The sequence below is a fragment of the Urocampus carinirostris genome, chromosome 16, assembly GCF_059441175.1.
Source record: "Urocampus carinirostris isolate Australia breed hairy pipefish chromosome 16, RoL_Ucar_1.0, whole genome shotgun sequence".
Taxonomy (NCBI): Eukaryota; Metazoa; Chordata; class Actinopteri; order Syngnathiformes; family Syngnathidae; genus Urocampus; species Urocampus carinirostris.
The window spans coordinates 33,337,853-33,397,709 of NC_142364.1; the positions used below are offsets into that span (position 1 = coordinate 33,337,853).

The 59,857-nt window shown below is 38.5% G+C and overlaps 2 protein-coding genes across 3 annotated transcripts; one reads left to right on the plus strand and one right to left on the minus strand.

Annotated features, from left to right (window-relative positions):
• The first annotated feature begins 3,277 nt into the window (after positions 1-3,277).
• On the plus strand, positions 3,278-19,903 carry dnajc25 (DnaJ (Hsp40) homolog, subfamily C, member 25). 2 transcript variants are annotated; one of them, XM_088319764.1, is made up of 5 exons: positions 3,278-3,675; positions 5,812-5,964; positions 8,359-8,729; positions 9,863-9,962; positions 13,504-19,903. In XM_088319764.1, the coding sequence occupies exons 1-5, from the start codon at positions 3,343-3,345 to the stop codon at positions 13,624-13,626; spliced, it is 1,080 nt and encodes a 359-aa protein (XP_088175890.1). In that variant the 5' UTR covers positions 3,278-3,342; the 3' UTR covers positions 13,627-19,903. The 2 variants fall into 2 exon arrangements, with proteins under 2 accessions (XP_088175890.1, XP_088175891.1); XM_088319765.1 differs by having other exon boundaries at positions 13,461-13,587.
• Positions 19,904-26,936: 7,033 nt separating this feature from the next.
• Positions 26,937-51,051, minus strand: LOC148351136 (spindlin-Z-like). Its single transcript, XM_088355409.1, has 8 exons — positions 50,921-51,051; positions 44,025-44,109; positions 40,927-41,031; positions 40,774-40,822; positions 40,566-40,701; positions 37,512-37,629; positions 37,211-37,444; positions 26,937-34,228 (listed from the first exon to the last, which is right to left on the minus strand). Exons 3-8 carry the CDS (start codon positions 40,964-40,966, stop codon positions 34,029-34,031), a joined length of 777 nt encoding a protein of 258 aa, XP_088211535.1. The 5' UTR covers positions 40,967-41,031; positions 44,025-44,109; positions 50,921-51,051; the 3' UTR covers positions 26,937-34,028.
• Between the last annotated feature and the right edge of the window lie 8,806 nt (positions 51,052-59,857).

Sequence of the window (59,857 nt, forward strand, 5' to 3'; positions counted from 1 at the left end):
GGCACCAATGTAACCGCGGTGTACGTGTCCCACCAAAGATCCACATTCACGCTGGACTGGATGATGAGGTTTTTATTATTACAGTTTCTGCAAATGGATGAGTCACAACATTAGCTTTTTCTGCTGGGTCAGATCTCTTTGATCTCTTTGTAGTACTCTGGTAAAACTGACAACAAAGCATATCAAAGAGCTTTCTTTTCACTTTACAGAAAATACATTTTAGAATATCACAATACATGTATAAATCTTTGCATTTTAACAAGATACTTTTAGCAAGAGATCGTATAGTGGATTTTTAACGTTTACAATGAATTCAACATGTTTTTCTTTACTCTGAATTTTAACCAACATCATCCTTTTTTTTAATGTATATGAAAAATAGGAATAAAAACAATAATGAGTATAAAAATGGGTACAATTTACCTGCAAATGGATGAGTCACAACATTAGCTTTTTCTGCTGGGTCAGATCTCTTTGATCTCTACAAGGGGAATTAATATTTAGTAAAACAGAAACAAAACGAAAATAAACCTAAACAGCTTGACAATATCAATCACATTACTATGCATGTTGAGAGATTTGTCAGCTGGGGTTATAAAGTTTAAAATTAACTTATTTTGTGGAGCACCAAAAGATATGTCTTACCTTTGTAGTACTCTGGTAAAACTGACAACAAACCCCACCTCCTGGTCACATGTTAGAAGCCAAAACCAAACCCCACCCCATACCAGCAGATGGCACTGTTGGACTCAGCATTGCAGGACATTTACCAAAAACTGTACACATATTTTAGCAGGAATTTCAATAAAAGAAAAGTTATTATCACACCCGTTACATATATATATATATATATATATATATATATATATATATATATATATATATATATATATATATATATCTCTCTCTCTATATATATATATATATATATATATATATATATATATATATATATATATATATACAGTGGAACCTCGGTTCTTGACCATAATCCGTTCCATTTCTTTGTACGAAAACCGATTTGTACGATCAACGAAGCCGTTTTTTCACATTAAAAGTAATGTAAAATTGTTTTAATCCGTCCCAACACCCTGAATGTTTTTCTTGAATATTTAACGTAAAGCTAACCCAGGCTAATCGTACGTTCGCGTTAGCGTAATCTTCCGTACGAAAGATTACGCTAACATGAACGCGTGAAAAATTAAAAAAATTAGGTCTTTTACACGTCATTTAGCACCCGGGTCTCCACAACAAGTGGTGAGCGGTTAAAGGATAAAGAAAAGAATTATGAATAGGATTTCTTACCGGTCGGCAAAAGCCATGCTGTATTCCTGAAAGAAGGGAAACTCGCACACCTTCTTCATATTTTGCTATTATTTTTTTCTTAAATGCAATAGTTCTACGCACTACTCCTCTTTTTTCACTTGTAGCAACTTTGCTGCTTGCACCAACCTTCTTCCGAGGCATAATTAGGGGTTAAAACACTCCCTTCACCGCTTTTGAAAAACGAAAACAGAAAAGGAGTGCGCGTTGCCGTGACAACAGTTCTTCACGAGGGGTGGGGGCAATCTACACTTGTATGCCGCTCAGCGTTGCCCCTGGCGTACCGGCGTTCGAACTCCGATTTTTTGAACGAAAAGCGAAGCAAGAATTTCTCGAAATTTTTGGTCGGGAAACGATTTGTTCGAACTGAGAGCCGTTCAAAAACCGAGGTTCCACTGTATATACGTATATATCAGTGTTCGTTTTACCTCTGAAAAGTGATGGGTCCCGGGGACTCGCATGTTCAAAAATCTATGGGTCCCAACAGATATCTATGGGTCCCCAAAATTTAGTGTTATATTGAAATTGTAAATCAGCGATAAATATATAATATAAATCTATATATTCATTCAGTTTTAATCATCACGGTTTATTGATAATACAAATCAGTTATCACTTCAAGAGTTTTCAGTTAACAACAATATTTTACCTTATACAAAATAATATTGCTGAAATAATTATATTAATCTATTTTCATTCAGTTTTAATCATCACAGTTAATTGGTAATACAAGGCAGTTATCACTTCAGGTTTTCAGTTCATATGTTCTTCGTGGTTTGCTGTCCCGCCACAGTTGTAATGCCTTCTCAAGGTCCAATTGCAGCAACTGAATTTCCAAAGCTAATTTGTGGTTTTCATTGTCGTGGTGCCGATCGAATGTGGTCTTTTGAAAGTTCGTATTGCGAAATGATTTATGCAATCCAGTTTTTTTGTCACACTGGGTACACGCATCACAGAAGATGTAGCCTCCATTATCATCCTCCTCATAGCGTAACCAGGAATATAATTGAGTCCATTTTGGCAGAAAAGTCCTTTTCTATGCTAGTAGTATTCTTTTGTTTATTTTCTTTCATTGAATCGTTCGCTTAAACACACGTGCTTTCCTTGCCAGAATTATTGCCGTTGTCATCACTCTCTGCATAATGTTTCGACTTATTACTGACACTGATAAATGACCAATTTTGTGTTGATTTTACCTAATACTGTTTTTTCTGAGGCATACTTAACCTTCACTCGACGGCAAGCACCACAACAATGACGTAATCTCGAAGCAACAAAATCTTGTTTGCCGAGATCGGTGTGCAGACGAAATCTCGAACCGCGAGACCAAAACAACGATGGCGGATCTGCCTGACGAAAGGTTTGGAGTGCGATAAATCTTTGTCAAAAAAAAGTAATCGGGTAATAATCAAAAAAGTTGCGTCCCGGGGACGCACGTTGATTCGACACTATGCGTCCCCAGCAAAAATGATGCGTCTAGGATGCGGGGACGCGGGCAAACGAGAACATATATATATATATGTATATATATATATATATATATATATATATATATATATATATATATATATATATATATATATATATATATATATATATATATATATATATATATATATATATGAGCTTGGACGCTCACTGTAGAAGGAAAAATTAGATTTTGTCTTCAGAATGGTTTTGGCGATTTTGGTAAAATGTCTTAAAATAGTTGGCATGTTTCATTTCATTTCAAAAAATCTTGATATTTTGCCATTATGTTTTTTTGCGGTCAAAAACGGTTCCCGCCCCTGAATTAAAGCAAAAAAATATTTGAAGTGGTTTTGAGAGCCGTAAAAGACAACTCTTGTCAGAGAAACGAGAGGAAAGGGTCAGGTTTTTTTTAAAGTCGCAATACTATCGCAACCACCGATGTGATTTGCGCTAGTTTAGTTGCCGTAGTAATGAAATATGCTGACGTTTCGCACATGCGCACTGTAGCGCACGCAGCTTGTGCCTTACCAGCCACCGGTAGTCGTGGTGATGGCTACACTAGTGCAGCCTGGCGGTGAAAGTGGCGGTTGGTTCACTTTACGTTCTCGGTTCTGGTTCTCTGCACTTTTGCTAGCTACATGCTTCCCGCCCGTGGTTCGGGCACTCGTGGAGGGTCTGTACTGCGGCACGGAGGTCTGCTACGACGTGCTTGGGGTAGCAAGGGAGGCCTCCAAGGCTGAAATCGCTCGAGCTTACCGGCAGCTGGCCCGTCGCTATCACCCGGACCGGTTCCGACCTGGAGATCCGGCCTCGGAAGGAGAGACGTTAGACTCGGTCCAGCAAAAGTTCTTGCTCGTTGCTACAGCTTACGAGACGTTGAAGGTTGGTCCAGTTCCGTTACATGCACTGTGATTTGTCTCTGTTAGCTCTGCGTCTTATTTTTTTGTTGACAATTTCCTAATGGAAAGAATGGTCCAGTACATAAACTCCAGAGCTTAATCTCCCATGCAACTAAAATCACATGTTTGCATTAAAAATATATGCTTGTCCCTTGGTACTACACAGACATACTAGAGTCAGCGACCTGAACATTTACATTAACATACCTGTCAACCAGGTGCAATTTTTAATTTCAGAGCCTTAAGGGGGGGCCGAGCACCCATTGTGTCTGTTAAATTAAAAAAAAAGATCACTTAAAGTGATCTAGTATAGTTACGAATTAAAAATTCAAATGTACCGTTTACCAAAATGTTCGAATTACCGTACTTTCCGCACTATAAGGCGCACCTAAAAGCCTTTGTTTTTTTTTCAAAAGCTGACCATGCGCCTTATAATACAGTGCGCCTTATATATGGATCAATATTTAGTCGCAAAGTCTTGCAACTAAGGCAAGCAGCCGCCGACTAGATTTTCCCCCGGCGTTTCATTTCCTAACCAATGTGTCAATCATCATTTGAATCGGTCACTATTGACTTAAGTTATTCTGAGGTAAAGGGGGCGGATCCTTTTTATCATTTACAGGCTGGCATAGGCTAAAGGGGCGAAACAAAGCCTGCAATTGGCCGATAAAGATGAATGGGAATCACACGTTGGGTTGCATTCCGGCATAGAGAAAACATTTTTTACTATTCTGTATTTGTAAATATTTTACTCTCCTGGATTTACTACACTCACCGTTGTAAGAAGACCATGGTTACGTATCATTATTGAACGTGATGGCTGCAAGAGAACTTAAGTGAGCTATGCGGCTTTATATTTTCCCGGTATCTTGTTTTAGAACGATTTTGATGTTTCTGTGATGAGTCTATTTTTAAACTAAATTCAATTCAAAGTGTTGTCATATGCACAGTAAAGAACCCCGTTTCCCTGCACAATTAAATTCTTACTTTGCTGTCCACACAGTTGTCAGCAAAAAATAAAATGGAAACTAAGAAATGTTTGGCATTTCTTGAATCCCAAGACTTTAACCTTCGGAATGATATTTGGAACGATGCATTTGAGTGATTAGTGACATCGTACAGACACTGTTTCCGTACATGTCTGAGACACGTATTTGCTTCTTTGCAAGCTTTCGGAATGTTAAGGGGGTAATAAGTTTGACTGAACTATCTGACTGTTTTGTCGACGTTCCCATTGTAGTGCCTTATAATCCGGTGCGCCTTATGTATGGAAAATATAGGACCAAAAACTATTTTTTGGGGCTGCGCCCAAAAACCCGTTACGTTTTATAGTGCGGAAAATACGGTAGTTATCTGACTCCATTAACCAAACACAGCCTACATTCAACTAACAATCCGCGCTCGTTTCTTGATGGAAAAGATGGACACAACCTCGGAGAAGAGCGTCGCTATGTCTGGAATTAACCTAATCAACACAGAGCGTTTCTACGTCATCAGGGCCTTGTTCTCCAAACATCGCCTGCTGTCCCCCGTCAGAGTCCTGTTATCAAAATTCCCCAGCCAAAACATTCCGCGTGACCTGAAGCCCACTCAGTGAAAATCTTCATTGCACTCAATAAATGTAACTTGTATTCAATCGTATAAAACCCCATATAGTCAAATGTATAAAGTCCTTCAGTATCATTCAACACCGTACACACTCAGCTTACACCAAGGGCGGGGAAACACTAAAATAGTGCTGCTGAATATCTGTTCACTGCCAAACTGCTAAAGCTCAATAATAATCCTGATTATTTGACTCAGATCTGAATTTCTGCTTATCATCCAAGCTTTGCTGCAGCTTGACAGTGATCATGATCATTAGATATATGTGTGTTGGATGCAAGAGGGATGGAAAACGGGCTAGAGATAGGTTACTATAAATCCGAATGAAAAAGTAATTATGTGATTTAAGAGTATAATTTTTTAAATTCTGTCGTTTTATTCCAAACAAATGTGCATAGGTTTAGGAATATCCAAAACATAAAGAAAGAAAAAAAAACGTTTGGAATTCTGACAGAAAATGTCAGTGCAACCAAATACTACAAATCTATCATATGATATTAAAAACTCTGTGCAGGATGAGGAAACTCGGCGAGACTACGACTACATGCTGGACCACCCTGAGGAGTACTACCAGCACTACTACACGTACTACCGCAGGCGGCTCACCCCCAAGGTGGATGTCAGGATCGTGATCCTCGTCACCATATGTGCCATTTCTATTTTCCAGGTACAATCATGAAATTAGTTAACTGCTTCCAAATATGCAATCATCATACAGTAATCCCTCGTTTTTTTTATCTTTTGCTTTCCAAAAATGACCCGCGAGAGTCAAATTCTGTGAATTTATTTATATATGTATTAAATGCTACATTAAACATTAGATTCTCAGAAGACAAACAAGACCCAGCATTCATAATAGGCACACATCGACGGCTGTGCAATTGCAATAGTTCAGAGGGTTGTGTTAATAAAAAATCAATGCCTGCTGTTGACTGTACAAACTCAAAACTATTTTGTGTTTCCAAAAAAGGGGAGGATTTAGCAATCCTAATGTTTATTTCTATGACCACAGTTTTTTATAACTGCTTCAGATATGTGTGGCATAGAGTCAACCAACTTGTTGCCCCTGTCAGTTGTTATTTAACAACATGATTGTTAAACGACATTCCACAATTCATTCATATTTCTTTGTTTTGGCTTCACAAACAGCATTTTTTTATATCACCCCATAAGTTTTCGATTGGAGTGCGATCTGAGGATTGGGCCACATTAATTTGAATGGTTTGGAACCAAGACTTTGGTCGTCTACTGTTGTGTTTGTGGTCATTGGCTTGTTGAAACACCCATTTCAAGGGCATGTCCTCTTCAGCATAAGGCAACATAAATTCTTTGAGTATCTTGACATACACAAACTGATCCATGATCCCTGGTATGCAATAAATGGGCCCCACTACCAGAGTAGGAGAAACATTCTCAGACCATTAAACTTGCACCACCATGCTCCACTGTCTTCAATGTTTACTGAGGTTCGAATTCAGAGTTTGGGGGTCGTCTCACCTAAGGTCTGTGGCCCCAGGACCCCAAAAGGACAATTTTACTTTTATTAGTCCACAAAATGTTCCTTCATTTTTCTTCAGGCCAGTTCATGTCTTCTGCAATGAATTGTAACCTCTTCTGAACGTGCCCTTTTTTAGCATGAAGGACATTGCATGGGATTCTTGAAAATAATTTTGCTTCATGAATACGTCTTCTAATTGTCACAGCACTTACAGGTAACTGCGGACTGTGTTTGATGGTCCTGTAGTTGATGATTGGCTGAGGCTTTGATATTCTGGTTATTCTGCAGTCCGTTTTAATAGTTGTCTTCCGTTTTCTTCCACGTGTCTCTGGTTTTTCTACCCGTTTTGAGGCATTGGACATCATTTTAGCAGAAAGCCAATAGTTGTTTGCACCTCTTGATAGGTTCTTCCCTCTTCAATTCAGTTTTTAATTAAAGAACACCGTTCTTTGGAGCAGTGTCTTAAACAACCCATTTTCCTCAAATGCATGTTCAACCTGTGCTGGCTTCATCATCCTTAAATAGGTGCCACCCGATTCACACCCGTTTTTCATTTTTTTCTTCCCTAAAATCAATGAACTCAGAGATTGGTTGCTATATTTTTAACACACCCCATTGAACTATTTGTCCAATTGCACAGCCTTCCATGCTGGGTACCAACTTATTTACCTTCGGCACAGATGGCACTGGGCATTGTGTGCATATCTTTTCCCACGCTAACGCTAACCCAATCAAATAGCTCTCTGTAAGTTTTTTCGTATTTCGTATTTCCTTTTTTTCTGTGGGTTCTCGTCATAGAGTCCCTCAACGATGAACATTCCTTAGCAGCATACAGGTGAAACAGGGTCTGTTGGTTTGACACCTTTACTGTTAACTGTAGTAAAAACTGTGCCCTTTATACTGTTGTATCCTTAACCACTAGGGTCGTTGGAGGACTGTTTCCTGTGGCAAGTACAGGCTGGTGGCACCACCCACCCAAAAATGTTTTCAACCCGGTCTCGAACTGCGGACCTTTCGCCTGTTATGCAAATGTGCTAACCACTGCACTACCGAAACTCACCCGGACTCGTTTGTATTAGTGCTCCATTTGCTTTGCTCGTGTAGATCTCCGTTTAACTACACAGGTGAAATTTGACTGAGGAAAGGCTGAACCATATATACTCAAAAAAGAGCCAAAGGTTTCTAAACCCCTGCTTTAGCATGTGGAGAGGTCCAAGTTTGTGGGTGATATAAAGCATCTTTTTCTGCCTTTTAGTGCTTTTCGTAGGTCCAGAGCATTTTGTTGACATGATGACTTCAGATAAACTCGAAAGTGAAAAAGATTAATGTACGTACGTAATGTTTGTTTGTCAAGTACGCAGACGAGGACTGCAACATGACTCATGCACAGGCAGTCACAGGCAGAAATGGTGACTCATTACTCATTTAGAATGCAGAACAAAATGCACGATAAAAATCAGTGAAATAGCGAAACTGCGAAAAGTCAACCGCAATACGGCGAGGGATTACTGTATTTAGCGAACCAGCCCAATGCTAACATCCATAACTCAATGTTACCTGCAGTACTACAGTTGGCACAGCAGCTACAACGAGGCTATAAATTGCTTGGCGAACGTGCCTAAATACCGGATCCAAGCCACGCTCATCGCCAAAGAGCAAGGCCTCCTGAACCGCAGCAAGGAGAAGGGCAAGAACCGGCGCTCCAAAGAGGAGATCCGGGAGCAAGAAGAGGAGGTGATCCGTGACATCATCAAAACCAAGATAGACATAAAAGGGGGCTACCAGAAGCCCAACTTGTCTGACATCTTGTTGTGTCAGATAGTTTTGTTCCCCTGCTACCTAGTCAACTACCTCGTCTGGTATGTGTCCTGGATTTACCGCTTCACTGTCTGCAGGGAGGAGTACGGGGACCCCGAGAAGCTTTATATAATCAGGTACGGTGTTTGGGAAAGCTCACAGGGTGAGTACGGGTGCTTGAAATCCTTTAAAAGGCTTGGATGTGTATGTTTTGTTTTCAAGGTCCGAAAAATACGTAAATTTGGGGTGAAGAGCTTGAAAATGCTGTCTGACTTGATGCACCACACAATAAATCAATTTTTTTTTTTTAAGTGTGTGAAAATGACGGCAACACGCCTATGCTGGTTCTTTTGGTCCCCAAACAACTCCTCAGATTTGTTTTTTTAATGATACATTAATAATACTAATAAAACATATTGCACCAAATTATTTAGTAATTGGTAATTTCATATGTTTTGCAGGGGCTCCCTGAAAAACACATGAAATAGGAATTTGAATATTAACCGATCAACCAAAAAATTTGTAAAATACCAAACAATTATAGCCTCTTACAACTTGTACAGATTTAAAGTCAAATAACAACACAAAATCCCTGAAAACAAAAAACAATAACATGAACAATTAAAAGTATTAACTCTTAAGTGTTATAAATAAATAAAATGCAAAACAAATTCTATTTTACCCAATAAAGACCCATTTCCTCTGGAGAAACACGCCAAGAATATAAATTTAAATAAGTAAAACCGAAAAGCAAAAGACCAGAAGTCTCTAAGGTTAAAGAGTTGAATGCACGCTGCTTCAGAGCGATCAATGTCATTAAAATGAGTCCAAATTTGGCTCATTTTTCTGTTATACTGTAAATACTGCAATTTTTTTTTGTGTGTTCCATATTGAATTCAATTATTACCTATCACCTATAGAGCCCTTTATGTGTTTGTAAACAAGTGATATGTAGCCATGCTGTGTGTGCATCATAGGAGCAGAAAGGCAGAATTCATGTTAGTTTGTAGCAGCCCATTGACACCAAAATAATGCAGATCATGCTGAAGATAGGAAAAGCTTAAAATGGCACAAAGTATGGGCTAGCAGCAAGATAGTGACTTTATTCTAGTCATCAAAAAAAAGTTGTTGTCATTGGCGCTAGCTGTCTTCCCTTAAAGGTGCATGAACATTTGAAAAATTAACCTTGAAAGTGCTTGACTTTGGCCAGGACAAACGTGCACGAACCCTGATTTTTTTTAACACCCGTATGTTTTTTTGGGTACCTCAGGAAATACATGAAGATATCACAGTCTCAATTTGACAGTCTAGACGAAGCCACCAGGCAGTCTTTCCTGGAAAAACAGCTCTGGATCAAAGAAAGCTATGAGGTTTGTGATTTACTAGAATTTAGAATTTACTAGAATTTACTTTTATTGTCATTCTTTGTAACCATGCACAAAATGTCGATACACCTGACCCGTACAGTTAAACTGTAGCGAGCCGATGCAGCCGCAGCCAAACAGGGCGCCGCCATTTTAGACCCAACTGCTGTGTTGGGAGTCATTAGGTGACCAAACCGCCCAATTCCAACCCTTAATGCCGAGCGCCAAGCAGGGAGGCAATGAGTACCAATGTTGTAAGTGTTAGGTATGACTCGGCCGAGGCTTGAACCAGCGACCTCCCAGTCTCGGAGCGGGCGCCCTACCATCTAGGCTACCGAGCTGTGTGATGTGTAAATCTTCACCGTTCCATATAAAGAAAAAGAAAATTGGGAGTGTTATTTACTTCCCTTTTTCTTTACCACCCTGTTCGAGGTTTTTCGGAACCCGTAGATGCAAGTTGGCCGACAATTATGTCAACTCCCTCCATGAGTCTCATATAGAATACATGCAAATTGACCTACAAGTATTTTTAAGAATGCTACACTTTTATGGATAGTTGATGTATTTGTGCTTATTTTATTATATCAATATTGTTTTTTTTTTCCTAATAAATGATGTGGTTTTTTTATACCAGAAGGAGACACTAGATATTGCACACTGTCCCTTTTAGTGATGACAAGCAATTGCCTTTTTTAAAATGTTATTTTTTTATTATAAGGTTTTACATTATTGCATACTTAATTAAAGTGACAATGTTTATTATTTGAGTGCTGGATGCCACTTTATTGTGACATACAACCCAAACGAGTGCTAATGAGCGCAAGTACGAATACAAACTGGTTGGTTGGTTGTTTGGTTGGATCCCTTAACCATTAGGGTCGTAGGGGGCCAATTTCCCTTTGGTGTGTCTTGGACAAGTACAGCCTGGTGGCGCCCGTCCCTCTCCAGGACAGTAGAATAAAAACTACAGAGACTCGATTGGCCAAACTGCACCATTTTTCTTTTCTTTTCTTTTTTTGCAAAGCATTTTTGAGGTTTTCACTGGTTTCACTGGTTTACCCTTGCTGCATCATAGTGACATGGCTGCTTTCTTGTGTCCCGTTTCATCTGGAAAGACGAAAGCCTGACAAACTTGGGTGCCGAGGTGCTTAACTTGTTTGGGTGTTTGGGCATTTGGGTTGGCCATGGTCCAAAAAGTTTTGTGTGTGTTTTTTGCTACTTTTCCCTTTTTTAAATTTTCTTTGTTTTTGTATGTGTTTGTCTTGCTGTCGGTCACTCCTCTCGAGGGATATGACCAGGGTAGGTAGATGGATAGATATAGATAGATAGAGGTTTTGGGGTACCTGTAGTTGCAAGATTGCCCACAATTATATTAGCTCCCTCTAGGTGAGGCACATGTCAAATAAAGAAATAATTTTTTAAAAAGGTAACCCAAGATTACTTAAAAATAAATTCACGTTTATATGTTCATGTATTTTTGCACTAATTTAAATCAATATTGTTATGTTTGAATGAATACTTTACAAAAGACTTTTACCACTTGGAGGCGGTAAATAATACTCCCTGTCCCTAAAAAAACAGCACTAAGGAACTTTGCAATTATTTTGAGTATGGTTACATCGAGTGGTCACAAGTGTTAAGGCTGAATCCTCATTTGCACTCCCTCCCTATTGTGCGTGACTGTAGAATCTTAAACCTGTCAAGCGAAATGCAAAATTACTCCAAAAAAATAATGTTCTACTATTTTCATTAACACAAAAACCCCGAAATGAAAACAGTTAATATGATCTAAAAAAAATCCGTGATGTGCATGTTTTGAAATCCCAAGAGTTTAAGCTTCCCAAATAATATGTGGCCGGACGTATTTCAGTGACTGGTCCCGAGGTTAACCCGTTATGGTTAAATGATTTCAAGAACAACTGGGTTCTGGCTGTACAAGGAAATAAGTGGGAGGGTGGCCCAGCTGATGCTTAAACCCGGCGCGCTGGGGTAACTGCAGCAGTTGGGCCTGGAACTCCGTCAATGGGTCTCCCAGCTGACGTCCGAACCCGTCGCAGTGGTGTGCCACTGCGCCACCCTGGACGGTTCCGGTTCCCCCCCTGTCACCCACCTAAAAGGACAGTGAGTCCATGTGGGCTCCATAGGGTCGAAGCGAGCAGTCACCCTGACGCAACGTGCAGCCGGGTTGTCGCAGGCGGGGCTCAGTTCCACCGCGTGGTCACCCTGGGTGTGTCACATCTGCGGCAGTCCTAGGGGGGCTTGGCCCCGTACTCGATACCGTCCTCTCGCCGGCGGCTCTCGAGTCACCTCTGTACCTGGGTCGGTCCGTACCTGTCGGTCCGCGCGGTCTTGCTCACGGCCGCCCCAGTCCAACCCTTAATCCAGGCCCGGTTGGGTGTTAGACCTCCCTCGGTGACCGCGCGGTCCTCAGCCTCAGCCATCTGTACGCAATAAATCCTCCGGTCTTTCAGCGCAGGTCTTTTACACCAGAAGAACCACAGCCAAGCCATTTGGCTTTCCTCCATAGAATTTACAAAGGCCAGCCAACTGACTGGATTTGTTTCTGCAAATGAGGCAAACTCTGGGGTGAACAACACAACTCAGTAATGACCCTACGCATGCTAATGTGAAGAAAAGAATGTTTGGTGGGGTTATAACCTACCCGTATTTTTGTAGTACGACTCTAGTTGTATTTTGTAGCATGTCTTCACTCAGATTTTTGTAGAATTTCTAAAGTATTTTCATAGTATTAATGTACTTTTATTTTGTATAGTGTTGTTTGGTAGTGTTTCCATATGCTAATCTTTGTATTTTTACTGTAGTTGTACTTCGGTAGTATTTTTGTGCAAATATTTCTGTCGCAGTATTTCTGTAGTATTTCTATCATGATATTTATGAAGCAGTATTATTGTATTACTGTAGTGGTATTTTGTAGTATTTCTGTAGAAGTATCTTTGTAGTATTACTTTAATATTTTTACTATCACTGTAGTATTACTGTAGTTGAATTTTTGTAGTATTTCTGTTGTAATATTTCTGTAATAGTATTCTTGTATCATAGTATTACTGTCGTTATATATCTGTTGTATTTCTATAATATTTTTTTCTTATTGAAATGAAAACAAAATAATATATTCAGTCCCTGTTTTGAAGCATTAAATTGTAGTCTTGTAGTATTTTGTAGTAACTTTGTAGTGTTTTTGCCAACTGACTCTTCATGCATCCATCAACACCACACCCACCACATTCTATTTGAACAGCATTTACAGAACAATGGTGACAAGTTAGTTTTAAATAACAGCTTTTTGGCTATCTACTGGCCATTCTGGAGGGTTAAGAAAATTCTTCAGACTTATATAATATATGCAGGATTTGTCTCAAATTTCATTGGATGTGGTCTTGAAATCGTCTTAAAAAATTAGGGGGGAACCCTTTAAACCCTCAATCCATTCTTCATTATTTTTTATCTATCAATATTGGTTAATAAAAATATAACTTTCCGCAGGAAAACTGTCAGGTGTAAACATTTTTCTTACGTCCGCCTCCAGTTGTACCGAGCCGAACAGGAAGAGGAGATGAAGGTGAAAATGGCCACAGACCCCAAGATGAAGCGGTACAGACGCTGGAGGAAAAACGAAGGGCCAGGTCGGCTTACCTTCACAGACGACTGATAAGCACAAAAGTTGAGAACACGCCTCAGTGCCAACACACATGCGTCACATTCTCGTGACACATGTTATGGACTTATCAACAAACTCTTTCCATTTGGAGGAATACTTTCATAGGAATAAGACATCATTCAAGCGAACAATGAAGTGGAATAAACTTGCAAAAGGATTGTTTACATTTTCTTTTAATTGAAGTGACTTGATTTAAAAAAAAAAATAACAATAATAAAAAAATAAAACTATTTTCCAGACTTAAAAACCCCAATTTGGCAAACAATTTACAAGTCTGCTTAAAACCCATCATTTGAACAACTGTCCTGACCAAAATCGCAAAACATTGTATGCAATAGAAATCGAATCCAGGCCACAGATGTGAGAACAGTGACACTTAATCTCTAGACCACCAGTGATACGGATGACACATGGAAAGGCATTCGATTTTATCTCTCACTATTTTACTCACAGTGCCAGAAACACCGATTTACAAAGTGCATGTTCTGCATTTTCTGCATTTTGATAGGTTAAACAGTCTTACCACTGCTGAGAATGGAGAAAACAAAGTCTTTCAACAAAATACCATCTAAGCTTTTTAACGTACGTATAAATACTAAACCGAAACCTGATTGACGCACAGGTGTAGAAGTGGAGACCGTTTAACCTATCAGAAAGCTGAACCAAATACACTTTGCAAATCTGTGTTTTATAGTGAGATAGAATGGGTTAAATATTGGCACTCTCACTACGTGACTGGTGTTTGATTTCCGTTGCATATACCTAATGTGTATAAACAGCCCAACGGTTACATGAACGCAGTAGCTCTTTCTGTAGTCTAATTGCATGCGCCTTTAAGTCCGGTGCGCCCTATGTATGAAAAATATATGGCAAAAGACAATTTTTTCGGCGTGCCCTGTATTGTGGTTAATACTGTACATTCTCACTCCATTTGCATAATATCTTTCTTATTTTACAATATTTTATTTGAGAAATAAGTTAAAAGAAGAAATGTTTTTATTGCGGATTATTTTGCTAATTTTCGGGGATAAAACTTTGAACGTATGTAAGCTCCCATTGACTTCCATTGAAAGGACAATTAATAAGCACCGACTTTAGTTAGTTAGAAATATCAACCGTTGCAAAAACTCACTGCCACAAAATCTTCCTTTGAATCAAAATCCTTGCCGTTCTTGTACAAATGAGCTATGGAAATCGTCTGCTACTCATTTTCAATGGGAATGATACTCAACATCCGTCCCATGTGGGCACTCCCCCTACTCTACAAAATATCATTTGTCACTGCTACTGCCTATTAGCGCAGTGTGCTAAGTGCATTGGAAGTGTTGACATTTTAACTGTTACTGAAACCAATTTCCTATGCTTTAAATTGAAATACATGTGGTTCTCTAGCAAATGAACTACAAATATCATATGTCCTATTCATTTTCGAACAGACTGATTTTCATCTGCACTCCCCTCTACTCTATATAATATCATTGGTAACTATACTGGAAACCGTGTAAAATTAAAGTTTATTGACTCAAGAAACGCCCTGCAATTGGCTGGCGACCAGTTCAGAGTGTCCCCTGCCCACTGCTCGAAGATAGCTGGGATGGGCTCCAGCACCCCTGCGACCCTAATGAGGATAAGCGGTGCAGATATTGGATGGATGGTTGACTAAAGAAATAATCTACCAAATTTCAGTTTTGGGAGATATCTAATGTAGTGCCACTGGTTAAAGGCTCTTGCCCCTTCTCAAGCCAACTATATTTAGGTTTTTCCACTTTGTATTAGGAGATCATGTTTGATACAAGTATCACTTACTGCCGTCACTATTTTTAACCATATTCTCAACTTTAGAGTTCTACTTTTCTTGTATTTTGTAAAGAAATCTCGAGTAATTTTCAGCCATCAGTAGACAATCAACCGCATGTTTAGGCGTTCAGCAATTCTACACATTTTTAGCAAAAAAAAAAAAAACTACTTAGTCTATTTTAAAGTAAAAATGTCTTTATTATACATGAAAAATGACTTAAAATGTTCTAAAACTTGACCAATTACAATGAAAATGTGAAAATACTTTAAAGCATATTGGAGGCATTTTGTGCCAGATAGAAATCATGCCCACAAGTACCGAATTTTTTGCACCGAAGGTAGTCTTTTGTCATATATTTTTCATGTACTGTATAAGGTTCACTGGACAATTGAATCAAAACTACAGCAAGAGCTACCGTATGTATTTGTGTATAGCCCTTGAATCTTAGTGCAAATTGACCAAAATCCTCATAAATACAGGAATCGAACCCAGGCCGCGCCGATGAGAGCGCCAAAACCTTAACACACCAATATATGGTGGATATGTTTGGATATGCATACAGTATTTGTACATGAGCATTATTACACAAGGTTATAGGGCAGGGGTCGGAACTTTTTTGACCCAAAGAGCTATAAAAGAACATTTTTAAACTTTTGAGAGAGTCACACCAAATATTTTAAGACAAAATTCAACAAAATTGCCTAACCCGCTCTCCAGACAAAAGCTAATTTGTCTCCCGCCCTCAGTTACTCAAGAGTGTTGAGGCTAATTTTGACCGTCATTTTTAGTCCTTAATAATGGTCTCAAAACAAGGTGCCAGCAAAGTTCTTTTGGAAAAATGTCACAAAATACTTCAAAAGAGAATACAGAAGTATTTTCCTTTGGTGCACATAGCATTTGGCGAGGGAAAGAAGCCCATTACTATAGCTCATCCAATCAAAATGCTCTGAGTAGTTTGCTGGCGTTTTTATTTATTTACAGTTTGATCCGTGGGTTTTCTTGATAAAGTATTTCAGCTGTGAACATACATAATTTAATAAATTTCCATTTAAAAGGTTTCTTAGCGACCTATGCCAAAACGGGGTATGTTGATGTTACACCCTGACTTAACTGTATTTGAGGATGTGCCCTATATAAACTGTGAACCTATTCCATTGACAGTGTTGCTTTGGCTCCATGTACCATAATCGGGATGAGATCACTCAGTCCTGGCTCCTAGGCTTTGTAGCGTATTATGAACTGACCGATAATGGATAATGAATAACGAAGATAGAACAATAACCCTTAAAAACCCCAAATCCCACTCATCCTGGGAATGCCAATAAGAAATGTGCTATAAATGAAATTTATCTCAAAGTCATATGTACTCATGAAGAGAGCCATGTATAGCTCCCAAGCCATAGGTTCCCGACCCCTGTTTTAGGGTATACTACCTTATTCGTGCAAAAAGTGATAAATCGATAAACATCGCTGTCGATAATAGCAAAACATTGCAACGGGAACTGAAAACAAGGAAGCAGGGGTGAGCGCGCTAGACCACCAGTGATACATACGAAAAGACATTCAATTTTATCGCACTATATTTCCATACCAGAAAATGAAAGTTAGAGAATGGAGAAAACGGAAAGTCGGAGATTTAAGAAATGATAAATAGTACGATAAGGGGACTGAAACTAATTGAGTTTGGGTAAAGCTAGGATCTAGGTGAGGTTGGGCCAAATGGAGTTTAATAAAAACACTCCGCTGTTTTTAAAGAGACAGTTTTTGATATTTGCACACGATGTGTAGCTGTAATGTGCAACCAAAATGAGTCCAAGGAAGACAAACTACCGAGTCTGTAAGTGTGCAGAAAGCACCCATTTTCTTCTATTTTTTACCCAGCCTTTCTCAAAGAAAGACAAAAAGAAGGGAAAGTATTTTTTTAAGAATAAAAAAAAATAGGAAGATGAAATAAAAAAGAAGGAATTAATGAGAAAAAAAGACAAAAACCAAATCAATGCAAATTTATTTTTCTAAATTTTTTATTTTTATAGTTTCCTTGAGTTTTCTTCTTTTTTTTTAATTTATCTCTTCTTTTTTCTTTTATTTCTCCTGTTTTTCTTTTCTTTTTCAATATCTTTTTTCTTTTTTTTGTTTTCTTATTTATCTTTTTTAGAAAGTAAAAGTATGTTTTGGTCACTTTGAGCCTCTATTTTTTGTTTTCTCCGGTTGTGCTTTTAGCACTCGTTTTCGGTTGCACGACAGAATACAGCGACATCTAGTGGGAAAGTAATGCACACTGTCCCTTTCATATTAAGTCGGGGGCCTCAAACCATTGTCCTGGAGGCTGCAATTGGCTTCGGTTCTAATGTATCTGATGTTAAATCGGACTTGTGTATATTTATATCTTCCAGGACGGCTTTCTTCAGTCTCTATGTTCCCTTTTTTTCGAACCGTGAGTAAAAATAGTGTGATAATGAGAGCTAATGATTTTTGTCCATTATCTATATCTCTGGTGGTTTAGTGGCTAGGATTCAGCATTCTTGCTGCCTCAACCCCAGCCAATTCCTGTTGCATACAGTGTTTTGCTATTTTGGTCAGTGACTGTTTTATGATGGATCAATCATTGCATAAATAAGGTAGTATATTGTAAAACCGCATGCAGTGATGCACATGTATGAGAACTGTATGCATTTTCACACAAAAAGAACAATAAGGACCACAACTCCTAGATTTATCTGATGATGAATCAGACTACGCTTTTTTTATATATATGTTTCAGGACGACTGTTTTGCACATTCTCTAACATTTGTTTCTTGCACCGCGAGTAAAAGAAATTTGTGTGCCTTTTTGTACGTCACTTTTATCACTGGTGGTCTAGTGCTCTCACCGCAGCTACCTAGGTTCAACTTTCGATGCATAAAATGTTTTGCGATTATGGTCAGCAATGTTTTAAATGCACAAATAAGTTGGTATACTGTACAATAGGGAACAGGAATCTATTAGACCTAAAAAGCCATAATAGCATTTTTTTGTGAGAGAGAGAGAGATATACAATATATTTTAAAAAAACAATTTCAACAAAACACTACCAAACCCGCTCTGCAGACTTAATTTTCAGCTCATTTTATTTCACTGTGTGATGATTAGATAAAATCTATGAAATAAGAATAATGCCAGAACCTATGTCTCATATCAACAAATTTGTACCTTTAAACTTGTCTCACTCCCACAATCACTTAAGGTCATTGAGGCTCATTTTGATCTTAATTTTATTATATAAATAATTGTTTTAAAACAAGGTGCAAGCAACAAGGATACTTATGTATTTACCTTCGGTGCAGACAGTGCTGGGCAGGGAGAAGTGCGCTGTGTGCATAGCTCAGCCTACCTCTACCGCTCACCCAATCAAACTGCTTTGTGTGCCCCGCTGGCGTTTCTGGCTGTTAACACATAGTTTTGTGGGTTTACTTCATAAAGTGTCTCAACAATTAACCTTACTCGTTTTAACGAACTTCCATATCAAGGATTCTTTAGTGACGTACAGCCAAAACGGGGTCTATTGGTATGACCCCTTGACTGTAAACTGTCGTGGGTAGTATGCTCTTGATATGCTGGAAAGAACTGTTTCATAATATCAGTGCTACGTGAGCTATGAGCGCAATAGCCTCGACTCTGCGCTAATCAGAATTGCGACTCTACAGACCAGATTTGCACGATTATAATTTTCTTGCTGAATCACATCTGGCTCGCAAGCCATAGGTTTTGGATCCCTGTCGTAAAACCTCTTGTAGTAACACAAATGTTTAAATACTGTATGCATTACCAATCTGATGCACTGTATATTGTGGTACATAAGGCGCACCGGGTTATATGGTACACTTTCACATTTCTGGCCGTACAGGGTTTTTAGGTGCGCCTTATAGTCCAGAAAATACGGTATGTTCAATACGATATGTTTGAGTCCAAAACACCATAATTGCAGTTCCTTGCTTATTTGGTTACAATTTACATGCCACTTGTGTTCTTAGAGCCCAAACGAAATGTCAAAACTGTTTATATGTCACAAAGGAAGTTGAGGTGCAAGTGAACCATCTTAGCTACATTTCCCCTGATCCTTCACTGGAGACAGTGGAAAGGGTTTGCTTTGATAATCAAAAATGTTTCAAGTCAGTCTTTCGTATCTTTATTTTTGCACCAGCCAAACACCAAAACAACTTTGGCCTCCTCAGATATTGTTTACGCAATAAGCCAAAGTCATCTCTGCAAATGACAGCCACTTCTCATCTCAATTCTGTTCTCCGTTCTGGGGGGTGCGTGCAGATGGTTGGACATTTCAGATATTTTGGCAGCAGGTTACATTGTAATCAGCATTTCAATAAAGTCTCAGTGTTTGTATTAGATATCACCTCCTTTATTTTTTCAAACTAGTTTTTATGATATATTTTGCATTGTCCAAATAAAGTTTAAACATGATTTTAATGACTGTATACATCAGTGGTGTCAAACTTATTTTAGCTTGCGGGCCACATTGTAGAAAAATCATTATCACTGGGGCAGGACGAGTGTACACCAACCTTTGCAAGCGGAGAAGCCTTCATATTTATTGGCTTGTGCAATATTGAGAGCTTTCAATGAAAAGTTAGCCAGGACACGCTATATCAATTTTGTCTCTGGGCTTCAAACCAATTCCTACTCCATTTCTTGGTACTGTCCAAGACCTTAACTTTTTTCTCCAGGCATAAGCTATTGCAAAAAGTAATTTTGGAAATTAAAAGACTAAAATTCATCTTTTTTGCTGTAAATTCTGTGTTTAAGTTTGCGCCATTGATTTATCGTTGGTTTGTTGTTCTTGTATAAGCCACGCCCCTTCCCCACGCACTGCTCACCATTCGCTACCGGTGACACGACCAACTATACGCATATAAACTGAACCCCTGGTTTCAGTATTTTATCATTGTAAATACTGCTTGGATGTGAGTATATATGTTGGGAGAATATCTCCATGAGAATAAATTCAGTACTTGTACTCTGTGCTTGAGACTGCATTGCCGTAACCAGTGGCGGCTCTACACTAAATTACTCCCTGGGCGAGACCCCCTCCAAGCATTTTATCCATTTCGCACTACTCAGAAAATTGCATTTTCAAAGTTATGAATATTGTGCGTTATTTGGGAAACAGTGGCCGCCAACTAATTATCTTATGTATCCTCCCCCTGCGGTCGTTCCTTTTTGAGAGCCAGTCCGAGGTGAACTGTTCCTCGCACCACCCTTCCCCTACGGTTTTCCTCATCTCTTACAGCTGAGTGTCAGTCTCTGCACATTTTTGTAGCGCCCATTTGACCAAAGTCATGTTATTAGAGGATATGTAACCGCTTTGCTGTGCACATCTATTATTAATATTATTTGTTTATTTATTTTTCAAATCTTGTCCTGCCCCACCATGTGTCATGGTATAAATGTCGCAGTGGGCGTCTGCCTAAAACCACTGCTGGCCATAACTGTATTAGGTTGTACTTTATAGGTAAATATAAAATCCCACCACACTTTTTGAACAGTTTTGGCAAATTAAGAGTTGTACATTGAAGAAGATAATTGTTAAACACAGTTTTTGTTATTTCTCCCACTTAAAAATCGTGGAGGGGTTTGAAATTTTCATTGTAGGTGCATGTCCACTGTGAGAGAGAATCCAGAAATCACAATGCATGATTTCATAGCAATTTATTTGTGTGATATAGCTGCAAATAAGTATTTGAACACCTGAGAAAATGAATGTTAATATTTGGGACAGTAGGCTATTTTTGCTATTACAGAGGTGAAACGTTCCCTGGAGTTTTTGACCAGACTTGTATACACTTCAGGAGCGGTCTTGGCCCACTCCTCCACACAGATCTTCTCGAGATCAGTCAGGTTTCTGGGCTTTCGCTGAGAAACACGGAGTTTGAGCTCCCACCAAAGCTTTTCGATTGGGTTCAGGTCTGGAGACTGGCTGGGCCATGCTAGACCATTGATATGATTCTTACGGAGCCACCCCTTGGTTTTCCTGACTGTGCGCTTCGGGTCGTTGTCGTGTTGAAAGACCCAGCCACGACCCATCTTAAATGCTCTGACTGAAGGAAGGGGCTTCTTCCCCAAAATCTCACAATACACGGCCTCAGTCATCCTCTCTTTAATGCAGTGTTCATTTTACCTCTGAAAAGTGATGTAGCCTCCATTATCATCCTCCTCATAGCGTAACCAGGAATATAATTGAGTCAATTTTGGTAGAAAAGTCCTTTTCTTGCTAGGAGTATTCTTTTGTTTATCTTTTGTCGAATCGTTCGCTTCAAAACACGTGTTTTCCTGGCCTTCGCGGTCTTCTGAAGAATTTCTCTGCCGTTTTTTTTCGTGACGGAAATATTGCCGTTGATACCACTTTCTGTATTATGTTTCGACTTATTACCGACACTGAAGAAATTACTAATTTTTTGTTGATTAGCACCGAATACCAACTGTTTTTACGGAGGCATACTTCTCTTTCACTCGACAACCACCAAAACAATTACGTCATCTCGAAGCAACGAGAACTCGTTTGCCGAGATCGGCGCAAAACCAAAACAACAATGGCGGATCTGCCTGACGAAAAGTTTGGAGTGCAGTAAATCTTTGTTAAAAAAAAAGTAATCGGGTAATAATGACAATTTGGTGTCAAAAAAGTTGCGTCCCGTGGACGCACGTTGATTTGACCCAATGCGTCCCCAGCAAAAATGATGTTTCTAGGACGCAAGGACGTGGAAAACGAGAACACTGTTAATGCAGTGCGCTCGTCCTGTCCCATGTGCAGAAAAACAGCCCTAAAAATTGATGCAACCACCCAATGCTTCACAGTAGGAATGGTGTTCTTCGGATTGTACTCTTCATTTTTTTCCTCCTCACACACTTAATGGAATTATTACCAAAAAGTTTTATTTTGGTCTCATCTGACCACAAAACTTTTTTCTATGACTCCTCTGTTTAATCCAAATGGTCATATGGAAACCTTGTGATTGGATATGCAAACCTTATGATTGGATATGCAGACGGGCCTTGCCATGTGCTGGTTTAAGCAGGGAAACCTTTCGTGCCATGCATGATTTCAAATCATGACATCTTAGTGTATTACCTACAGTAACCTTGGAAACGGTGGTCCAAGCTTTTTTCAGGTCATTGACCAACACCTGTTGTGTAGTTCTGGGCTGATTCCTCACCTTTCTCAGAAACATTAAGACGAGGTGATATCTTGCATGTGGCTCCACTCCGATTGAGAATGACCGTCATGTTTAGCTTATTTGCATTTTCTAATCATTGCAGCACCAAGCTGCTTGGCAATTCCTTTGTAGCCCTTTCCAGCCTTGTGGAGATGTACAATTTTGTCTCTGGTGTCATTGAACAGCTCTATGGTCTTCGCCGTGTTACAAGTTAAAGTCTTACTGATTGTATGGGGTGGACAGGTGTCTTTATGCAGATAACGACCTCAAACAGGTACATCTCATTCAGGATGATACATGGAGTGCAGGTGGACTTCTAATGGGCGGAGTAACAGGTCTTTCAGGGTCAGTATTCTAGAAGATACACAGGTGTTTGAATACTTATTTGCAGCTGTATCACACAAATAAATTGTTAAAAAAATCATGCGTGATTTCTGGAGTTTCTTTTAAGTTCGTCTTTCTCACAGTGGACATGCGCCTACGATGAAAATTTCAGACCCCTCCATGATTTCTAAGTGGGAGAAATGGCAAAATAGCAGGCTGTTCAAATACCCATTTTCTTCACTGTGTGTTACATCTTGAACAATTGAGGATGCATTAGTGACCAGAGGATGTTGCAATATATGTCAAGTCAAGTCATGTTTATTTGTATAGACCTGAATCACAAGGAGTCTCAAAGGGCTGCACAGACCACAGATTATTGCAAACTACAGACTATTATTACACCATCCCCTGATCTTAAACCTACATGAGGGCAGGGAGTTGCGGAGTAACCCACCATGTTGTAACGAAAAACACCTAAATTATAACATTTCATTTATAACGAGACACTGCTAGTTACCAAGAAAAGGAATTGTTTTCAGGGACACGTTCCTTTGTAACATGTTGCTCCCAACACTGCTGATTCATTGGTGGGATGAAATCTCAATTACTACTGTATAATATTCTAAACTAAAATAAAATGGCACGACTAAATTTCCCAGCAGAGGGGGCTACAACTGGAAAAATGAAAAGCAACCTATTGACTGGAAATAATCCTCTTATTGGGTTAGCTTTTAGATAACACGCCCCATTTTAGCAGTTGGGTGGCGACACTTAACTTAAATCAGTTGTCCATCCATCTATCCATTATCTGCACCGCTTATCCTCAGTAGGGTCGCAGCGGAGCTGGGATGGCCTCCAGCAATCTTTGGGCAGTGGGCTTGGGATGCCCTGAACTGGTCGCCAGCCAGTCTCAGGGCACACAGAGACGAACAACTCACTCGCTCATTCACACCAAGGGATAATTCGGACCGGCTAATTCACCTGACATGCATGTTTTTGGAATGTGGGAGGAAACCGGAGTGCCCGGAGGAAACCCTCGGAAGCACGGGGAGAACAAGCAAACTCCACACAGGAAGGTTCTATCTCATGACCTCAGAACTGTGCCGCAAACACCCTATTTACTCATTTTTTGTCATCTCTTGGTTATTTTGTTCGGCTTCCTTATCCAGATATTAATGCTCTATTTGTTTTTCTTTTGAATTATATTACCAATACCTTAATATACATTAACAATAATCGCCTTTTCCTGTTGTTTTTTTTTCTCAGTGATGCCACTTGCAGCTTTACTTGTAAAATTGTACAGGACTGTCTCAGAAAATTAGAATATTGTGATAAAGTTCTTTATTTTCTGTAATGCATTTAAAATAACAAAAATGTCATACATTCTGGATTAATTACACATCAACTGAACTTTTTCAAGCCTTTTATTATTTTAATATTGCTGAATTTGGCTTACAGCTTAAGAAAACTCAAAAATCCTATCTCAAAATATTAGAATATCATGAAAAAGTATACAAGTAGGCTATTCAACTAATCACCTGAATCATCTAATTAACTCGAAACACCTTGCGAGGGTTTCCTGAGCCTTAAAAACACTCAGCTTGGTTCAGTAAACTAAATCACAAGTATGGGGAAGACTGCTGATCTGACTGCTGTCCAGAGGACCATCATTGATACCCTCCATCAGGAGGGTAGGACACAAAAAGAAATTTCTCAAAGAGCAGGCTGTTCACAGAGTGCAGTTTCAAAGCATATCCACAAAAAGTCTGTTGGAAGGGAAAAATGTGGCCGTAAACGCTGCACAACCAAGAGAGATGACCGCAGCCTTAACAAAATTGTGAAGAAGAGCCGCTTCCAGAATTTGGGGGAGCTTCAAAGACAGTGGGCTGAAGCTGGAGTCCAGGTATCAAAAGCCACAGTTCACAGACGTGTCCGGGAAATGGGCTACAATAGCCGTATTCCCATGGTCAAGCCACTTCTGAACTCAAGACAACGGAAGAAGCGTCTGACTTGGGCTATGGAGAAGAAGCACTGGACAGTTGCAGAGTGGTCCAAAGTCCTCTTTTCAGACGAAAGCAAGTTTTGCATTTCATTTGGAAGTCAAGGCGCCAGAGTCTGGAGAAAGGCTGGAGAGGAGCAAAATCCAAGTTGCTTGAAATCCAGTGTGAAGTTCCCACAGTCAGCAATGGTTTGGGGAGCCATGTCAGCTGCTGGTGTTGGTCCACTGTGTTTCATCAAGTCCAGAGTAAATGCAACTGTGTACCAAGAGATTTTAGAGAACTACATGCTTCCATCTGCTGAAAAGCTCTATGGAGATGAGGATTTCATTTTCCAGCATGATCTGGCACCTGCCCACAGTGCCAAAACCACCAGTAACTGGTGCACTGACCATGGCATCACTGTCCTTGATTGGCCTGCTAATTCCCCTGACCTGAACCCCATCGAGAATTTGTGGGGTATAGTTAAGAAGAAGATGAAAGACACCAGACCTACAAATGCAAATGAGCTGAAGGCCGCTATCGAAGCAACCTGGGCATCAATAACACCTCAGCAATGCCACAGGCTGATTGCCTCCATGCCACGCCGGATTGATGCAGTAATCCGTGCAAAAGGATTCCCAACCAAGTACTGAGTGCATCAATCGACATTTTCAAATGTTTGATTTAGTTTTGCTGTTATAAAATTATTTTTTTACTTGGTCTGAGGAAGTTTTCTAATATTTTGAGATAGGATTTTTGAGTTTTTTTCAGCTGTAAGCCAAAATCAGCAATATTCAAATAATAAAAGGCTTGAAATAGTTCAGTTGATGTGTAATGAATCCAGAATGTATGACATTTTTGTTGTTTTAATTGCATTACAGAAAATAAAGAACTTTATCACAATATTCTAATTTTCTGTGACAGTCCTGTATAATTCCATAGTTTGGTTTTGGCATCACAGGCTGCCCAGATTTAGATGCCACACTCCCCTGGCTTACTCTTCTGAAAAGTAAAAAATGCTGAAGTAACATTGTGTGTGATTTTTATAGCTGGCTCAAAACTGACCCTAACAATACAAATGTAACAATTTCACTTACAGCATTTAACAATGTTCTTAAATTTTAATTTTTTTGTAATTATACGTTCTTGACTTAAGTCACGAAGCCTTGATGCAATAAACAAATGTGTGTAGTTTTTTTAATATATTTAAAGTCCAAAACATGTCCATGAGGACCCTATAACAAAAGGAGGTGTAATATTAGAAGTTGACCGATTATTCGAAACCAATATTTGGCAATTTGCTGAATATAGGTTAAGGTATCTGCATTTTTTTAAATTCGACTGGCATGTTATTTAGGTTTAGATGCAGCACAGCCTTTTGCTCCCTCTCTTTCCTCCCTCTGTCTCAAATGCCACCCACCCAACGCCTTCTGATTGGATAAGCGACCTGGGACGTAGCCACTGAAGCTTGAAGAATAATTTCAAGAGCAGGGTTAACGTTAGCGCTGCTAATTCCTAAGTCCCGAAATGCCTGTGAATCAATACAACTGATATTATTGAGAGTTGAAGAACTATATGGTAGAAAGGCGTGTGTGTGATTCAGATATAGCATAAAAAGTGTAGTTTACTTGTTTGAGGGAAGCACTTTTATGTGAAGACTGATATATCAAAACATTAGTTTGTCAATCAAGTGTGAGTGATTGAGAGAGAGCAAAAAAGCTCACTTAAGTGGAAGGCTGAGTGATTAGCTGATACCATAACATTACTTTATCTATCTGAGTCTAAGAGGAGTGCCCAAAATCTACGCCAATTTTCAAGCTTTTACAGCAAATGAATATCCGCTCCAATTATCGGTCTCTTCATAATACTAATAATTGGTATCGGCCCTCAAAAACCAATATCATTCAATCCTTAGTTAATATACTAACTATACTACATCTGTTCGTAAGTGCAGCATTCGGGAAAGAACAGAAACCACACCTTTTCGTGAACAATAAAAGTGAACATACATGTTTATTCATACAAAAAAGAAACAACAATATACAAGGCAGGATGATAGAAAAAGCCATGTCAGTTTAACTACAACAACAATAATCAGTCACGGCAAAACCAAAGAGCCGACTAATGAACACAGCTTTGCGGAATTGTCTTGTCGCCGCAATCACCAAATAAAACGTGCGCGTTGAGAAGATCCGATTCCTCTGATTTTCACATTAACATCTGGAGTTTTTTTTTGTGCAGTAATGGATTACAGTTGTCATCTAATCTGCTTGGACAACTATCTAATTCACAGGAAGTACACAAACTGAAAAGTTTGCCATTTGCATCTCACCCATACATGCATTGCACAAAAACAATTCCAAATGCCTTGTGAATTTTTTTTGTTTGTTTGCTTCCATTAGATCCTTCAGTACTCCGTTTAGAGACCACAAAACATATTCCAAAACTGTGGCGTGCACAGATAGTGCCAGAGCTCCTGCATCTCTCTTTTGAAGATGGCATGTATTTTTCTATTTTTTTGTATTATTTTTCATTGGAGGTCGACGGATTATAAAGCAGGGTGATTATTGGCACCGATATTTGGTAATATGACGGATAATGCTATCTGCATTTTATTAATTTGGCGGGCGGATTATCTAGGCTCAGATGGTGCAGGGACTCTTAACTTCGTATGTACTCCTCCCCTCCGTTTCGCTACCCACCTTATGATTGGATAGGCGACCAGGGCGGAGCCACTGGAGCAAAAGCTTTTAGGACTCCACACACTGCAGACTCTAAACAGCCTGAGTCTAGACATGCCTGTGATTGTGATTCTAGCCGCTGATAATATTGGAATTTTAAAGTCTGTGCCATGGTAGAAAAGTGTGTGTGTGTGTGAGAGAGAGAGAGATTAAGAGATAGCGTAAAAAGTGTAGTTAACCTGTTCAAGGGGAGATTGGTACATTAGCTCTTATCATAACATTAGTTCATCAATTAAATGTTATTTGGGATCGAGAGAAAACATAAAAAACACAATTAAGTGCAAGGCTGAGTGATTAGCTGTTACCATGACTTTCGTTTGTCTATCTGTCTCTAAAACAGGAGAGCCCACACCTTTTTACACTGCAATTTCGATGCACTTTCTGTTTAAAGTTACTTTAGTCATGTTTTTGTATTGGCATTTTTATTTATTTATTGTTAAAAATATCTGGGGGCTATTAAGTTTTTATGTACCTTTACACAAGTTACTGCTAAGCCTAGTTTTATCTCCTGCATTGTTAGATTTTGGTGCAAGTGTACAATTAGTGATGTTTGTTGTGTTAAAATTATAATTTATTTACCGCTAAATATTTGAGAGCTATTTAAGTTTATTTGTTTTACAAAAAATATTCTTTGTTCCTTTCTTCATAATTACAAATTTCTTACGCCAAATTTAAAGTTTTCGCAGAATATAAATATCAGATCCAAATATCAGTAATCAGCCTCCTATTAATACTAATATATTGACTCTGAAAAACCCTTATGGGTCGATCCCTTCTTTTAATGTGATTATAAAATCAATATAAATGACTTGAATTTATTCATTATCAATCAATAATGCCAATAATGACTGACCGTCTTTTAGATAAGTTGCAACAATAACCATGCCCATGTCAATATTTTTGGGGCCCCATGCTCTCCTTTCAAAACATTTCGCTTACATAGTGTTTTGTTCCTCTTTGTCCAAAATGTCTGTGCATGCCACTATCTCAAAACCTTGCTGTATAAATTGAACATTACAGTCCCTTGTTTATTAATTACAGGCACAAACATCAAACATATTGAAACTTTCAGCTGTACAACAATTACTGGTGCTTGAAACAATGGACTGAAGTACAATACCTGTTGTCCAGGTTTATAGGACATCTTTTGTGAGTAAAGATTAAAAAAAAAACATTTTGTGGATGATTGTGTCACAAATACAACCATGTATTGTATACACAGTGTTATTAAAGGCCGTTTAAGAAGTAAAATATACTTGCTATACTTGCACATATAACATTATACACTCACTTATGCACAACTATACGCTCATAAAGACAGTTATACCCAAGTACAAACACTACTGTATTCTCATACACACTGGTATACTCTCTCACACATTCTATTATACTCTTATGCACATACTACTATACTCCCATACACACACGACTGTGCTTTCACAAGTACAGTATTCCACTATACTCACAGTTATACTACTATACTCTCACAAACATACTACAACACTCCTACACACAGACTACTATAGACTCTTTCATACTATTATACTCTCACACAGTCAATGAAATAAAACATTGTAAACAGTTTTTATCACTCCAAATATTTTACATTGATTACACTGAACTACAAGAGGCCATTTGAGAGGTCTTTCTTGTTCTTACAGTTAAAATCATACTCACACATGCACAACTATAACCTCATACATTGTCATACTCATGCACATACACTAAGAGAGTAGTGTATACACACTACTAAACCCTCAAGTCTCACACTTTGATACTCTCCCACACATTCTACTATACTCTCATACACACTACTATGCTTTCACACAAATGCAACTGTACTTATATTAACACACTACTTTACACACACATGCACACACTATAAACTCTCACACACTTCTATCCAGCCCTTGAGACTCTTTGTGATTAAGGGCTGTAAAAAAACCTTACTTGACTATTCTGTCTCACAACACCATCAAAATTGCTATTACTATAGAGTTTTTTCACACCTAGTGTAATTATCACCTCACGTCTCAGTGTTTTTTTTACTTGGGGATCTTTTAGTAACCATGGGCATACTGATCTACGTGTAGTTTATAGGAGTGTGTATGTGTGTCTGTGCGCGCGTGCGTGCGAGCATAGTAGTATGTGTGTGAAAGCAAAGTAGCTTGTGTATTTGAGTGACAGTATCGTAGTATGTGTGTCAACGCATTGTAGTGTGTGTATGAGTACAGGAGTAAATATGAGAGTATAGTAGTATGTGTGTGACAGCATATTAGTGTGTGTATAAATGTAATGTGTGTAAGAGAGAGTATAGTAGTGTATGAATGAGAGTATAGTAATATGTGGGAATATAGTAGTGAGTGTGTAAGATTATAGTGGAATGTGTGAGAGTACGATAGGGTATTTATCAGATATCGTAGTATGTGTGAGGGAGTATAGTAAATTGTTTACAGTTTAATAGCCTGTATGCAAGAGTATGACTGTGTCTATGTGAAAGAATAGTTGCGCATGTGTGGGAGTATATTATATGTCAGAGCAAGTATAATTTACTTCTCAAAAGGCCTATCATACCCAACTTAAAGTTTTATTTTAAATCAACACATCAAAAGAACCCTCTCAGAAAATATCAGTTACTTCATAACTTCTTCTTTACCTCTTCCTGCGTTATAGTGCAACATTTTTTTAAACTTTGAATTTCACCGAGAATGCATAACAATTTTCAAATAGGTTGAACTGGAGGAAGCACAGATATATTCATAATAATGATCACTGGCATAATAAGTGTGTGTAAGCCACAAACTACACTACACAAATACAACCGTTTTCTGATGTTTAACTCCTTTTTCGGCAAGTACACAAAAAGCATTATGCAAAAGGCTAGAGTGAAATCATAAACACCGACTGCAACACTTAGGGGAAAAAAATCCACGGCAAGCAGTTTGGCAATAGAAAATTGAGGGGGATATTCCCATCTTTTTTTTTAATCACAGTTTTTATCTGCAGACACAAGAGTTCTGTTAAACGTTTTTCTTTTTCTACAATGCAATAAAATGTATCCTGCTTTGTTCTGTACATAACCCTGCTTTCGTCTTTAGAGAGATTTCCAGTATTTTTAATATGAATAATCATACTCGAGAAATAGGTTGCTGTCCTTGTATGTGGAGCTACTGCATCGGACTTGAAGAGTTGAATTCACCTGAGGCAGGGGTGGGCAAACCAAAGCCCGCCAGGCTTTTTTATCTGGTCTGCCAAATGAAAATTTTGCCCAAAAATGATAATCTTTACAAAATGGTTAAAAAAAAAAAAAGGATTCCGAACAAAAATGTATTGATCTGGTGTCGCTCTTGTCCCCAGTGTACCCAACATTCAAATAGACGGATACATTTTTCTTTCCTTTTTTCTTTTATCATGTATCGATTTTATTTTCACAAACTATTTCTAAAATTTCATAACAAGAAAAGAAACCCTCTGAACTAGCAGTAATGCATTTTGAATTTTTCAATATTACCAGATTAAATGTTTTATGAAGGGGATGTCGAAAAATATCCGGACATTGCTGTACGCTTTTTTGGTTTTGTGTCCACTTTTTTCCGAGTACAGCACATTACTCTAGTGCTTCTTTCCGCGGCTAACGGCGTGTGGTGGCGCTGTGAGAGGTCACCCAGTATCCACCCCGAAGAAGAAATCCGCTTCCTAGTTTGTGTGTAAACATTCTCTACTGTATCTCCAGCGCGCTAAAATAATTTTATTGTTTAATATCTCGTGCATATATGTTTGGTGTAAAGTGTACAGAAGAGGCGAGCCGCTTCATTTAAAATGAAAGTGGAATATGGAAGCTTGATGCTGTTGAGAAAATGGTTGGATCGCTTTTTTTCGGCCACTTTTTACCACGGAGGAGGAAGTCGCCTAACTGTTGAAGCTTATCTTCCAAAAGCAAGTTAAACTCAACTTTATTTATCTTTATAGAGCATATTATTTGATGAAATGTTTGTTTTTTACAAAACAATACAAGCCTTAAACATATAAAATGTAGCACTGAAGCAACTTGCGAAGAAAATTCAACTTAAAAACGATCGTCCGGAACCTATCTTGTTCGAAAGTAGGGCAGCGTCTGTAGATACAAAAAAATATAAGTATTTTTCCTTCCAGACTTTTAGCCAAATTTCTCTTAAGTTTGCTCACCCCTGTTCTCAGAGGATGTGAAGTCAAGTACGTTTTGCGTCACCACTAGTCCTGAAACTGGCTTTGAACAGTATTGCTATTAGAGCTCAACCGATTATAAGGCAGGCCGATTATCAGCACCGATACTTGGGAATTTGACGGGAATCGGTATCTACATTTGTTTTATTTGACGAAACGATTATTTAGGCTTAGATGCATCATAGCCTTTCTCTCCCTCTTCTCTGTCTCGGACGCTACCCACCCCGCGTCTTCTGAATGAATAGGCGACCGGGGGGCAGAGCCACTGTATCAGGAAGAGTAACCTTAAAGCGGGGTTAACAACAGCAGCTCAGCAAAACTCCTGAGTCCTGACATGCCTGCCACTCAAGACCGTTGACAATATTGAGATTTTAAAAACTTAGTGGTAGAAAAGCATGTATGTGATTAAGAGATAGCGTAAAAGGTGTAGTTGTCTTAAGGAGAGACTGATATATCACCTCTTATCATACCAGTAGTTCGTCAATCAAGCGTGTTTGTTTGTTTGAGAGACAATATAAAAACCCACATTGATGGAAGACTGAGTGATAGCTGTTACCAGAACATTAGTTTGTCTATCTGGCTCTAAAACAGGAGAACCCACGCTTTTTAATTCGCTAGCTCTGTTGAAATATCGATGCACTTTTTGTTTAATTTTCGTAATGTTGCTTGTACTATCATTTTTATTCATTTATTGTTAAAAAAAAAGGGGGGGACCTATTTAAGTTCGTATGTACCTTTTGTACGAGTTGATGCTACGCCTAATTTTATTTCCTGCACTGTTAGTTTTTTGGTTTAAGTGAAAGATTAGTTGTATAAATTGTGTTGAAATTTTAATTTATTTACTGCAAAATGTTTCAGAGTGCTATTAACGTTTTATTTGAATTTACAACTAATATTTTTTGTTTCTTTTTGCAGTATTAAACATTTCTTACACAAGTTTTGAAGCTTTTACAGCAAATAAATATTGTCTCCAAATATCGGTTATCGGCCTCCTCATAATACTAATAATCTGTATCGGCCCTGAAAAACCCAAATCAGTTGATCGTTAATTGCTATTGTGGAATATGTCTCAAGCCACAAGATCGACCAGTTTTTATACTTTAAAGCAGTCATTTTCAAATTAGGGCAATGTGTGATTTTGAATAACTGCTTTGAGTTTAATTTAACATAAACGTCGAAAGGGCATCCTGAAATGATGGGTTAGGAGTTACCACAAATAAAAGGTTAAAATGTAAAGATAAATACAAAAAAAATAATGACAACAATGATGTGTTCCACAACAATTACATATGTAAATAAAAATATTGCATATTCAAATAAGAGCATTGGAATAAATGAAAATAAAAAAATTGGGTTTACATTGTAACCAACCTTAAAATAATATTACACATTTTTTTTTTAAAAAAGAAAGACAAAAAGGCGTTAATGGTCTCGGACTTTTTGTTCTTTTCATGGCCTTCAGATGAGAAAATGCTCATAATAAAGAAAAGGGATGAAACTTTCTCTTTCTTTGCGTCGGGTTTATAAAATATTTCAAGCTTTAAATCCTCGTGTTGAGTGTGTGTGGTCTATTTTGAATTGAATCTCAGGCACTGTTATTAGTTGTTGTTTTATTTCTGTATACTGATACTTGATAATGACCTTTTGCTACATTGCTACTTAACCATATATGACCCACTCTGGCAAAAAAAAAGGATCATAAAGTAGCGATTTGTGCCATTGATCCAATCGAGAGCAGGAAGTAAAGAATGTCACTCCTTAACACCAGTTTCGTTTCCTAGGAGGCCATTTTTCAGATGATATACTATAGATGTGGGGTGGGCACATTTTTTTCAAATTTGAGGTGGGCGGCATTGGATTAAAAATTGTCAATACTTGACAAACCTCAATCAAGTTAAGAGATTGGAATTAAGAAAACCAAAACGGCCCATTTTGCAGAACTGGTCACATATAGAATTGAAGGTCTATTTTGTATGCTGAGCTTGATTACATTACTTTCCTAGCTTTTTTTGAACAAATAGATTTCACACTATTAACAGATCCCCCAGGGTTTAGCCATAACAGGTCTGCACAGTGTGTACAAAATGGGGAGTGACTTGTTTAATTTCTGTCCGGTGGGGATATGGATATGTGGGCAAAGTCTTATGAAGTTTTGACCAGGTCGTAGACATAAATGAGGTGGTCGTCATCGAACTTGATAAAGTAGACCGATGGCTTGGCCTCCACCTGGTGGATGACCATGCCTGTTCGTTTCCCCCCGTCCTCTTTGGCGTACTCCACCTGTTTACCCACCAGACTGTCCACCACCTCTCCAGGCTCCCTTTCAGCTGGGACACTATCATCTGAAAAAGAATGGGAATCAAATATCACAGTAGATGACTCAAAATCAGATGGCAATTGCTATAGTTTTTAAGGTAATGACTAGTTTATTCTGTTTTTCATATAGAAATCCCTCGTTTTTTGCGAGAAACGCGTTCCAAAAATTTCCTGTGATAGTCTAAACCAGCAATGAAGAAACCTTTATTTTTATTTATTTTTATTACTCAATAATGACCAATATTTATCATTGATTGCTGCTATTACAGTTGCTGTATACAGGGTTTTTATATTGTTTTCTGTCTTATGTTGTGTAAATCCAGATTTTTATTATTATTATAATTTTTATTTTTGTATTTGTTTTTAGCGCTTTGGTAATTGCACTACTTTAAAATTATATGTTCCTTTTTAAATTCTATGTTACTTTAATTTCTATGTGTATAAGTGAAATATATGGGGCAGCTTTGAATTTCATGACACTGTGTAATGACAATAAAGGTATTCTATTCTATTCTAATACATAAAACAAATAAAAAATAACTTCTGTACAGTCACTCAGTTTTTTGCTCAACTGTACGAGATCCACTTTACAAGACACTTTGACGCCATCATGTGGACGTTATGGAAAACTGAATTTACTTTAGCAACATTAGCCATATTGGACAAAAAAAAAACACCCACAAATATATCTGGACCTGCAAAAAAAATCAAATAAATAAATTTATATTCTGTTTTTAAATTTCACAAAAAACACTTATTTTTCCATTATCTGAAAAAAGGGCCAGGGAGCCACTCGGGAGCACCAAGAGCAAGTTTAGTGAGTCGAGATGCGTTATTATTAACATGATGGCTTTTAGATTAACTTGTAGTTGAAAAATATTTGCGTATACATTATGTAGCTTCGTCGAGTTGTTTTTCCTATATGTACAACTCAGACTGCAATGACCTAGACGCGCAGGCAGAGGCAGGTACAGAAAAGAGGCGGGGTGACGTTAAGCCAATCAGAATGCAAAACATAATGACAATCTGGGAAGTAGAAAAACTTTGATAAGAAAACCACAATAAAGCAAGGGATTACTTGTATTGGCATGCGAAAGAGATCACATAGGATGCATGTTTGTTATTTTGACCATAATGCGTCACTGTTGTTAGTTATTTTTACTATGATGCACTGTCTATATTATTGTCACTACCAGTCAGTATTTTGTTGTTATTTGACTTCTTCAACCTTTAGGACGAATCAGCTTTTGTAACCTAAGAGATTTAATTAAAAAATACATTTGGAAATTGGCATTGTGAGGGTTACTGCGTTAGTCCTCTCCTGTTCTCCTTGCAAGTTCAAAATGAATTGCTGGTATTCTACAGCTCATCCTTTAAGAGCCTGCTGAAATACTGCGTTTCCGTCTGCTACGCGAGCTATACTGAAGTGGACAGAGGGAGGCTGCAGAGGAGGACAGTGAAAGCAACACAGGACATCGTTGCCTACCCTCTCCTCTCACTGATGGACATTGTTGGATTATTAAAATAGGAAACTGAGTATGTTGTCAACTAAACATGAGTTTTCCAGCTATATTAAGTTTATTATTTCATCATCATAACATTACTTAAATGAAAACATTACTCATTTAGTTGTTATAAATGCACGTATGTTCATCCACACATTTGAATTTACTTGCTGTATCTTTTCATATCAGTACTTTCACAGCATTGGTCTTTGGATGAGTCAGCCCTCATCTTATCATACAACCTTCAAAATACAGCTGCAACCAGTTTTAACAAAAGGTTTTGAAAAATATGTGATTTCCTTTCTTTGCCTGTTGAAGTTTCAAGTTCCATTTTGCAAATCCACACCCCTTTCCTATTTAAACTTTGGTTAACACATTTCGTTGTCTTTTGGGGGAGACATGCTTCCCATCGACTGGTCCAGAGTGCACTCTGATTTTGTCTTTATTTTGAAACTTTGTAATAAATGTCCTCAACTGCATTGCTTGTCCCCAGCTTTATTTTTTTAAAGTCCGAATACGCTGGTCCCGGAAAAGAACATGCAGCGAGACATCGGAAATGTCCTCCGCCTTCAACATCTACTCCAATCGGTGCCATAGCATCATCGAGGACAGGTTACATCCAAGGGCCCAATTCTTTGACTTCCTGCTTTTACGAAAGCGCTCGACGTTCATCAGAGCAAAACAAACCAACAGCTTCTTCTCAAGAGGTATTACCACCTGAACTCCCATCTACAGTACCAATGAACACAATGTACTGTACAACTGTCACCGTATTGTACAACTTTGAATATGCACATATTTATTATTTACCATTAATATATAGTTTTTAATATGTTTTATCATTTTGCACGGTTTTACCTTGTTAATTTGTTTTACTTACACTGAAAGGAGTAGCCCTCCAGCTGTGTTATACTAAAAGGCCATTGATCCATTGATTGATGTCTTCATTCCTTAGTGACTACCAGGGCTGCAAGAATTACATCAATCATAAAAATAGTGGACAATGACTTCAGTTATCAACTATTGTTGCGAGAAATGTTTTTTCAACAGCGTGAGACAGCTTGAATATAATCTCTGCTGAGAGTTGCTCATGTGCAATAGCGTCTCTCTTAAGAGGTAACATAAAGAAATGACGGCGTCAACATCAAGTAAGTGTACCGAAACTTCTGTCTGGGTGCATTTTAGTTTGCGTACAGCAAAAAAAAAACTACTTGCAAAATTTTTAAAAGAGACCTTGGGTATCATGGCAGAACCTGAATGATGCACCAACATTTAAAGACAGAAGAAGTCGGATAGGTGAACGAAATTAAGTCTGTCTCGCCTCTGTAAAATTTAGGTAACATTCAAGGCAATACAGTTTTGATGACATGCATTGTACATTTTATACGCGTATATTTTGGTGTAAAAGAGAGGTTGAGCGTTAGTTTTGACTTGATTTAACTGAGAACATGACAGCCACACAGAAGTTGAGTCGTATTACCCCCAAAAGTAAATTATACTCACTGGAATCAGGCATGATGCGCAGATCTCCTTCTTTAAAGTCATCTAAAAGTTGGTACATGTAGAGAACGGGGTCCTTCTCATAAGTGATATAGAACCAGGTGGTCATGATGGGGGCCCGGGCTAGCACCATTCCTCGCCATTCCTCTTTTGGACCTTCTTCTGTCTCAAACATATGTTCCACCGCTTTGCCAATCATTGTGTCAGCAAGACTGACGTCTGTCAGGCGGGATTTAGCTGCATAAAATGAAAAACAAAATATGTGTCGCTACGTGTAGGGCAACCATTTTATGCTCACTCTTACCCAGACGGTCAGGGAGCACCTCCAGTCCTTGGACCCTCTCATCTTTGTGTAGCTCCAGGCCATAAACACAGTCAAAGCCATCATATTTGATCAAATAAAGAGATGGATTCACTGGCACCTGGTTGGTTTAAAAAAACAAAAAACGAAGAACATAAGGGCTAAAATGTTGGCATTCTCAGGAAGAGGGTTTAGAATGTTGCATTTACCTTTTAACAAGAAAAAAACACACGTTTACAAAGGGGATGATAATATGATATTTATTATAATAATTTCTGCATCCAGGAAAAAACAACTGTAAAAAAATTAAATTTATAGCTTATTGTTACCGGTACTTTAAAATAATGTACACACAAAAACATTTTACAGCCCTTTTTTTGGAAAGTGCTAATTGTTTGTGGAGTTTGTCGATTACATGTGTGGTGTCAGACTAAATGTATTTTACTTTTACTCTTATGGATTAAAGTGGAGCTTGGACCTAAATCTTGACCCTTGGCACTTTTTTAAGAGGAGCTGAGCTGTACCAGCGTCTATACCATACACACAAGGAGATCAGAATGATCAGAAAGTCCCCCATAAAATTAGAATCATTAGAATAATCAAGCAAATACATTGATTAATTGATTTTTATCTGTTTTCCCATAGATCATCATATTCAAAGGTTATAATGAATTTAAGATCAACAGCTTTGATAAATAATTGACAAAACAGAAGGGAAAACTGGGCTGACAGGAAAAAGCTTATCTTGGTCCCATTCCCTTGACAATCAAAACACTTTTCACACTAATCATGTCATTCTGCACCGATTATACTCTATAGGGGTGCGAGGGCGTTGGAGCCCATCCGAACCATCCTCGGGCAGTGGGCAGGGGACACCCCCGTACTGGTTGCCAGCCAGTCACAGGGCATTGTTCATGTCATGTAACCACATTTTTATAACGAGGCATTTGATGCAATATAAATCACATCTCATCATCACCCAAGAGAAATAATCATGAACGCTTAATAAAAGAGAAAAAAAAAATCTAAATCAGCATAATCATCCATCCATCCATCCATCCATTTTCTGCACGGCTAATCCTCAGTAGGGTCGCGGGGATGCTGGAGCCCATCCCAGCTGTCTTCGGGCAGTGGGTAAGGGACACCCTGAACTGGTTGCCAGCCAGTCGCAGGGCACACAGAGACAGACGACTCACTCGCTCATTCACACTGAGGGACAATTTGGACCGGACAATTAACCTGACACACAGTGGAACCTCGGTTTTCGAACGCCTCTCAGTTCGCACAAATCGGTGCTCAACCAAAAATTTCGAGAAATTCTTGTTTCGCTGTTTGGTCAAAAAATCGGTCTTCGAACGCTGGTAATGTGTGAGTGCGTACGCTGCGGTGCGATGCTGAGCGGCGCGATGCTGAGCGGCGCACGGGTGTAGATGGCCCCCACCCCTCGTGAACAACTTTTATCACGTGTGTTACAATGTATGTGTTTCACCCGGTGCGGTTAGAAGGGGGGCACCAACTGTCAATGTAAACACCTAAGTATGTCACTCAGCTTTACTGGAAACTTCAGTGTTTACATTGACAGTTGGTGCCCCCTTCTAACCGCACTGGGTGAAACACACACATTGTAACAACGTGCACACGTGCCTCTTTTTTTTGCTTTTGACATTAAGGAACGGGGTAAGAAATCCTATTCATAATTCTTTTCTTTATCCTTTTTTATTTTTACACGTTCATGTTAGCGTAATCTTTCGTACGGAAGATTACGATAACGCGAACGTACGATTAGCCTGGGTTAGCTTTATGATTCGAGGTAAACATTCAAGGTGTTGGAACTGAGCCCAAAATTCAGGGTGTTGGAACGGAGCCCCCTTACCAAATGAATTGCTAGCCACTTGTGGTGCTAAATGACTTGTAAACGACCTGATTTTTTATTTTTACACGTTCATGTTAGCGTAATCTTTCGTACGGAAGATTACGATAACGCAAACGTACGATTAGCATGTGTTAGCTTTATGATGACGTTGATCATTCATGCTAAACATTCAGGGTGTTGGAACGGATTAAAACGATTTTACATTATTTTTGGTGGAAAAATTGATCTTCGGTGATCGACCAAATTGTTTTTCGACCAGGCTTCTGGAACGGATTATGGTCGAGAACCGAGGTTCCACTGTACATGCTTTTGGAATGTGGGAGGAAACCGGATTGCCCGGAGGAAACCCACGCAGGGAGAACATGCAAACTCTACACAGGAGGTTTGATCTCATGACCTCAGAACTGTGCTGCTAACCACTGCGCCACCGTGCAATGACTGTACAGTACTCTTCAAAATAATAGCAGTCCAATGTGACTAATCAGAATATCTCAGGTTTTAGTATATATTTTATTATTACATGCCAGACAAGTTACCAGTAGGTGCAGTAGATTCTCATGAAACAAACAAGACCCAGCATTCATAATAGGCACCCTACAAGGGCTGTGCGATTGGGCAAATAGTTCCAAGGCGTGTGTTCAAAATAATTGCAGTGTCTGCTGTTGACTGAACAAACTCCCAAAGAATGGTAGGATTTAGCAATCCTGATATTTATTTGCATGGCCACAGATGTTTATTATTGCTTCACATCCGTGCAGCATAGAGTCAACCAACTTGTGGCACCTTACAGTTATTTCACTACATTATTGCTTATCAACATTCCACAACATTAACGACATTTGTGGTTTTTGTGGTTTTAAAATAAGCTTACGTTATGTAAAATAAATACAAATTTCTCTACCTATGAGTATTTAAAAAAATGGCTCATTTATACATAGTGTGTTGCCCTTACAGCGAGTGTTTTATTTAATAAATAATTTGCTGTATTTAGAATATACCACAAGGCTGAAAACGGATGTAAGTTCATTAAGAAGTATTAAACAAAAATATTTCAGCGACGCATAAATTGCGTGACACAACGAATTGATGAACTAATTTGTTGCCAACACTTTTAATCATTTATTTGAATCGATTTTATCGATTCTTTGTTGCAGCCCTAATATATATATATATTTGTTTCTAACCTGGTCAAGCACTGTTCCTTTCCATACAACATGCCCACTTCCATCCTTCCAGATGTGTTGGATCCTGCAGCCCACAATGTTGCGTCGTGGCTGTGACAGAACTTTGGTGGTTGGGCCCAAATTGCTCTTGTGTTTCCTACAAAGAGAAAACAAATTTTACCATCAACATTATTAGGAGTGCAGTTAAAGTGTAAGTGTAGTGACTCACTTATTAGGATTTTTTTTCTTCATCATATTTGCAGAAACACCTGCATGCCCTAAGAAAAGCAGACATAATACAGAGTCATAAGGCAAAGAAAAATTGAGATTAAAAGCAAGCTGGCAAGTGTAAAAGATAAATAAATCTTGAAGGGCAAAGAACCTGTATCAGCAGTGTCTCTGGGTTCCGGTGTGCTCTTCATTCATCTGGAGGCAGGGAGGCAGCAGGGCTGCCCACAATGCAGCTTAAATGCAAAACCCTCTAAAGCTGTAAAAAAAAATATAATAAAAAAATAAATAAAAAAATACAAAAAATAAATACTTTTGAATTCAAACACTTTGACAGATCTAGGTGAACTTTATTGTTGAACACAACAAAAAATGAAAAGAAACGCCATGCAGTCCACATGACTGCTCATAACCAATGTGCTTCTATCAAGCTTGTTCATAATTCCTGTAATTTTTACTAGAGGTAAGATCAGGCCAAAAAAAAGCACCCGAGCCCGACGCAGGCCCGAGGGGTATTAAACCCGACCCGGACCGAGCCCGACTAATTAACTGGATTTGCTGGCCCGGCCCGAAAGGGGCCCGAAATTACATATTTTATTTATAAGGAGGGGTGATTTATGATAACAAATTAAACTCTGCCTTTTGTTACAACATCTAGGCCTAAGTTAAATAAAACTGTATAAACATTTACATCTTTTATATTTCTGTGTCTGCACTGCAGATGTTACATTAAGCGACAATCTGTCATTGACGTTTTTTTTTTTTTGAGGTAGCGAAAACATTTAAGGGCGTCCGTCATTTTGACGACTTGATCATTGGGCCATAATCCACAGCAGCAGTAGTAGTACGTCCTTAAGATTTTAGCGCAGCACTTTCATTGAGGGGGTGTTGACGTGTTGTGCCCTTTTCCGACTCCTATGCAAATTCCCCCCCCCCCCCCCCCTGATCGTATTCTATATAAAACGCTTATTAAAACAATAAAGCGAGCTAATTATAATAATTGGGAGATCCTAGTCTATATAACGCGTTTATTTAAACAATAAAGCGTGATTTTATTCTGCAAATTGCGTTTTTTAACGCGGATGAAAATGTCACCAACGTCAATGTACGCTTCCGACAAAAGCGATCGTATTCTATATATCGGGGATACCAGGCCAAAATCACGCGAATTTGCGGAGGGGAAGATTATTAAAAGGACAGCATTCACGTCACGTCACGTGCACAGAGCATGCTCTGGCTCCGTTAAAAGCAATTACAGCTCCTTCTCCATTTTATCCAAATTATTTATTTTATAACAAGTATTCCTTGTTCTAGTATCCATACATAGTTTAAGTATATATTTTTAATGAACATATATTTATAATTATTAATTAATTTAAAAAAAAAAAAAAAAAAAAAAAGCAGGACCGAACCCGACCCGACCCGACCGTATGACTGACATTTCAGGCCCGACCCGGCCCGAAATTGCCTCGGGTTCGGGTTCGGGTTCGGGCTCGGGCCATAAATCTTAGGTCTAATTTTTACCCCAAACACCCAAAAATGTGTAAAAGGTATAAGTGTGCCAGTGCTACATTGCAAAAAATTATTATTGTTCCACTGGAAGATTATTTCGCCCATTTTCACCATTTTTTAAAAATAATTCTGGTAATAGTGGCAATTTATTACACGCAGTCACTTTAAACGACTAAAATGATCTTTAATGGCAGATAACTTAGCTCATGTTATGTATGGTAAAATATTTCTTACATAACAGTCAGAAGATAATAGTAAATAAGCAAATAACAAGAATTATTTTGGCACTACTAAATTATTATTATGATTTTAAATTTTTTAAAGCACGAGGGGTAGGAAGGCTTTCTGATATTCATATTTTTTTAATAACTTTTCAATTGTGAAATTATTTATATTCTAGATTCCATAATTTAACCATATGCGATAATAGCCTTATCTACTAGCATACCTTGTATGCGATAATGCCTGTACTGATGCAGTCATCACATGAGAAATGTGGGAACAGTAATGTCAATATTGCATGGAAAACATTTTAAATAATTATTTGCTAATTAACAATTGTTAAGACCATGGACTTAACCATGAAAAGAGCTACATATAGCTTGTGAGCCATAGGTTCCCAATCCCTGCTTTACACCAACAGCAATGGCAAACAAATGATAAAGGTGCTGCTTCTGAGTCAATGGTGAGAATGGAAACCAGTACTGTATCTGTTTCACGTGGGGAGCAAACTCTATCCCAAAACTCAGACTGGGGAGGGATAAGCACCGTCAGGCTGTACTTGCCCAAGACGCACCACAGAACATGACCCAAGGATCTGTGAACCGTGTATAATGGACACACACTTATTGGCCTCGAGAGCTTATCATAAACCAGGGAGGTCAAATGTTTAGCCTCCAACCTAGTTAAGCCATAAAACCCTTGCTTCACAACTTGACACTTGAATACAAATTAATAAATTGATAAATTAATTAATAAAGGTTTCTACTTCGCGGGTTTTGACTATCACAGGACCCTTTTGGAAATCAACCACGCAAAAAACAAGGGATTACTCTACTTTAACTAGGTCAGGGGTCAAGATATTTTTTCACCCAAAGAGCCATAAAAGCAAAACTATTTAGATTTTTTCTTTTGAGAGAGCCATCCCATATATTTCAAGACTAAATAGTTTCTGGAAACAAAATCTAACTCTTCAGGACATCTTATTTCACTGTGTGATGTTAGGTGATTTGATAAAAATTATGAAATTATGAGCTTTTGGGTGATTACAATTTTTTTCTGTGGGTTTTTATCAAAGTGTCTCTACAATTAACACAAATGGTTTAATGAGCTTCCTTACAAAGGCCTATTTAGCGATTTACAGCTAAAACAGGATATGTTGGTGTGACACTTTAACTGTAAACTGTAGTCAAGACTGTGCCCCATATATACTCTTTTTGTTATTTATATGCTTCCGCTTGGTGGTATTATCCGATAGTATAATAATAATTTCCATTCCTATGCAGATGAAACTCAACTGTATCTGCCACTAGAGATAACTGGACAGTAAAGTTGTAGAAATCTGGAGGCTTGCCTAACTTAGATTCAAAGATGGAAGGCGGATTCAGAAGTGGTGAATGGAAAATAAATCCTGTTTCCAGGATTTGGGCTACATTGGGAATTAAAATAAAATCAATTGGTAATAAATGAATCCATGACTCACCTGCTGTGAGTTTGAGACCCTGATTTAGCAATACTTACTATATTCTGTCATTAGGTGCTAAGCCATCTTCCCTGTTTTTAGGATTCAGGCTGCTCTTTAGCTGCATATAGATCCGAAACAGATCTGTGAGGGGAAAAAAAGAAAAGTCAATAACTTGCAGCAAAATAAACTTTGTCATACTTTTACCTTAAATTGCACCTTGAATGGCAAACGATTAAAACCTATTAATTTTCCACAATGACTTTTTCAAATATTCTCCATACAACAAATACTTTTATACGTATCGAATGGAACTCAGCCAATGTGTACTTTTTACCTTTATAAGAATGTTTACAACAAAACGGTCAGAAGAACTATTGAGTCTGCAATTGCTTAGTTAAGTTTCCAAGTCTGGAACATGAGACTTGAGCCTGATAGGGAATCCCCAGTGTAATATTTATCAACAGGTAGGGTCTTAGGCAACACATTGAACATTTGAGAAGAGCAACAAAAATAAAGGCACACAATGAAAGTAGTCTTTTAATTTATGACAGTGACCAGAACTTTGACATAAAGATGGACGGTCTAGTCAACAAAAAATAATTAGCATTTGTAAAGATTTACAAAGGCATTCAAAGGGCAAATGGCACATGGAAACAATTACCGTATTTTCCGCACTATAAGGCGCACCTAAAAGTCTTATTTTTTTTCAAAAGCTGACCATGCGCCTTATAATACAGTGCGCCTTATATATGGCTCAATATTAAATCGCAAGGTCTCGCAACTTACGCAACAGCCGCCGACTCGATTTTCCCCCCGAACGTGGAGTAGTCCGCGGTGTATGCTGGGATTTATATACCGGCGTTTCATTGGCTAACCAATGTGTCAATCATCATTTGAATCGATCGCTGTTGGCTAAAGTTATTCGGAGCCTTGGATTGGCTAGAGGGCCAAACAAACCCTGCAATTGGCCGAAAAAGATGACTGAATAGCAAGCTTGCTAAACTACGCCATAAAGAAACATGTTTCATTAGTCTGTATTTGTAAACATTTTACTCTCCTGGATTTACTACACTCACGGTTGTAAGAAGACCATGATTGCGTATCATTATTGAACGTGAGAACTTAGGTGAGCTATGCGGCTTTATATTTTCCCGGTATCTTGTTTTAGAACGATCTTGATGTTGCTGTGATGAGTTGAGTGAATTAAACTCAATTCCAAGTGTTTATTGTCATATGCACAGTAAAGTTGCGAGCGAAAAAGAAAATAGAAACTAAGGAATGGTTGGCATTTCTTGAATCCCAAGACTTTAACCTTCCGAATGATGTTTGAAATGATGCATTTGAGTGACATCGTACGGACACCGCATCCGCACGTGTCTACGACACGTATTTGCTTCTTTGCAAGCTTTGGGAATGTTAAGGGGGTAATCAGTTTGACTGAATCATCCGACTGTTTTGTCGACGTTCCCATTGTAGCGCCTTATAATCCGGTGCGCCTTATCTATGGAAGATATAGGACTAAAAACTATTTTTTGGGGGTGCGCCCTATAACCCGGTGCGCCCTATAGTGCGGAAAATACGGTAGTTTAAGTCAGGGGTCACCTCAATTTTCTATTCTCCGCTGGAGTTTGGGTCTGGGTGAGGTTTCCCCTAAGAAAATATACTTTGGTTCTTAATTTTCTTTAAAAAAAAATCCATACAAAATCAATTTTACAGATGATGATTTTCTAATGACTTTCAGCCTTTGATTTTCTGAAGATGAAATGTTCTGAATGCGGCTTCTTGCAAAATAGAAACATTTAACTTTAGTGACATATGACAATGCAAACTCTACAAAGTTGTGTTTCATGACCATGATCAAGCCAATAAAACATTTACATTTGTGTGTTAATGTTTAACACACAACAGAAACTCAAAGTATTTAATTTGCGAGCTAGACACACAAGTTTGTCTTTATTTTTTTATTATCTTATAAGTTAATAATAAGATAATGCATAGGTGTAGAATTTCATAGATAAAGTATCGTATTTAGTTGCGCGCTGGGGGTGGGGAGGGGCTTTGGGGGGCGCGAGATGTTTTGGGTGGCACGGCGGAAAATAATTGAGAAGTAACGCATTAAACTTACATATTAAGGCGGGGGCTTCACATTGTATTTTGGCGGGCCACAACTGGCCCTCTGCCCGTTTGGCACTCTTGGTTTAGGTTAATAGAACAGTGTTCCCATTTTTCTTCAATGACATACCCTCGGTTCAATATTTATTACCTGACTAAAACTAGTCAGATCCTGCCAATTAACAAAAGATAAACAATTAAATAAGTATTAGTAAGTATTTACTTCATTTTCTTTTTCATTTTTGTAGTAGAGTATTTTAGTATTGTTTTGACACAGCATAATGCATGTGAAACATTTTTTCTAGTAAATAATAAATGAATACATGCATTATGTCATTATTTATTTCATTACTTATTTTGTCAAGTATTTTGTTGTGTGATTTTTCATATATTTTGCATATTATTTACATACTTTACTTTAAGTGCAGTGGTTAGCATATTCACCCATCACGCGAAAGTGCCCAGTCCGTTACCGGGTGGAAACATCTGTTGGGCTGAAGAGGTATGGGCGCTACCTGGCTGTACTTGCCCAAGAAACACCACAGAAAATTGTGCCCCTACGACCCAAGTGGTTAAAGGATCCAGCCATTTTGTCACTACAAAATGTAACTCAAATGAGGGGGCGCTTTTCACCAATTGGTGATAAAAACACTGCAGTTGATTGCTGCAAACATTAATCAACCAATCGGTGAAAAAGTCAGCAGGACATGACAAAATACATAATAAATGACAATATACTCAACAAAATACACAACAAAAACATGAAAGAATAAATTACAAAATGCTTAAATGTATAAATAAATTGCATTAATATCATATATTTGTACAAATGTATTTATTTATACATTTTTTAATACATATGGCGAGATCAGTCCTCTATATCTACAAAGCCCAAAAAAATCTAAGAAAAAACCCCCAGAGAGATTTTGCTGCGTTTTGCTGCAACTGATGGTGATTTTTTTATCTTGTTGCCATGGGCAACATGTGATTAGTCATCTGTTGTAGTAGGGCAGAGTTGTTTTGGACAGAAACAGGTCAGTGTCATCCTCTGCTGCATTGAAACCAGAGGATGAGGGGCCCGAGGTTCGTGGGAGGGGAATTCAAAATGGGGGCGTATTGAATAATCACGGGCAAAAAAAAAACAAAGTTTGTACACCTTTTAAATTATTGTTTGTGAGCAAATATGTTATGCTTAGAAAAAGATCCATTGTCATCCATGATTACACTATGTAGGGTAGGCTACTAAAGTAGGCTGAATGGTAAAGCATATTAGTGAAAAACTATGGTAAGCTAAAAATTTTAAGTTGACATTCGTGTACTGATCCGGCCTGCCTAAGAACAGAAAGTCTAGATCCGGCCCCAGAGTGACACTGAGTTTGGCATCCCTGTTCTATAGGGCCACAGTGGAGAGCACATGGGCATACGAGATCAACGTCTGGTATGGTGGAAGCACGACGAGATCAACGTCTGGTATGGTGGAAGCGCGACAGCAGATCGGAGAACCTTACAGAGAGTCATCAACACAACCTGGAAAACCACCAGCTGCTCTAAGCCTTGTCTGGAGGACATTCCTGGCTTCCGCTACCTCAACAGTGCCATCAAAATTATTGCTGACTCCATTCACCCCAGCCACCACCTCTTTGACCTGTTGCCTTCTTGTAGGCGCGACAGTTCCCTCAAAATAAGGACTCACGGGCTCAAAGAAAGTTTCTTCACCAGAGCCATAACCACTTTAAACAAGCACACCAGACTCTGAAAGAAAGTCTTGCCTATGTAAAGGAAAATGTGTAATTATATATTTATTTTTTATTTTAATTTTTGCACAATGTGCAAAATGTTCTTGCACTATTTATTATTGCACAATTTTTCAGATGCACATACAACTTAAGCCAGTCTACAACCAGTCTACATTCATCCATCCATTTTCTGTACTGCTTATTCTTAGTAGGGTAACCTGGGTGCTGGAACCCATCTCAGCCATCTTCGGGGAGTGGGCAGGCGACACCCTGAACAGTTAGCCAGCCAGTCGCAGGGCACACAGTGACCGACAACTCACTCGCTCATTCATACCTAGGGACATGCATGTTTTTGGAATGTGGGAGAAAACCGGAGTGCCTGGCAGAAACCCACGCAAGCACGAGGAGAACATGCAAACTCCAAACTTCCACTCACCCGCCGTGCCGCCGTATCAATTCATGTTTGTCCCAAAGTGCCAAATCAAAATCTCATTGTAAACAAGGTACACTATGTTGTTATCAATGACAATAAAGACAATTCTATTTGATTCTGTTAATTGCATGGCTGAAAATGGTTCTGTTATTTTTGTTCAGTGCCTATACTACAAAACAAAGCCATTTACTTGTGGTGTCTGCAGCGGAAAGTGTTCAACAACAACTAAAAAGTAATATATTTTGTCAGCTTCATTAAAAAAAAAAATCGTATGTTAGAAAATCTACTACAACTCATGAGTTATTTTATCTGCAAATTGTGTTTAGTCTCACTCAGAGAATAGTGAAGTGTAAAATACTTAACCACACACGAGCAAATACTCCAAGAATAGAATCAGATCTATGTTGTTGAATACTTAAACATTTTAACATGTTCTGCGAGTTATAAAGTCACATGATAAACATTTCACCATTAAAAAAAGAGTTTTGGGACTTATAACTTCAAATGCATCATATATATATATATATATATATATATATATATATATATATATATATATATATATATATATATATATATATGTTTCCCTAAGTCATCAACAAAAGTTAAGTGATGCTTTTACATACTGACCACTTTAATTAACAATTTTTCACTCAAATAAAAAAAATATCCTCAATTATTGTAAATCATATATTTTTTTCTCAATTGCTGCCGTTAAATGTCATTGCACTATTAATACAATGCACTATTGTTTTTCATTGCATTATTATTATTATAACTTGCACCAGTTTTCCAAGAACTATGTTGTAATTATTTTTTGCCTAGTTATCCTGATAGTCTTTTCTCTTTTTTTTTCTTCAACGTCTTTCGTACACATTTTACCCTGGAGTGCCACGTCTAATCTTGTTGCTTACATTGTTTCACAACGTTGATATCAATGACAATAAACACCATTCCATTCTTTGTTACAACCTTGCCAATGTACTATATATGAAATTTTACAATGAACAATTTAAGCAAAAACATGAAACAAACATCAGGGGTCGCCGGGCTGGTCCCAGCGGGCACAAGATAGTCCTCGAAAACCACCTGAGTAGCCATTGGACTAGTTCTGAAAATATATCATGGGTCATTGGGATTTACCGGGAATTTTTGATTTCAAACTAGCATGGTGTTTAGTGGTTGACTGAGCTTATTTTAACATCTAATAATTGCAATGTGGTAACACGGAGTAATAACATTTTATCAAAAGAACTGTACGGAATTTTGAACATTGTTACTCTCGGGGCAATCTCCTGTTACGATTGCAGCCTTAGTCAGCTTGTTCATGATGAGCGTGCAAGTACAGTACATGCATTTCTTAGACGCGCTCTTTTTTTTTTTTTTTTTTTGCTTCTCGCCAATAGCTTACAAGCTTTATAAACTTTCTTTCTGCTTTTCGGCTGCATATTTTACTGTTTGCATCTTGTAATCTGCAGAGTATGATTTCATTTTCAGTGCACACTTAATTTGAGGGACCAAGCCCAGAGTAAACCCGAAGCTGCGTACGAAGAGCGCACTTTGGTGCCGAAGTACGCAAAACCCTGACTATAGTAAATCTCTGGTTCACTTCAGGTTGGGTCCCATAAATCAGGTTAGGGATCGGGTTGGTTCGGGTTTATATAGCCGCGGGCTGGGTCAGGTCGGGCTGGTTTTTTTTAGGCCCGATCTAACCTCTTATTGTGGCCCTTCAAGTTTAAACTGATCACTTCAATGCCCCGTTTTCCTCTAGAATAAAAACAAACCAATTCTGCTTATTGTGTTTATATTGGCTGCTTATACTTCTTTGTTATAACCCTTCTGGTGTATATGACATTTGACAATGAATGGTCAAGTCAAAAACATCAAACAGACTTAAATAAGGAACAACTTTTATATCTACATGAATAAATACAATTTTGGATTTAAGAGTATTTGATAAATGGGTATGGCAAAATGCTGCATAGGTGCTAGTGCGCTGCCATTTTTACTGGTGTTCATGTGGGAAATCAACTGGATTGCTTTCCCCGCAGAATCTAACTTCAGGTTGTTTCATGGTGGCTATTAAGGATCATAGTGAGGAAAATTGTGAGTTTGCAATGCATTGAACAAAACCATAATGCAACACATCACCTTATGTTTTAACATTAACATCATAATAACCATGAAGGATGTAGTATTGTGTTTACTTCCGAATAACAAAGACTGCTTGTTTTTTTCCTCAATACTGTGTCAAATATACCATTGCAAGCGAATTAGCTGGGGGGAGAGAAGAATTATACTGACACCATCCCCAGTGGCTGAGAAACGAGCAAGCAGGTTCTGCAGGGCCAGCGTCAGCCATATTGCTCGTTTAGTTTACTCTTGGTTGTTTAGCCAAAAATACATTAGCCATACAAAAAAAGGGGTAGTGGCAAAAGAGTACTGTCAAAAAGATAAATGCCGCAGTAATAATACACAAACACGGCAGACAGGATTCTGTTCTGGGCAGTCTGGTACTGCTGCTGTTGCTGCTGTTGACGGCCCCTCCCCCGTCAGCCGCCACACCAACCCATTGCGCTTTGCCAAAACGAACGCACACTGTTGTTGTTTTGGGCAGTTTATGTTTTGACACGCAATATGAGCGTCAAGGAGAAGTTTTCTTCCGCCTTACCGTTATTATTTTGCAACGAAGTAAGACTACGGTGAGTTGTCTCGCCTTCAGCTGACCGTCCACAGAAACCGTTTTCAATACACCAGATCGCGAAGCCGACTCTTCGGTCATCTATCCATGGAAAGTTAAGACTACACTCAAACGGTTGAGAATTCCGGCAAAACCTTTCAAAATAAAACAATGCATCACAAGGACAAGGGAACTTCGTCGAACTAAAATGAAAGAAACGTCTTCTCTAAATTTATTTTACTTTCCTTTCTGGGCTGTGTTTACTGTTATGAATTCGTGGCTTCACTAGCCTCACTTTCTCTCGCCGCTTTGGCACAGCTATGTAAAATAGTGCAACAGCGAAGCAACTCTTCGTGTAGAAGGCTTTTTTCTTGCTAAATTGTGTTCCATCCTTCTGCAAAATTCAGTTAGGAGAACAGATTAGTGCTTGTGACCATGGGCGTAACCAGTCCATTTTGGGTGATACTCAAGCACCCCTAAATTCAACTCAAACGCCCCCCAAAAATATAGCTATTTTAAAACCTTATTTTCCTCAATAAAGGACAAAATAGGCTTGAATATGAAAACACTTGCTAAAAATATAAAAAGAAGTAAAATACAATAAAACTGTGAACAACGGAGCGTCCGAAAAACACTGCCTTAAAATGGTTGACTAAATTTTAAATCCTAGCACTGTATTGTAGCATTTCTGCAGTAGTATTTTTGTAATATTTACATAGTAGAATTTTTGTAATATATCTGTAGTATCATAGTACTTTGGTTGCATTTTTTAGTATTTTTGTAGTATTTCTGTAGTCATAATTTCTGTAGTATTGCAGTAGTATTACTGTAGTTTTCTTTTTGAAGTATCTTTTTAGTATTTTTGCAGTTTTTTGTGGTATTTCGATAGTAGAATCTTTGCAATATATCTGTAGTGATTTTGTAGTATTACTTTAGTGTTTGGCTTGCAACCAGTTCAGGGTGTCCCCTGCCCACTGCCTGGAGATGGCTGGGAAGGGCTCCAGCCCCCCCGCGACCCTAATGAGGATAAGCGGTACGGCTAATGAGATGAGAGATGAGATGAGACTTTGGTTGTATTTTTGTAGTATGTTTTGAAGTATATCTGCAGTCAGATTTTTGTAGTATTTCTGTAGTATTTTTATAGCATTATTGTACTTTTATTTTGAAGTATTTTGTAGTATTTCTAAAGTAGTATTTTGTAATATTTGTAATTACATATAATTTTTATGTATCATGGTATTGCTGTAGTAGTGTTTTAGTAGTATTTTAGACAAAAAAGTATGTTAGGTCCATATTTTTAAGCACTAAATAATAATAATAATAGTAATAATGATAAAGCCCTGCGACTGGCTGGCAACCAGTTCAGGATGTCCCCTGCCCACTGCCCGAAGATAGCTGGGATGGGCTCCAGCACCCCCGCGACCCTACTAAGGATAAACGGTGCAGATAATGGATGAATGGATGGATAATAATAATAACAATGATATTTAGTTAAGTAGTAATTTTGTAGTATTTTTGTTTCAGACACATAAAAAAGAAAAGGGGACAAAGTTGGCACCCAAAGTTTTTTTATTATTGGTACTATATTTACTATTATATATACCGTCATTATATTTTGACCATTTTTCTGGGGTGCACCGGATGAAGAAGCCTGACAGGGCATAGTTTGCCCACCTCTGATTTGGGAGCTCAGCACCCCCAAAGCTCTGAACCTAAAATCGTCCCTGCTCGTGACCAACAAATGAAAGGAGGAGAAAACTACTAAACTACATACCTGTCAACCTCAGCCAATTGTTCTCGTTATTATTGATTGCAATCCCTCTTGTACAACGATATAAATTAAAAAGACAACACGCCACCTATTTACTGACAGCAAGATAGACTATTTAGAATAAAAATAAAGAGCATTTGTGTAAACAAGTTTATTTAGGTGAGTTTATTCAAGTGAAACACAAAATTCTTTCAGCATCCTTCCTAGTTCTTTACTACGGAAATTCTACAAAAAAATGTGTTGCAGAAATACAACAAAAATACTACTGCAGCAATAGTACAAAGGTCCTACTTCGGATATAGTACAAAAAATATTTCTAAGACCCTACTAAAGAAATACTACAAGATTGCTTCAAAAATATTACTGTAGAAATACTACAGGAATCCTATAGAAATACGACTGTAAAAATATGAGATACTACAGAAATACTAAAGAAATATTACAGAAATATTACAGAAATACTACTACACTACGGAAATACTGCAAGACTACTACTGCAGAAATGCTATGAGATTTTACAGAAATTGTCACGACCAGTACAAGCAGGGGACCCAAATGCGTAACATTTCACACAATGTTTTATTAAGAGATCGACACAGGAAACAGAATCAGGATACAGATAGCTGGGACAGGAGAACGGAGCTTGGATCAGGGATCGATACACGAAACAGAATCAGGATACGGGTAGCTGGGACAGGAGAACAGAGCTTGGATCAGGGATCGAAACAGGAAATAGAATCAGGATATGGGTAGCTGGGACAGGAGAACGGAACTTGGCTCAGAGATCGATACAGGAAACAGAATCAGGATACGGGTAGCTGGGACAGGAGAACGGAGCTTGTATCGGGGATTGATACAGGAAACAGAATCAGCATACAGGTAGCCGGGACAGGAGAACGGAGCTTGAATCGGGGATCGATACAGAAAACAGAATCAGGATACAGGATAGGTCGGGAACAAAAAATGCTTGCCTTGCAAGTGCAGAGGTTCGCAGACGGACTGACCAGGAGTGAATGAGTTTAAATTGAAGGGGAACCAATCAGGAAACGAGCAGCAGCTTGGAGCCAAACAAACGAGCAGAGGTGAGGGCAATGGGCAAATATTGACAAAAATATTACAAAAATCCTCCTACATAAAAACAATAACACTAATACTACTGAAATACAACTAATTAATCCTACGAAAATACTACAAATATGACTGCAGAAATGCTATGAAATACCACAGAAAAACTACAGAAATAATACAAAACTACTCCAGAAATACTACAGAAATATTACAAAACTTCTACAGAAATACTACAGAAATACTTCTAAAATGCTACAGAAATACTACAAAACTACTACAGAAATACAACAAAAATACTACAGAAATACTACAAAACTACTATAATAATACTACAGCAAAATCCAAGAACACTACAAAAAACTGCTGCAGAAATACTAAAAAAGTATTATAGAAATGCTATAAAAATCCAACTACAGTAATACTATAGCAGAAATACAACAACAAAACGCAAACGCATATATTATGAGTGATTGCAGTTCTCCTTATTAAGCGATAATAAACCTTACAAACACAAAACAGCACTCAGTTACGTCAGAACGTCAGAATTTATGTCACTTTATTGACAGAAAAGGATCTTGGATCGTAGGTAGCAAACAAAGTATATGTGCAAGCAGCAAGAAAGCAACTTTATTCGCGTGATCAAAGTCAACAACTACACATCGATTCCGCGAGCCTTCACGTGAAGGTTTTGCATGTGACTTGTTCATGTCGGTCCATATTGGCTAAGTCTTGAGTAAAACACCTTTATACGCCAGCAAGTAAAATAGACGAAAATAGCGCCTTGGAAGTTAAACTTGAAAAGTGTTGACTTTCCTTGTCTTCTTTCCTTGGCATCAACCATTGTTAGTGTTGGAGGGATCAAATATAATAATAACAACAATGCATCAATAATTATCATTATTAACAATTAATCATGCACCATTATTAAGTATGTATTTCATAAACTTTACATTCATCCTAATGTTAATAATTTTATTATTATTATTATTCTTATTACTAGATCTTTTCTAAACACAACACATTTATTCACATATAACAGGGGGAAAATGGTATTCATGTTTGGCATTGAATGTGTTTATCGGTTTATTTTAACAGTTGAGTAAACCAACTCCTTCCACTATACAAACCCAACACTCCCTTCTAGAAGCCGGGAAGAGATTTGTTTTGCATTTATATAAAAAATTACCACTTTTAATAGAAATGTTGTAGACACTTGCTTCCTTTTTTACATAATTTTATGGCGGGCCAGGTTAAATTATCCAACGGACTAGGCCCAGCCCGTGGCCTTTGTGTTTGAAATGGGGTGCCGTAGAGCATAATAAACATAATAAACATACTCCACAGGTTTACCATGCGCAACTTTTAGGGAATGTCCTCCCTGAATGGCTCCAACATTAGATGGCATGGGCACCCACCTTTCCGCATCAACACATTCTGGTTGAAAAGGTAACCTTTGACACAAAGAGGTCTCTTTGAGCCGCATGCCAAGTAATCAAAGATACGTACTCGCCTAATAAACCAACCTTCGAAAATAGTGTGCTGGTGTGGTGTGGTCCCTTTGTGCTGCTTGTCAGTTGTCGACTAAGGGATTCCTTGTATCCTCAAAGGCACAGCTTGAAATGCGCAGTCGGTCGGTGTGGCTGTAGAGCTGTAAAAAAACGTAATAAACAAAACATATGAAATCTATATTTCTATCTGAGCAATTCAGTAGCAAAAGACCCAAGGTCCGGTATTTGTTCGTGGTCCACTGGTTAGGGACCCACGACATGTGACAAGTAGCACTCATTTATATGACCTATGTAATTGGCTGGGCCTATCTCCTATCACACGTGAGACTTATGTTTGGTTATGAAATGGCCTTACCAATGCCAAACCTACGACCTTGCACTGTGATATGATAAAATGGCAGTTGTCTGTATTAGTCTGAATGTGTTTTCTTACCCTCATTCTGCCGAGTTCCCTCCTTTCTCCGTCATTCTCATCAGCCATGGCTCTACGTCATGCCTCATTCTGCGATCGATGCCTGTCCAGCATTTCTTGCAGCTCCTTAGACATAGCCACAAGCACAAGATACAGTATCACACACAGGGAAAATGTGTGACAAATGGCTTTGGATTCGGAAGCAAAGCAAACATTGACGGTCAGATAAAAACATCTTATTGAATATTTAACCTGTTGGTGTTGTTGTTTCTTGGCTTCAAAGTCTTCTTTATCAATTTGCAGAGCATCAGCAGATCTCATTAACTCTTTCTTCTCACTGCAAAGAGACGGGTATAAACTTGAATCACATCAATCTAAAACATAATGGTTGTGTAACTAGTTATAACTATTATAGGACCCATTTATAGTTTAGAATTTGATCTGTATTCATTTTAATTAATAAAAACAATGAACATTGTTTACAATGAGATTCCACATGGCAACCCAGGATAAACACGTTATAAAGGCTTAAAAGAGAAAAATCTGGCGCTGGTATTGCCATTGACTTGCTGGCGAAGCAACGTGTTTATAATTGCCTATCATACTGCTGCCGAAAACCCTATCGTCGAATTTCAAAAGTGCTGCAAATTCAGTCGAAATTGGCAGTGTTGCCAAAGTTGGTAGTGATTGGAACACCCAAGTGGTGGTTGTGTCCTATCCTTTCTCAAGGAAGACAAAATAAAAGTCTCATCTCATCTCATCTCATTAGCTACACAGCTTATCCTCAGTAGGGTCGCGGGGTGCTGGAGCCCATCCCAGCAATCATCGGGCAGTGGGCAGGGGACACCCTGAACTGGTTGCAAGACAAAAAAAATAAAGGTGAAAATATAAAATTATGGTCCCTATTTGTGAATATAGTTCCAGCCAAATCACTTTCTATATTTTATTGGTTGACAGATTAAGCAGAAGCACATTGTAAAGATCTTTGGGAGGTCTTCATTGACTTGAAAAGCGCTATATAAATGCAGACCATTTACATTTACATTTACATCTTTGGGCCACAAAATTTATTTTACGTTTCAGCTACGAAATAAAATTGGCGAAGTGAGACACAGGAGGTAATACAGTATAAGCACATAAATAGGCATTAAGTTGTATGGAAGATGAGCCATAAATGTTTGGTTGAATGCCAAAAGCTCAGCGTTAAAGTGGAAAATCGGTATACACTCAATGTCCTGTTCCTGGTAATTGAAGCAAACTTACCATTGGTAGCTGCTCAACTCTGTTGAGCAAAGACTTAACAATAATTAAAAAAAACTATTACACTTACACATTACAGAAGAAAAGTGAGGTGTGCTTTCAGTTATGTCTGCTACATAAGTTTCTTGCGAATGTCATAATGCACCAACTCTATAAAAAAAAAGAATGAATTTTAAAGGGGGGCAGCACGGTTGTTGAGTGGTTAGCGCATCCGCGGCACAGTTCTGAGGTCATGGGTTCAAATCCAGCTACCAGCCTTCCTGTGCTGAGTTTGCATGGATGGATGAATTTTGAAGGATTACATTTAGATGAAACCTGACATAATGTTAGATGTAATTTATTTCTCATTAATATCAACAACCACAACCAAGTATATACACAAATGGTTTTGAAATGTTTTGCAATGTTAAACCGCAACCAAGTAAATAGATTGACACGTTTACCAGAAGTCTCGTCCATCAAGTGTGGCATTCAGCCCATATGAGACAATTTTCCTCTTGGTATTGCAGGGGTAATGAACTTTAAGAATGTCAAAGATCCGACAATCCGAAAATGAGTTGACAAACATACAGATCAACTCCTGGTCCAGTAGACAAAAGGCTGTTTGGATCATTGACATGGCTTTATCTCGAACAGCACTGAAGTTTTAGTGGGCAACTATTTACAACAGTACCTCAACAAAACAGAATGAAACGTATTGATGTGCTTGTCATATCTATTTCATTTATTCGTAAAATTCTGTGAATTACCAGCCCATGAGGTGTTGTACCCTTACACTGGTTGACTGGAGCAAGTTCATTTAGATTGTAGCGGACATTGTTTTTTTTTGTTGGAGTAAAACTATAAGAAAATCAAAGCAAAATATAATTAGAAAGGAAAAGGTGAATGCAGGCGTTGTGCAGAGAATAACAATCGCATACACACAAATTAACACCTGTGATTGATTCCTTGAAGACCAAACCCCGAAAGAATCTCCTTCATTACTGTGGGTGAGAAGTTGTGTTTCACTGTTAAAAGCCAATGTCACATCACAACCCGGGATCAACTGTGAAAATGCTATTCCATAGAGTGCTGTCAGGGCCATAAGTCAGGATGGACTCTCACACTTGCATCTCGTTTACAGTACTTAAGAGGCAAGCATTAATGATAGCGAAATAAACACAAACATATGCCAAACACTTTGATAATCACTGGTGAAATGTGTTACCTTTCTGTAAGAACTGAACATTGTTTGAAATGTGTTTATGAGTTTATTTCATCTTAATCTATTCATGCATGTCTATACTGTGAATGAACATGTCTCAATTGAGTGAATGAGCACTTTTGACCAGTGTATTTGGAAGCTGTTGACCAGAAAATGTATAAGCTTTTGATGTGTGTTTACGACTCAAATTTAGCAATGTACCGTATTTTCACGTCCATAAGGCGCACCGTGTGAAAGGGTGCAGTCTCTGTAATTGGTTTTAGTTCAGAATTTAACACTACTGGAGGCGCATCTGCCTCATATGTCACGGGTGCCCTCAGCTTGCATTAAATAATTCCCATATGTATACAAGATGCAACTGCTTCGTGCTTTGCTGTTCTATTACATTCTCCCCAAATTAGATACGAAGATGTTTACGTAACCTTTGCGCCGCGAGGGGGGACATTTTCATTCAGAGCGGTTGGTTGGGTCATTTTTTGGCACAACATAGACATGCATACAAGTATCCGTATTTAAATCAATACCAGCTGCAAAACAGAATTTCTGAGTTTATTCAAGTATTGATTACAAGGTAAAACACACGGTTAGTTTTCAGCTTCCTCCAACTTGAAAACCTGTGATTTGTTAATCTTAAATTCTCTTGCAGCGGCTGCTCGGTTTCCATGTTCTTTAGCGTAGTTTAGAAATCGAGTCAAGTCAAGTCATGTTTATTTGTATTGCCAATCAATCAACACAACATGGTGGCTAAAACACGGAAAGCATTCAATGGAAAGTGAGGTTTTTAATTTAATTCTCATTAGTGGGGACAAATGTGGGAAAATCATAGTTTTCCACAGTTTAGTGTGGCAGATTCCTCCATCGGGGGATATAGTTGACTGTCAGGGGACCGGACCAGATGGGAGGCAGGAGGCAGGAAGGGAGAACTCATTCGCGTTAACAATCAGATACTTTTATTAAGGGAATAAAAGTCGTCCAACACTCAGGGACAAAACAAAACAAAAACAGGCTTACAGGCAAACAGGAACTAAGACTAGGGATACTCACAAAACAGGCTTTTAATCAAAACGTGCAAACACAGGTTTCCTCCGAATCAAACAAAACAGGACAGAGCAAAACAGAACAGAAAATGCAGAACAGAAAACGCAATGAACCAGCAATCTGCAATACCCACAACCCACCCTTAAGAAGCCCACACGCAAATTAGACGATCTGCTCCAGCCGGTGCCCAGGGGGCGGGGCCAGCCGGTGGCCACGGCGACCATGCTGGCCATGACAGAGCCCCCCTTTAAGGGACAGCTCCTGAGGTCCCAAAAAGAAAATAATTACCTAATGGTCACTAATGGGTCGACACTCCCGATTAGGGCAACCCCGCTCCCTCCTCCGAACACGCAGGAACGGGGAGAGGTAGGTGCCATCGGCGTCGGACGGATCGGACTTGGAGCTCGGCAGGGGGGGTCGGACAGGCGATCGGCAGCGGAGTCGGACAGGCGATCGGCAGCGGAGTCGGACAGGCGATCATCAGGGGAGTCAGACAGGCGATCATCAGGGGAGTCAGGCAGGCAATCATCAGGGGGAATCAGACAGGCGATCATCAGGGGGAATCAGACAGGCGATCAGCAGGGGAGTCCGACGAGCGATCAGCAGGGGAGTCTGGCGGGCGATCAGCAGGGAAGTCCGGCGGGCAATCAGCAGGGGAGTCAGACAG

What these genes read in the sequence shown, in the direction of transcription:
- dnajc25 (XM_088319764.1), top strand. Translation starts at nt 3,343, where the DNA reads ATGGCTACACTAGTGCAGCCTGGCGGTGAAAGTGGCGGTTGGTTCACT. An exon ending in GTGCCATTTCTATTTTCCAG is followed by an intron (nt 5,965 to 8,358) that starts GTACAATCATGA and finishes TGTTACCTGCAG; the next exon opens with TACTACAGTTGGCACAGCAG. An exon ending in GAGAAGCTTTATATAATCAG is followed by an intron (nt 8,730 to 9,862) that starts GTACGGTGTTTG and finishes TGGGTACCTCAG; the next exon opens with GAAATACATGAAGATATCAC.
- LOC148351136 (XM_088355409.1), bottom strand. Translation starts at nt 40,966, where the DNA reads ATGAAGAGCACACCGGAACCCAGAGACACTGCTGATACAG. An exon ending in CAGAGACACTGCTGATACAG is followed by an intron (nt 40,823 to 40,926) that starts GTTCTTTGCCCT and finishes TGCTTTTCTTAG; the next exon opens with GGCATGCAGGTGTTTCTGCA. An exon ending in GCGCATCATGCCTGATTCCA is followed by an intron (nt 34,229 to 37,210) that starts GTGAGTATAATT and finishes ATTCTTTTTCAG; the next exon opens with ATGATAGTGTCCCAGCTGAA.